This window comes from Gastrolobium bilobum, unplaced genomic scaffold (assembly GCF_033153095.1).
Source record: "Gastrolobium bilobum isolate Gb01-03AN ecotype WA unplaced genomic scaffold, APGP_CSIRO_Gbil_v1 utg18685, whole genome shotgun sequence".
Taxonomy (NCBI): domain Eukaryota; kingdom Viridiplantae; phylum Streptophyta; class Magnoliopsida; order Fabales; family Fabaceae; genus Gastrolobium; species Gastrolobium bilobum.
Window position 1 is genome coordinate 1 of NW_026898737.1, and position 63,776 is coordinate 63,776.

General features: G+C 34.3%; 5 protein-coding genes across 11 annotated transcripts; 3 read left to right on the forward strand and 2 right to left on the reverse strand.

The window, feature by feature from the left end:
• Positions 1–5,904: 5,904 nt before the first annotated feature.
• Positions 5,905–7,118, reverse strand: LOC133283653 (glycosyltransferase family protein 64 C3). Its single transcript, XM_061480546.1, has one exon. The coding sequence runs from the start codon at positions 6,932–6,934 to the stop codon at positions 5,969–5,971; it is 966 nt and encodes a 321-aa protein (XP_061336530.1). The 5' UTR covers positions 6,935–7,118; the 3' UTR covers positions 5,905–5,968.
• A 14,185-nt stretch (positions 7,119–21,303) lies between these two features.
• LOC133283651 (uncharacterized) lies at positions 21,304–25,628 on the forward strand. The gene is made up of 5 exons (XM_061480544.1): positions 21,304–21,422; positions 23,277–23,399; positions 24,690–24,760; positions 24,873–24,959; positions 25,053–25,628. The coding sequence occupies exons 2-5, from the start codon at positions 23,279–23,281 to the stop codon at positions 25,305–25,307; spliced, it is 534 nt and encodes a 177-aa protein (XP_061336528.1). The 5' UTR covers positions 21,304–21,422; positions 23,277–23,278; the 3' UTR covers positions 25,308–25,628.
• Positions 25,629–27,222: 1,594 nt separating this feature from the next.
• LOC133283648 (uncharacterized) lies at positions 27,223–46,268 on the forward strand. 7 transcript variants are annotated; one of them, XM_061480537.1, is made up of 11 exons: positions 27,223–27,376; positions 27,761–27,883; positions 27,998–28,088; positions 41,827–42,100; positions 42,460–42,592; positions 42,898–43,011; positions 43,136–43,189; positions 43,575–43,621; positions 44,456–44,569; positions 45,814–45,868; positions 46,021–46,268. In XM_061480537.1, exons 4-11 carry the CDS (start codon positions 42,014–42,016, stop codon positions 46,035–46,037), a joined length of 621 nt encoding a protein of 206 aa, XP_061336521.1. In that variant the 5' UTR covers positions 27,223–27,376; positions 27,761–27,883; positions 27,998–28,088; positions 41,827–42,013; the 3' UTR covers positions 46,038–46,268. The 7 variants fall into 7 exon arrangements, with proteins under 7 accessions (XP_061336521.1, XP_061336520.1, XP_061336522.1 ...); XM_061480536.1 differs by having other exon boundaries at positions 28,002–28,088; XM_061480538.1 differs by lacking the exons at positions 27,761–27,883; positions 27,998–28,088 and adding an exon at positions 35,212–35,353.
• A 1,194-nt stretch (positions 46,269–47,462) lies between these two features.
• Positions 47,463–58,228, forward strand: LOC133283663 (uncharacterized). Its single transcript, XM_061480557.1, has 6 exons — positions 47,463–47,569; positions 51,692–51,802; positions 53,142–53,485; positions 56,022–56,117; positions 57,510–57,569; positions 57,755–58,228. Exons 2-6 carry the CDS (start codon positions 51,700–51,702, stop codon positions 57,956–57,958), a joined length of 807 nt encoding a protein of 268 aa, XP_061336541.1. The 5' UTR covers positions 47,463–47,569; positions 51,692–51,699; the 3' UTR covers positions 57,959–58,228.
• A 2,808-nt stretch (positions 58,229–61,036) lies between these two features.
• Positions 61,037–61,561, reverse strand: LOC133283668 (protein SMALL AUXIN UP-REGULATED RNA 51-like). The gene has a single exon (XM_061480563.1). It carries the CDS (start codon positions 61,559–61,561, stop codon positions 61,037–61,039), a length of 525 nt encoding a protein of 174 aa, XP_061336547.1.
• Between the last annotated feature and the right edge of the window lie 2,215 nt (positions 61,562–63,776).

A 63,776-nucleotide genomic window follows, 5' to 3' on the forward strand; every position in this document is an offset into this window, starting at 1 on the left:
CAGTCCAGAGTGAAAATCGTGAAGATCATACTCCCGTTCCACCATCTCCATCAATTGCTACTCCCATGGCGGTTAGTCCTATGCAAACAAATCAACATGATCAGGAAAATGGGATGAAAACAGATAGCACTTTGAACCAGAATCAAGAGCAGTTATATGACACATTTCATAAAACTGGTCCTGATATATCAGTTGACAACAGCAGCGACATCCAAAATCCTGAAACCTCAACCATCTCTACGTGCATGGAGGTGGACAGAGTTCACCAGGAAGATATTTCAAGAATGAAGGATGCAAGAACCTTGGAGTCTTGCGTTCAACATAGTTTTTAATGAATTTATTCTTCTGGAACTGTAGGGGAGCAGTGAAACCCCAGTTTCAAAATTCGCTTTTTCTGTTTACTAGGAAATATAAGCCTAGTATTGTAGTGATTCTAGAACCTCGGTGTAGTGGTCAAAAAGCTTCTGACATTATCCGAAAATCTGGGTTTAAGCATGCTTTTGTTCAAGAGGCAGAAGGTTACTCAGGGGGTATTTGGATCCTCTGGAATGATGAGACGGGTCTCGTTGAAATTATTAATCACACAAAACAGTTTGTTCATTTTAAAGTTCAGAATTTTCATGTTCCTTCCTTTTCTTGCACGGCAGTTTATGCGAGTCCTAGGGAAGAAAATAGAAAGGAGCTATGGGATGATCTGCTAAACATTAGTCTCCATTGTAATGGGCCGTGGTTGGTGGCTGGGGATTTTAATGAAATAGCAAATCGGGATGAGAAGAAAGGTGGCTGTAGAGTTAACTTAAACAGATGTTCCAATTTTGCAAATGTTCTTCATAATTGCAAGCTGTTGGATCTTGGAGGATCAGGTCCTTGGTTTACATGGAAGGGTCCGAAGTTTCTTCATCTTGATCGTGTTTTTAAGAGGCTGGACCGAGCCTGTGCTAATGCAAGTTGGAAGACTACCTTTACTGATGCTGGCGTTAAGGTACTTCCACGGATTTATTCTGATCATAGTCCCATTTTGGTCTACTTGTCTAACTTGGACACAGGTTGGAAAAATCGTCCCTTTCGCTTTGAGATTGCTTGGATGGAGCATTATAACTTTACTCAGTTTCTGGCTAGGAGCTGGAATGTTGTGAAAGACACTAGAACGAATCTGCATGATCTGACTCCAAATTTAAAAAGATGGAACAAGATAGTCTTTGGCAACATTTTCAATAGGAAGACTAACCTATTGCATAGTATTGCAGAAATTCAGAATCATGTTGATTATCATACCAACTTATCTCTCCAATCTAGAGAAAAGGAGGTTAGGAAGGACCTTGATGCGGTTCTCATACAAGAAGAGATCTTATGGTTTCAAAAAGCCAGGGTGAAATGGATAAATGATGGGGATAGAAACACCAAATTCTATCACATTAAAACAGCTACTCGAAGAAGTTCGAATAGGATTCTTGAGTTAAAAAATTCTGATGGGATTTGGGTGAAGGAAGCTAGACAACTTCATCAATTGGTAACAGATTTCTATAGCAACTTGTTTAGTGAGGAAGTCCTTAATCGTGATTGGGTGAAATCAAAGACTACTTGGCCCCTTCTGCACGATGATCTGCTATCTAATTTGACTCGTAATCTTTCGGATGACGAAATTTCAAAAGCTGTTTTTAGTATCAATGGGTCAAAAGCTCCAGGGGAAGATGGTTTTCCAGCTGCCTTTTTTCATAAGAATTGGAGTCTTATTAAGACTAATGTTATTAAGGATGTTAACATGATGTTTCAGAATCCCAATCTGATTCACCTTGTGAACTCGACTCTTCTGGTCCTCATTCCAAAAGTAAAGAGACCTGAAAGTGCTAAGCAGCTCAGACCAATCTCTTTGTGCAATGTCATTTATAAAATCCTCAGTAAAATTCTGGTTAACAGAATGAAGCCCCTAATGGAAGAGATGGTGTCTCCCTTCCAAGCTAGTTTTGTTCCTAAACGACATATCCAGGACAACATCATCATCACCCAAGAGCTGATCCATTCAATGCGTAGAATGAGAGGAAGAAAGTGTTTCATGGCAATTAAAATCGACTTGGAAAAGGCTTATGATATGTTAAATTGGGAGTTTGTTCGTAAAATTTTGGATGAAATTCAAATCCCACACTGGTTCACAAATATTATCATGAATTGTATCAACTCTGATAAGGTCTCAGTGCTTTGGAATGGAGCCATTGCAGGTGACTTCCTTCCTTCAAGAGGAGTTCGTCAGGGTGATCCTTTATCCCCCTACATTTTTGTTCTAGCTATGGAAAAATTGTCTCATCTCATTCAAGATGCGGTTGACAATAAGAGATGGAAGCCAATCTCCGTGGGATCAAAAGGTCCTAAGATAGCCCATCTGATGTTTGCTGATGATTTGATGTTGTTTGCAGAAGCTTCTCTAGATCAAATCAAAGTTATAGTGGATTGCTTGGAGACTTTTAGTTCAATGTCTGGCCTAAAGGTTAGTATTCCGAAATCTAGTATTTTTTTCTCGAAAAATACAGATGCTCACATTGCAGATGATATCACAAATGTGTGTGGCTTCAAGCAAACTCACAATATAGGGAGATATCTTGGGTCCATGATGAAACATGGTCGAGTAACCAAAGACCATTATGCTGATGTTGTTGCAAGAATTAGGCACAAGTTATCTGGTTGGAGTAACCAGGTCTTATCTTTTGCCGGTCGAATTACACTTTCCAACTCCGTTATTTCAGCAACTCCTATATTTCAAATGCAACACAGTCTGCTTCCTGTAGCCATTTGTGATGAAATAGAGAAGTTGCAGCGTGCCTTTATTTGGGGTGATAAAAATGGTCAAAGGAGATCTCATCTGGTTGCATGGGATAATATTTGCAAGCCTAAGAGCATGGGTGGCTTAGGGGTGATTAACCTTCGTGTCCAAAATATGGCTTTCTTTCACAAGCTTGCATGGACGATACTTACTTTGCCCGATTCGTTGTGGGTTCGAGTTGTAACAAGTAAATATAAGAGAGGTTTGGATCTTCGGAGGGAAGTAAACCATAAAGCATATGACTCATACTTCTGGAAAAATCTGTGTAGTGTTTGGCCATCTTTTCTTCAAGAATGCAATGGGAGATTGGAGACGGTAATGATGCATTATTTTGGACAGACAATTGGTTGGGTTTAACTGAGTGTCTTGCCTCTCTGGCTACTCGTACTCCAACTGGTTTGGAGTTGAATCTCCCTGTTAGTGCCTTCGTGAACAGCAATACTGGTCAATGGAACTTTCCCTATATTCGTCAATATCTCAATGATTAAGCTGTTGCAAGGATCCAAGCTGCTCTCATTCCTAGCGCATCGGATGGAAATGACCGCATTATTTGGAGAAATCAAAAGGTTGGCTGCTCTTTAGTTAAAACCGCGTATTATAACATGCTTGGTTTCCCTCTCATGCCGTTGAAAAATTCTTGGACTACCATATGGAGATGGCATGGGCCTCAACGTGTTAAATCTTGTATGTGGATCATAATGCATGGCCGCCTTCTTACTAAAGACCGCACATCTAGATGGAGTGGGGAATCTGGTCATTGTAAAATATGTCCTGGTGAGTTGGAAACAAACCTCCATGTTCTAAGAGATTGTAAGCATGCTAGAAGTGTTTGGAATTCTCTGGTTTCAGCTAATCGGCAAAGCTTATTCTACAGCTTGGATCTTAGAGATTGGGTTGAAAATAATATCTCAAAAGCTTGGAATCAAAGTAATTCAGATGATTGGCGTGATGTCTTTTTTATCTCTTGTTGGTTCATTTGGGGATGGAGGAACAAAAGTGTCCATGATACTAACTTCAAGCATCCAACCCATGGAACGCACATAATTGCTATGTATATAGAGGAAGTTCGTAACTGCATGGATAGGAAGGCTATGGCTACTACTAGCATTCATCCAACTCGTATGAGTTTATGGAAACCTCCAAGGTTAAATTGGGTGAAGATTAATATTGATGGGGCAGTTGAAAGGAATACTGAGGTGGCTGCTTGTGGTGGGATTATCAGATCTGATGATGGCTCTTGGTTGGGAGGCTTTGAGTATCATATTGGTGCTTGCACTCCTTTAATGGCGGAGCTTTGGGGAACTCTAAAAGGTCTGGAATTGGTTTGGCAACTGGGATTTAAGAAGGTGGAACTAGAAGGAGATGCTTCTGAAGTATTCTCTTTGCTTGCTGATTGCAATGCAGCTTGTCAGCCTCGTATAGTGGCTAAGATACAAGCACTCATCGGTCAGGATTGGGAGGTAACGCTTTCTCATATTCCAAGAGAAGCTAATTCTTGTGCTGATTGGTTAGCCAAGTCTGCTCTTCACAAAGATACTGGATTCTGGAGTCATAGAGTTATGCTGTTTCACCTTGCTCAGTTATTTGATCACGATCTGCAGGGAATCTCCTCTTGTAGGGGTATAGACCCTGGATAGTTATTTTTTGTTTCTGGTTGTTAGTTTGTTTTTGTTTGGGGCTTCGCCCCTTAATGTTATCAAAAAAAAAAAAAAACATCTATGGAGTCAAGTCTACAGTTCTAGGAATTTCTCTAGGGATTAGTCTTTAAAACACACTACACAATAAATAATTGCAAACCGTAAGTGATAGGAGTTTTTTTTTTTTTTTTTGGTAAGCTTAAGTGATAGGAATTTCCCTTTATTAAATGATGTGATTTTTAGTGAAATATGTCTCCGTAAAAAAAAAGGTGAAATATCATGTTTTGGTGTATATTTTTTTTTTTTGGTAATTAGTTTTGGTGTATATTTAGTGTCATTCTTTTATATAATCTCTCCTTCATGAAATTAAAAGGTGAGACTAGAGAGAAAGAGAGAGTATTATAAAAAATATAAAATATAAAATATAAAAAATTAATAAATATATATTAAAACATGATTTTTTACTTAAAATGACACAAAAGTGTGTCTTTTAAGATGATAAATATTTTTTCCTAACAAAAATAATGTATTTTAAAATTAAAAATTCGTTTAGCTATTTGAAGTTTCAACTTTAAGTATAGTTGTACTGAATTCCTCCTTAATAGGTTAAAAAATGTGAGTAACTTTTTCATTTGAGGAATCCATTTTCAAAATTTAGAGCCAGTCGATTAAAGTATGTATCCGCAACATTGGATAATCCACTGTCTCAAGTCTTAACTGTAGAAATAAGGGTAGCTAGTTGTAGAAATAAGGGTAGCCACTAGCCAGTGAATGTTTGAACTAGGCATGAAGTTTGGGATACGGGAAACCAGAAACTGATCTTAACAAAAAAAAATTGCACGAATATATAAATTAGGGGAAGGATATTGTGACAACCAAATTGTGTTACTACCAAGTGATTACCAATCAATCTTGCGATTAGATCGATTATATTGATCGGTTATATTTATTTCCATATTTGTATGGTCATGATTTTCCAAATTTAATACTTTATATTTATTTTCACATTTATATGATTATAATTTTTCATATTTAATGCTTTCACTTTAAATATGGGGAATCATGACCATACAAAGATGGAAATAAATATAACCGTTGGATCAACATAATCGATCTCACGGTGAGATTGATTGATAGTCACTTGGTAGTAACACAACTTGGTTGTCACAATATCCTTCCCCTATAAATTAACGGTTATAATTTGTTAATTATCAATTTTAATATATTTTTTATATCGTTTTTTATTATGTTTGATCCACTTTTATATACTTATAATTCCCTATATCAACATATTATATTTTTTTCACAAAGATAATAAACCCATAATCTAACTTCATTGAACTGAGGAGAAAATTCATGACCGGTGAAATATGAGATCATCGATTCATACATATACATACTGCACAGTGCACACTACATCATTTCCAATTGCAGTTATCTTTTTATATATAAATTGCCATTGATCATTCTGATTTTCATAGCATTTTCTAATCAAACAATTCCTCTGATAATAGAATCATTGATCACAAAACACCAATTTGCCACCTTTAAGACACAAACCCTGTTCACCAACAGAATCAACAACCTTCCCATAACTATACCTCAAAGGCATTCTCCCCAACAACCTATGAAACTCCGTTATACACCAACCTCTCCTCTTCCTATGTTCCCCTTTCCTACTACTCAACCCCACACTAACCACACCATCATCGTTCCTTGCGTCACCATAATCCCTAACCTTCTTTGCCCCAATCAAGATGGGTCCCACATTGTTCTCATCAGCAACCACAAAGTTCATCAGAATATCCTCGCAATTCCGCGCCGAATCAACGGCTCTCCGCATCATCGCCATCTGGGACCCACCCTCGCAGCTGTACCTGTACAAGTACTCGCTCCTCACCAACATGAACTTCGTAAGCACGATCGAGTACCGGTCCGGTTGAACCGTGTAAACCCACTCCTTCCGGTTCAGATCCACCTCGTGCGATCTCGCGAACAGCCCTACCAGCCGGTTCCGGTTCGTCGACCACACGCGGAACGCGAACTCCAACGACGCGCCGTCCACCTCCACGTCGTCGTCGCAGATCAGTACGCCGTCGGTCTCGATGTCGTTTGGGCGCGGCAGGAACCGCGCGTTGAGGCTTCCGGAGGGATGCCGGTGCACGGTGATCGATGCTGCTGTTGAGGAGAGGTTGCGAGCCAATTGCTGCAGGACACGTGGCGGGGTGGAAGGGTTTCCCCAGAGGACGAGCACAGAGGATACGATGGGGGAGAGGGAGTACGTGGCGGCTATTGATTGGAGCAGGGGAATGCGGGACTCGGAGTAGCCGTTGATGAGGACCGTTATTTTGTCGGGACGGAGGTTCCGTGAGTCACGTTTCGTTGCGGGCCCGCACTCGTTTGGGTCCAAGTCCAGTGATTTTGCAGTCACATAGAATACGAAGATGGCGGCGAGGATGAACGCCGTCGCCGGCAAACTCATTGCGGCGGTGAGATTTAACAGCTTTTGATTTTGAATTATTGAGGTTATTATTGTTATTATTAATTAAAGCTGGTTATAGTTGTATAGGAATGTTAACTTGTGACGGAAGTGACTTTGAATTGAATTTTAAGTGCGGTTTTAGCTATATCTTGATGGGGATGGCAGTCTTGTTATTTTGCTGAAAACCGAGGTTATAGTTATAGTTATAGTTGTTGTATTCATATATTTAACAACGTATGAACAAATTTTGTATTAATCTATCTTTCTCTTATATTTGTTGGATCTGAATTTTTTTATGTTAAAAAAATATATGATCTAGTCATATGAGGAAATTAATTATTTTTTTTTGTGAGGAGGAAATTAAAACTTTATAAAGGTGAATCAAAGAGAGAAAAAGAATATTGATCCATATTTATTAGTTTTACTGATAGGAATTTTTTCTTTCAAATTTGTTCTTAGGTTTAATTGGAAATTTCATAATGAATTATAATAATAACATTTGCACATATATTTATCTAATTCATTTTGTTAAATCTTAACGAAGTATATCAATTTTGTATTAATGCATTTGGTTACTTTTTTTATGTTGGCTTTGTTTTGGAGGTAGAAATTAAATAAAGTGAGCAACGTGTAACCTCTAAAATTACTATAATAATTACTGTTATTGTCTATTTTATAGGATTTTAGATGATATTACTTTGCTATAATAGTTCGTTTTATTATGTAATAGTAATTTTGTATAGTTTACTGCTTTACCAAATTGCAAATTTTGACATGCCAATTAGATTTTTTTTTTCTTTTTTGGTAAAGTAGAGGGGAAAAAACCCCCGAAAAACAATCAAGTCAACACAACCCTACGAAAATTACAAACCAAAGAGAAGTCTGCCAAATACAAAGGCAAAATAGCAGGGGGAGGAGAAGGAAAAAAGCACAAGTTACTCCCCATATGATGGTCTAATGGGTACTTGGAGAGCCAGTCAGTGCAACTATTACATTCTCTGTATGCATGTACCAAATGAACCTCTCAATCCTTTTGTAACCAAGCTCGAATGCGAGTCACCAAACGAGACTCTCGAGCTACTCTACCATTCTTGGTGAGTAAAGTGATAACTGAACTAGAATCACTTTCTAATAAGCATCGCCTCCAACCACCAGCCCAAGCTGCTTTAAGACCTTTAAGGACGCCCCATAGTTCAGCAACAAAAGCTGAACATTGACCTATATTATAAGCCAAGCCCTGAAGCCATTGGCCTGATTCGTCCCTGATGACCGCACCACAAGCAGCCCCACCACCAGCACTCCTAGCTGCCCCATCAGTATTTATTTTTATCCAACCTGTTTCCGGGGGAATCCAACAAACAGAAATAAATTCATGAGTCCTTCTAGACTTTACTCCATAGCAGCTTGACCAAGCTTGAGCGTACTCCTTAACTTTCTGTGCTATAGTTTCAGTTTTGTAAGAGTACCAATCAAAAGCACCACATGGATAATATTATTTCTCCAAATCCAGGCATGCCAAACAGTCACAGTAAACACCAAGGACCAGGAAGCATTAAATATCCTCAGCGAATCAATTCTCAAATTCAACGATAGCCAACTTTCAAGATCAGCAGTAAAGAACTCACTTACCAGATGAGGCCATAAAAGATCTAACCAGACATTTCTGATTCTTCTACAATCTCTGGCCATGTGTAAAATGGACTCCTCATCACCGTTACACCGCGGACATAAACTACCTTTTGCGTCCTTAACAAATATTACAGGATCCAATTTAATTCCTTAGAGAAAATAAATCAATTCATATTCTCTCTTAAATTCAAAGAAGGTTAGTCTTTTTAATTGAGTCAATTTTGAATTTCAGACGGACCACAAGTCGATTTTTTTCTTGAGGGATTAAAATATGTTTTATAATTTTTGTTGAGAATCCAAAATGTATTTTACTCCATATTTCACATTATAAATTTTTTCGAGTAAAGTACCTTTTGGATCCTCAACAAAAATTACGGATCCCAATATAATCGCTTAGAATAAAAAAATTGACTTGTGATATCTCTGAAATTCAAAGAAGACTCATATTAGTCCTAGGGACTAACGTAGGACTTATTTGAATTTAAGAGTGATCACAATTTCGACTAACTGGATCTATTTATGTGTAATATTTTTTGATGTCACTTGATGGAATTTTCCAGAAGTTTGGGGGGTTGATGGTAGTACTTTGAAGAGTTATTTCACTATTTTCCTTTTTCCTTTTTGTTCTGGGTGTGGTATGATTTGTTCTACGTTATGAAGCATATAGTATCTAACTCAGTTAAATCTTGCAGAATGAATATTTCGATGATGATGAAGATGATTATAATGATGGGGATGGTATTGTAATTTTACTCTTCCAATTCATTTCTTATTTCTCATTCATTTTAATAATCTTACATCCAAATTCAACTGTGGCATGTTTTGGTGTAATCAACGACTCAATTCTCAGCTCAACTACTTTTTGATACATATAAAAATCACTCCCCGTTAAACCCGACTAACGAGTGTGGGGTGGAAGAAATCCTTGTACGCAGCCTTACCCTTGCATAATTACTTTTTGATACCTATATTTTCATTTATTGCAGATGAAGGTGTCTATTGAGAATGATTTTCTGCTGATCCTGTGACAGCTTCCATACTTATTGCTTCGTTAATGTACCTGTTATTTTAATAATCTCTTTCTTGCTTTTTGGGTTTTCCTTGGCTGCTATTTTAGCTTATTGAATTATATATTGGAGTATACCATCTTGTAAATGTTTAAATAAGTATACTTACTTGATGAGAAAGAGATATGGTTGATAGAGAAGTTCAAAAAGTTAATCCTAGTTTTGTTTTTGAGAAAAACTATTCTCATGCTTTCTCTTCTGCACATCATTCGATAATTGTGTCACCTTTTTCTTTTCTTTTCTTTACTTTTTATTTTTCAGGTGGTGGAGCCCACAAATTTATCTCTATGACATGAGATAATTTATCTTCTTTAACATGAGATTAATAAAATCCTTTGTTTCCCACCAACATCATCTAGGGAGGGTATAAGTACCGTAATCTTTGGACTCGCACCCGAACTCTAAATTAGTCCCATAGGCGGCTCAAGGAGTCGAACCCGTGGGGATACAGAGGATTCTGATTCGCCTCGAAGAGGTAATTAAGACTAGTTTTTTTTTTTAAAAAAAAAAAACCCTTTGTTTTTACTTGTTTGCTGGTAATCTATAATTTCATCAATCATCCAAGGATTTGAGCGGTTTCTCGCCTTTCCTCATTTATTGCTATATGATATTACCCGAATGCACTCATTAACTCAATAATTTTTATTTTTAATTGTTAATTTGAACTTTTAATTCAATGATGTTATTTGGGATTTTATCCCTAATACAATAATAATTACCGCAGGGCATGGAGGAGGTCATAAGAATCTATACCCAAAAATTGATTTTGGGCACAGAATATATTGATTTTAACTTAAGTTATTTACATTTCATCCATCTTACATAAAAGGTTTGATAGATTTACACAAAATTTTTGAGATAATGTTTTTTTTTTTTTGGTAATCTATGAGATAATGTTATTCACTGTTTACTTAGGTACCGTATGAAAGAAAATTAATTTGGGGTTCGATAACATTTTGCTGCGATATTTTTGTTCTTCATAAAGTAAAAAAAGTTATGTAAGAAGGGGTATTTTGTGTTTTTAATTCCAGAAAGGGTATTTTGTTAATTGAAGTTGATCCCGTTCTCATACCATTATTATTGTATCTATTTTTATTAAGCTAATAGGCAATAATATGTTATTAACTTCAAGTTGGTACAACTATATTTTTAAATCAATTGTTTATTATATTTAGCAAGTAATTTTCTACAAAACAATTACTTTTTGATCAGAACCGGTTTTACAATTGGGTTAATCATGTGATCTCCCTCTACACAAATAGCCTGGAACCGCTTTCGGTCAGAGCATCTTGCAGTTGGAGTAGCTTTAACCCATGGATCTTCAATGGAACAAGATGTGGGTGTACCTGCAAGATACTCTGACGCTCAAGTCAGATATGGTTCAAGCAGGTTTTAATTATGTAGAAGAAGATGTGTACCTTTGCGTTAACATGTATGAATTTATAGTAGAGAGATGTTCAACTTGAGAGATGTCTTTCTTCATGATGAAAGCTAAGATTCCTCCTTATTGGTTCTTGTAGGTGGCTGAAGTTTCTTGGCAGTGAAGTTTGTGGAAGAAGTAGCTTGCTGTCATGTAGCCTTTAATATTGAGGAGCTTGATGAGATAAGTTTGGGAGATGGAGAAGAAGTAGCAGCCTTTGTTGACCAAAGCTTTGCTTAATGGAGAAGACTTTGAATGTGGGCCTCTTTTATGTGGATCTCATATTAATATCCAGATCAGAAGTCCCCCAGCTCGTTGCTGATTAAGGTTTTACCTTCCTTCATCTTCATGGAAGTTTTAACCAGTTAAGGTTTTACCTTCCTTAATCTTCGTGGAAGTTTTAACCAGTTAAGGTTTTACCTTCCTTAATCTTCATACTTGAGTTTTTAACCCTTAGGATTTATCCTCAAGTTAAGACTTGAGTTTTTAACCTTTGTCGGGATTTACCCTCGAGCGTTTGCAAACCTAAGCTTAAGAGCTTTAGGCGCTGTCAGCATATTGTAGACGAGGCTCATATCTCTCTTGTTTGGTTAAACCTGTAATTTTTACAAATCTCACAGAATAATGTCATATCATTAAGATGATAAGTTCAATAAAAGTAGTTCAAATTAGTTCAAAACATTTCATAATAACTTTGCAGATAAAAACTGTAAAATTTTCCAAGTTTATCTGCGTTCCATAAGAGATTAATGTCTTTGTCTTTCATCATTCATGGATCCTTACAACCTTTCAAGAATTTGCAAAGGAGAGACATAAGATTGTCAAAATACATCACAGTTTTATCACGTGAGCACCCTGCAAATTATGTAAACTTGCAAAAAAATGATCATAGTGGTGTTTCAAGCAACCATAGTAACTTTTATCAATAAGCTATCTTGCGACTTTCACAATGTAAAACTTTACAGAGAAATTTAATACATGATAGCCTTGTAGACATTATCTTTGTTATAATTCACCCCATTTGAAGCAGAAGAAGAATGATTCACAAGGATGATTCATATGCCTAGGATGTACTGAGACTAGACTTCCAAAATATTAATTCCACATACATCAAACTGATGCTTTTAATGGTAAGCCCTTTTTTCGCATGATACTCGCTGATATTTTTGTGTTGCCAGAATTTGAAAATCAACCATACAGAGACTTTAACATCAATGTCAATCACTTAAAAATTCGTCTAAGGAAGTTTATAATCATTCACCTTGTCAATACAACTTTGAAGTTGTTCCGTAATGGGATAGCTAATTTCTATAGCTTTTCTAACACCCTTTGAAGTTGTTCATATCATATCTCACTAATGATCAAAGTTCACCCTGTGATGTACTTTGGTTCTTCCTTCTAGGGTACTTTAAGCAATAATTGGCATAATTGTCACCATAGGAATCAATGATAACCAATTTATTTCTTACTAAGTAAGTTATGTAGTTGATCATGTTGCCTTAGAGAACTATAAACCCTTAATGCAACTTTTGGGCAATATAGTCATTATAAGCTTAAAAAGATTCATCTCGTATATTCTTTCAATAAACCTTTAATGGTTCTTTATAACAGTAAACTTTCACCATGAGGTTGCTAAGAGCCATGGTATGTTGCCTTCTAAGATTGTTTTGTAGCCTCAAAGTTGATATTTTGCGAACTTAAATGTATAGTCGGAAGAATATATGCATGATCATGGTTTTAACTCATGGTCCCACTTGTGAGAATAACTTAAATGTATAGGAAGCAATAATATATACATGATCATGTTTTAACTCATGATGACAACACTTTTTTATAATATATGCATCACTTTTTCAATAGTGGTCAACATAGGAACCATTTTCGAAGTGTGGGTGCTGGTGTTTTAAATGGGTCTTTTACTTTTCAGAGGGAGGGAGTAACATATGAACACATTAAAAAAATCGATAACCCGTCACCGATGAGGGTTTGAGTCATGGGTGTTCTTCTTACGCTCATGGTTTCACAGGTTCTTTTCAGTTGGTCACTTCAATGTTTAGACTGTAGCCCATTTTTCTTCTCCCAGGAAATTTTTTGCTGTTGGCTCTACTCACAACTTCTTTAGTTGCCTCACATATTTATTGAGAGTCGTAGGACAACGACTTTGTTCCTGCTAGGTGATGTTCGGAAGCCAAATAGGCAACAAAGACTATAAAGCGTGCTCTTCATACTGGTGCAAGAGGGATATTTCCTATCTGCTGAGTGCATTTTTTGCTTCCTAATGCATCTGTTTTTTTTTTTGCTGCACTTCATAAGCTTCTCAAAAGCTTTATAATAATATTCAGGATATGCATAAAGTTTTTTGCGAGTTAAGACCCATCTTTCTTGCGCAAAGACCCATCTTTCTTACGCAAAGACTCATCTTTCTTGCAGATCCATCTTTCTTAATTTATGACATGTAAAAGTTTCATATAAAAAGAAGAACTGTTGTTGGCATGCAATATAATTATGAGAATAAATGTAAGGAAATGAGTTCTTTCCTATTAGTTGTGCGTGATGCTTATAAATAAACAGTTTCGAACTTCTTGTTTGATGCAGGCAAAAATATGAAGATTGTTTCAGTTGCACGTAGATCGTTAAATTACAATTTTTCACTTTTGTTTAATAAAATCCATATTTCTTGCGCAAAGACCCATCTTTCTTGCAGATCCATCTTTCTTACGCAATGACTCATCTTTCTTGCGAAAAGACCAATCTTTCTTGCGAAAAGACCCATCTTTCTTGGAGATCCATCTTTCTTAATTTGTGACATGTAAAAGTTTCATGTAAAAATATGAAGTGTTTTTGGCATGCATTATAATTATAAGAATAAAGGTCAGGAAATGAGTTCTTTTCTGTTAGTTGTGTGTGATGCTTATAATGAACAGCTTCGAACTTCTTGTTTGATGCAGGCAAAAATATGAAGATTGTTTCAGTTGCACGTAGATCGTTAAATGTCAATTTGTCACATTTGTTTAATAAAATCCATCTTTCTTGCGCAATGACCCATCCTTCTTGCACAAAGACCCATCTTTCTTGGGAAAAGACCCATATTTCTTGGAGATCCATCTTTCTTAATTTGTGACATGTAAAAGTTTAATGTAAAAATATGAAGTAAAGGTTAGGAAATGAGTTCTTTCCTATTAGTTGTGTGTGATACTTATAAATGAACAGCTTCGAACTTCTTGTTTAATGAAGGCAAAAGTATGAAAATTGTTTCAGTTGCACGTAGATCGTTAAATGACAATTTGTTACATTTGTTTAATAAAATCCATCTTTCTTGCGCAAAGACTCAGCTTTCTTGCGCAAAGACCCATCTTTCTTGCAGACCAATCTTTCTTGCGCAAATACTCATCTTTTTTGTAGATCCATCTTTCTTAATTTGTGACATTTAAAAGTTTCTTATTAAAATATGAAGTTTTGTTGGTATGCAATGTAATTATAAGAATAAAGGTAAGGAAATGGATTCTTTCCTGTTAGTTGTGTGTGATGCTTATAAATGAACAACTTCGAACTTCTTGTTTGATGCAAGCAAAAATATGAAGATTGTTTCAGTTGCATGAAGATCGTTAAATGGAAATTTGTCACTGTTTAATAAAATCCACCTTTCTTGCACAAAGACTCAGCTTTCTTGCGCAGAGACTCATCTTTCTTACAGACCCATCTTTCTTGCGCAAAGACCCATCTTTCTTGTAGATCCATCTTTCTTAATTTGTGACATTTAAAAGTTTCATATAAAAAGATGAAGTGTTGTTGGCATGCAATATAATTATAAGAATAAAGGTAAGGAAATGGGCTGTTAGTTGTGTGTGATACTTATAAATGAACAGCTTCGAACTTCTTGTTTGATGAAGACAAAAGTATGAAAATTGTTTCAGTTGCACGTAGATCGTTAAATGACAATTTGTCACATTTGTTTATTAAAATCCATCTTTCTTGCGCAAAGACAAATCTTTCTTGTGTAAAGACCCATCTTTCTTGCAGATCTGTCTTTCTTGCGCAATGACTCATCTTTCTTGTGCAAAGACCTATCTTTCTTGCACATCCATCTTTCTTATAGATTCATCTTTCTTAATTTGTGAGATTTAAAAGTTTCCTATAAAAGGATGAAGTGTTGTTGGCCTGCAATATAAGTATAAAAATAAAGGTAAGGAAATAGGTTCTTTCTTGTTAGTTGTGCGTGATTCTTATAAATGAACAGCTTCGAACTTCTTGTTTGATGCATGCAAAAATATGAAGATTGTTTCAATTGCAAGTAGATCGTTAAATGGCGATTTGTCACATTTGTTTAATAAAATTCATCTTTCTTGCGCAATGACCCATTTTTCTTGCAGACCCATCTTCCTTGGGCAAATACCCATCTTTCTTGCATATCCAGCTTTCTTGAAGATCCATCTTTCTTAATTTGTGACATGTAAAAGTTTCATATAAAAAGATGAAGTGCTGTCGGCATGCAATATAATTATAAGAAACATTTCAAATTGTTGGATGTAGTCGCGCAACGATCCAGACTGGGTTAACTTGGAAAGAACTCCCTTCAAATTCATATAGGCAGATGCACCAAAATTCTCACGCAAGGCTCGAGTTAATTCACCCCAAGAACGAAGCAAGTTACTGTTGTACATATTGGTACCAAGCAGAGGTCATACCATCTATGTGCAATCCCGCAATAGGTACCTTGAATTCTTTTGGATCTGTTGAAAAAAAAAAAATATTCAGTCCGAAAAATCCAGTTGTTTGGATCTACGCCACTGAAAACAGCGATCTCCAAACGAATCGCCTAGGACAAATTGAGTGAAGAGACACCAACAGGCTGAGGAATCGAGTGATGGTGTGGCGGTGGTTCACGATTACAAGCATCGAAGGCAGAAACAGAACTATTAAGTTGCTGCAACTGTGATATGATTAACGCCATTTGACTTTGATGATCGTCGAGACGAGCTTCAATACGAGATTGATTTCTTTCCATACGAGACATCAAAGATTGATGATCATCCATACGAGCATCAATACAGTGTTGGAATATAGTGAACTCCTCAGCGAGGTCTTGAACACGCATTTTGACGAACAAATGGAGTTCAAGCAATGGAAGCACCAATTGTTAGGGTTCAACCTAACAGAGAAGGTAAAAAAAAAAACAAAGAGCTGAAACCAAGAATTTGTGTATTATTTTTTGAATGCCCAATTTCTGTACATGAGAACCTATTTATACTAATATCACTACAGGTGTGTAGCCACCTGTACTAACTTCAACTATACTGATGTTTACAATAGACACCTATACGAACTTCACTGTACTATTGTTTACAATAGACACGTGGCCTCATGCGAACCTTAAGCTATGTATTCCTTCAGCCTCACTGAATGCCTCTTCTCACGTATGGAAACTCTCTTCGTAACATATGCCTGGTTCACATTAAGTTTCAAATTAATGACAAGCAGTCATTGCATTCATTCTATCAAATTACTGTATCAGTAATTAAGCTTTTACGAGTTAATTTATTTGCAACATGCATGTTCTTCCGATTGTTACTTAGTGCATCTTCTTAATATGCATTAGCTTTCCAACACTAATTAAAAAGTGTTAACTTTACCAAAAAAAAAAGTTGAAATTTCTGTGTTGATTCTGAGAGGGGGGAACATGTAAGAGAAAATTGTATAGATATGCAAATTAGAGAAATATGCATGTATATTATCAGAATGCATGTATTAGATGTCATAAATTAGTTTAGCAATAGATGACACAGTTAGAATCGAAGCCTTAATGTGGCTACTCCTCTAGGGTAATGCATGTGGTGGTATCATCAGTGAAACTTTTTTTTTTTTTTTTTTGTCTTAACTGCACCTTTTAATGAGTATGTCATAATGAATTATATTAATAACATTTGCAATATATTTATCTAATTCATTTTGTTAAATCTTAACGAAGTATATCAATTTTGTATTAATGCGCGCATTTGGTTACTTTTTTTATGTTGGCTTTGTTTTGGAGGTTATTATTGTTATTATAAATGAAAGCTGATTATAGTTTTATAGGAATGTTAACTTGTGACGGAAGTGAGTTTGGTGCTGACGCACAATGGAATTGAATTTTAAGTGCGGCTTTAGTTATATCTTGATGAGGATGGCAAGTCTTGTTATTTTGCTGAAAACCGAGGTTATAGTTATAGTTGTTGTATTCATATATTTACAACGTATGAACAAATTTTGTATTAATCTATCTTTCTCTTATATTTATTGGATCTGAATTTTTGTATGTTAAAAATATATATGATATGGTCATAGAAGAATTAAAACTATATAAAGGTGGATCAATAGTAATAAAAAAAAGAGAGAAATAGAATATTGATCCATATTTATTAGTTTTACTGATAGGAATTTTTTCTTTCAAATTTGTTCTTAGGTTTAAATTGGAAATTTCATAATGAATTATATTAATAGCATTTGCACATATATTTATCTAATTAATTTTGTTAAATCTTAACGAAGTATATCAATTTTGTATTAATGCATTTGGTTACTTTTTTTTATGTTGGCTTTGTTTTGGAGGTAGAAGTTAAATAAAGTGAGCAACGTATAACCTCTAAAATTACTATAATAATTACTGTTATTTATTATTTTATAGGATTTTAGATGATATTACTTTGCTATAATAGTTGGTTTTATTATGTAATAGTAATTTTGTATGGTTTATTGCTTTACCAAATTATAAATTTTGACATGCCAATTAGATTTTTTTTGAAGTAAATTACCGTCTGCGTCCTCAACAAAATTACAGGATCAAGTTTAATTTTTTAGAAAAAAAAATCAATTCGTAATCCCTCTTAAATTCAAAGAAGGTTAATCCTTTTAATTGAGTCTATTTTGAATTTCGGACGGATCACAAGATAAATTTTTTTTCCCGAGGGATTAAAATAGGTTTTTTAATTTTTGTTGAGCACCCAAAATGTACTTTACTCTATGTTTCACATTATAATTTCTTCCGAGTAAAGTACATTTTGTTTCCTCAACAAAAATTACGGAACCCAATATAATCACTTAGAATAAAAAAATCGACTTGTGGTTTCTCTGAAATTTAAAGAATACCCACGTTAGTCCTTAGGACTAATACGGGTCTTCTTTGAATTTCAGAGGGACCACAATTTCGACTAACTGGGTCTATTTTGAATTACAAAGGGACCAAAAGTTATTTTACTCATTTTTTTTCTATTTTTACTATCTTTAGGATATATATATATATATATATATATATATATATATATATATATATATAAAGAGAAATATTTATGCAGTTACCGCAGATAAGTTATCTACATTTACTTCCAAAACGACGTCGTTTTGGTGTTGAAATATTAAAAAATTATAATTATAAAGATCATTATAACCCTGAAATAAATTAAAATTACAAAAATACTTTGATTTTCGCTCCAAAACGACATCGTTTCCGGTTCAATGCAGATAACTTATCTGCATTAATTGCAAAAAAAAATGAACCCATATATATATATATATATATATATATATATATATACACACACACACACGGAAAACACTTTCTCCTTTAATAGGAGAATTGTTTTCTCAGGTTATTGAAACATTATTTTACGTGAAATATTTTTTTTATTTTTAATTTTTTCGTCTATGATGGCCCCCACACAAAGTGTGTGTGGGGAAACTTTGCTCTTCTCTTGTTAAATGAAAGATGCAAAGCCATATATCCAAAAACACTTTCTCGTTTAACCGGGGTAATGTTTTCTCCTATTACTCACACATCATTTTACGTGCAATTTCTTTTTGTATGTGCAAGAACTTTGTTCTTCTCTTGTTAAATGAAAGATGCAAATAAATATAAATATATATATATATATATATATATATATATATATATATATGAAAAATTGGGTACTCAGTTATTGGATATATGGTTTTGTCCAGTTTTCGTATTACAATTATATACTCCGGGGAATACATAATTATAAAATGCTAAAGTTGCACTTTTTTTCTCTCTTCATAAACTTATCTACTGAGGTGAAAAGTGAAAAAAGTATAATTTAATATTATAACTAGAGAAGCGTTATTCTTATAACCTAAAAGTTTTACAATCTCTTACAACTTATTTTTTCACCGTTGATTTTCGTCAATCCAACAATTATGATTTTTTGGCTCACATTTATTATTAATTATTAATTTTCGATAAATTGTAACAGTTGAATTGACATAAATCAACGGAGAAAAAATAAGTTGTAAGAGATTGTAAAACTTTTAGGTTGTAAGAATAACGCTTATCTTATAACTATGTATCCCCGAAGTATAAATTTATAATGTGGTCATTGGACAGAATCTTATATCTAGCGATTGGATACCAGATAGACCATATATATATATATATATATATATATATATATATATATATATATATATATATATATATATTGGAAATGATATACTTACCACCAAAAAAATGTACCACCTTTACAACCAATCTGATCACCGTTGATTTCTGTCAATCTAACGGTTATAATTTATTAAATTTATTGGAAATTAATAAATAACTAAATAGGTTTAAAATCAATTTATAATTTAATTAAATTAACTAGGAATTCTAGTGATAAAATTTAAATAAATTATGCATTATTTGTAACAACTTGTGTATTTTCACACACACACACACATATATATAGGAAGGATATACTTGCCACCAAATTTTTTTACCACATTTACAATCAACCTAATCTCCGTTGATTTCTGCCAATCTAACGGTTATAATTTATTGAATTTATTAGAAATTAATAAATAACTAAATAAGTTTAAAATCAATTTATAATTTAATTAAATTAACTATGAATTCCTATATATATGAGGTGGGATCCTTTGACACCAGTGTCAAATTTGAAGTTTGACACCTCATCTGATAGCCGTTAGATCAAAAAAAAACAACGACTCTGATTTGTAAGCATGTGACACCATTGATCTTTTTGATCTAACGACTATCAGATGAGGTGTCAAACTTCAAATTTGACATTAGTGTCAAAGGATCCCACCTATATATATATATATATATATGGGATAAACATTTCTACAACCACTTTAGATAAGGTTATCTACAGCTACCCTCAAAACTACGTCATTTTGATTAATGAAGGGTGTTTCTGTAATTTTAGGTGAATTAATGAAAGGTATTTTCATAATCTTGTTTATTTTTTTATCATATACATTTTACTGAAACACCCTTCATTAATTCACCTAAAATTACAGAAACACTCTTCATTAATCAAAACGACGTAGTTTTTGAGGTAGCTGTAGATAACTTTATCTACAGTGGCTGTAGAAATATTTTTTCCTATATATATATATATATATATAGGGCCAGGATATACTTAGGGGTGTTCATCAACTGATCCAAACCGATTCAAACCGCGGTAACCGAACCGAAAAATCGATAAATGAATAAACCGAAAATCGAAAAATAACTGCAAATTTTAATTGGATTAGATCGGTTTTTGGATGGGTTGATGAAAACCGATCCAATCCAAACCGATCAAATATATTAATTTCCTTCTACCTACTTGGGTCTTTCCCCAATCATAGCCCAAATTTTTTTAAATCCAAGACTCATTAATCCATCAACTAAACCCAAGAAAAAATCTAGTCACATCTCATCAAAATTTTTTTTTTTTAATCTTTTTAGAGCTTCATATCTTATTATCCAAAAAAAAAATTATATTATGTTTACTAATGCTTTTGTATTTCAAAAAAAATAAAATTACAAAGCCAATATATACAAAATATGCTATTTGCACAGTAATCATAAAATAAATTTTAGGATTTTCAAAAAATCGAAAACCGATCCAATCCAAACTGAAAAAAATTGGATTGGATCGGATTGGATTTGAAAAAAATTAAGACCGAACGGATGATTATATGATCAAACCGAAGGGATTGGATTAGATGATTTTTGCTTCCAAAATCGATCGAATCCAGACCGCGAACATCCTTAGATATACTTACCATAAAATTTTTACCGTCAGTCTAATGATTATATTTTATTGGATCACATTTATTAGTTATTTATTAATTCCCAATAAATTTAATAAATTATAACCATTAAATTGACAGAAATTAACAGAAATTAAATTGATTATAAAGGTGGTAGATTTTTATATGATAAGTATATCCTTCCCTTTTGTTTTCATAATTATATTTTTAAACCTATTTTGACGCCCTACTCAAAACGCGAAACATAACCCACTGCCGTGAGCTCAGGGCTCAGCCGCCCGACCTCTCCTCCCAACCCTCTCGCCTCACTCTCTCAGCCACCGCGAGGTCAGCCGTCAAGGTAGGCGGGCACCGCGAGTGCATCGAGCATTTTTTAAAACTTTATTTGTGTGTTGTTAACTCGTTCTTATTTGTTGTTTAGTTGCAGCAATATATTGGTTGTTCACGTACACGAGCAGAATTTCAGATAATTGTTGTTTTTGTTGATTTTTTTTGAGTGTTTTGGGATTTTCTTGTTCTTGGGAAGGTGTTGTGAGTTGCACTTGTATACCACATGCTGTAGATTTTTTGAAATACCCGGGGTAATATAATATGAAATAAAATAATTGTGTTCTTAGCTAGAGACTGATTGACATAGCCATAAAATCTGTGCACAAATTAAATCTCAATTTTTAGAAAATAGGATGATAAAGTTAGATTAAAAAAAACTATAGAAGAAATTGAATATCTCTATATTTATTCACATGGCCGAGATATACAATATTATTCCCTTATCCCTCTATTCCAAATACAATGTTATGTATATGCTTATTTAATATCTTCCCCTTAGTTTGTCTCCTTCCTCTAATGCAATCACCACCCTAAAAAATATTAGACATGATCAAATGGAGTATTATAGCAAACTAAGGGGGAGAAGGGAAATAACTACAAATATGGATCCTGTTCTCATGGCTAATTAAGTACGTTGTATGCACCAATATTTATATGGATCCTAAACTTAACTTACAACTTAGATTTGTGAAGAGAGCTTCCACTGACCAGAAAATGCTCAGAAAAGAACTTGAAGTGCTACAATAGAAAGCTTGTATGCTCTGTGCTTCTAGACTTCAACTCACAACTTAGGTTTGTGGTAATAGTTTCCCCTTTTATAATCAGAGAGTTCAACAAATTGTAATATGAATCTAAAAGCAACTTCATACTATGCCATTGAGACAGATCATTGCTGATTCCTTTTTTTATTTGTTTTTTCAAAGGTCTTTTTGTTTCATTCTGGTTTTATGTGGCTTATAATAATGATTGTGATAATGCCTTATATCATATCCTGTTTTTAAAGGCACCCATCAAGGAAAGTAGCAAGTGTCTTTCTTTTTGCCAGTTCTTTTTCGAGAGCTAAAGTTTTGAGCTTCTCTGGAGTTATATTTTCTTCACAAAGAATCAATGCTTGACCTCCCAAACCAAGTCCAAGAAGATTGTTTTAGACCTTATAGGAATTGTTTTGGCCGACAAACTTTACCATACTCCCCTTGAACAACAAAGCTAAGTAGTTGCTTCGTATAAACCTCCTATTGTAAAAATCACTGAGAAAGGCATTCTTGACATTAAGCTGATGTAGTAGCCAATGATGGAAAGCAGCCAACAAGATGAACAAACAAACAGATAAGTCTGAGCATAACTTTGGCAACCAGTATAGCCTTGAGATGAGCAATGGTTCTATTTGGGTTGACTTTAATCGTGTACACCACTAGACCCACTTACAACCAATGTCATGTGTTCTCGAAGGAAGAGGGATAAGATCCCATGTTGTTTGATGCTTTAACGCCTGCATTTTCTCTTCCTTGTCATGTCGCTAACTTAGATGACGTAATGAACACTCAATGGTCGTGTTCTCATGTTTTGGTTAACTACCAAGTGCCCAATACAATGATGGACTCTTTCAGTATTGTAATTTATATGCTTTATTTTTTAAGACTTGGATGTATGTTGTCTTTATGTAGTATTTTTATCCTTTTCTTTACTTGCTTATTCCTATCCAGAAGCGATGATTATAATTTTGCAGTACTGCTTATAAGAAGAGACAAAGCTTTTAAGGCATCCATTTAACTGTTTTTGCTCTGATTTGAGTTTGTAGTTTCAAAGTTTGGTTTGTGACTTTTTCTTTTCTTAAATATCTTTTTCCTTTCAATTTTCCAAGCAGTGATGGGAAAGATGCACAAGAATAAGAAACAAGCTGATGGGCTTGGACCTTCAAGAGAACATACCGATATGCAGGAGCAAGAAATGGATATAAGGAAGATTATGAAAGACGTTGAAAATTTTAGTAATTTCCATCTTCTTTTTCCACTTTGACTTTCTTTTCCCATTTCTTGACTGTTGTCTTTATATTTTCATTGAATCTGCTTTGAATTTGTCAATGCGCAACAAATATATATTCAATGTAGACAATGCATAATGAATAGCGGATGATTATGTTCTTGGTTCTTAATATACTATTTTGTATAATTAGGTTGGATTTCTTTTGTCTGCTCTGATGCAGCTTAATTCTTGAACAGATATACATGCTTGGTAACTTAACTCTTTTGAGTTTAGAGTAGACTTTTATGGATTATGTTGATTTATGTGGCTGGATAGATGTGATAGGGATACTGATGCTCATTTCGTAGTTTAGAAGCTTAGTGCGTCATATAAGCTGATGACATTGCATTGTTAAAGGAAGTTATGAGTTACGACTGTATGTTTCAATTCATTTTTTGATTTTGGATTTGGAAGTTTATGGAGGAGTTGGAGAATTTAAAATTCATAATTCAGTAGGTCAAGGAATAAACTTTTTAATGAATATATTATCCTCCTCCTTGTAGGTTTCCTTTCCTTATAAAGTTTCTTCTTTTAAATCTTGTGCGAAACATAACATTTTAACATTCTAAGCTCAAACTGTCTGGATATAAGCTTCTTGTTTAGCAAGAGAAAGCTTACAGTGTTGTGTTTTGGGATAAGTGGCAATGGCTGTGAACATAACGTTTTAACCTTCTCAGTTCAAACTGTCTGGATATAAACTTCTTGTTTAGCAAGAAAAAACTTACAGAGTTGTGTTTTAGGATAAGTGGCAATGGCTGTGATTTAGCACTGTCCTTTGATGTTCTTGAGTAACATTTAGGGTCACATGTAACATTTATTTTTAAGTTTTTTCTGTAGTAATCTAGGACTATAGTTTCCTTAACCTGGGTGATTTAGAAAATTGAATCATATAGTTCATTGCATGTTATATATGTTTTCATTTTTTAGGATTCGATTTGTTGTTGGAAATTTAAGAACACAACTTCGAAATTTCAGAAGAATATGTAGGTTAAAATTGTGCCAATAATTGCTTTTTTCCCTATTAAAAAAGTTCTGTTTAGTTTTTTTTTTTTTTCCATTCAAAATGCATTGCATTATAACTTTGCAATAATGATAAGAAAATATCTGTGCCTTTATTTTAATATGAGGGTGTTGGAGCTAAAGAATTTAGGGTAACCATAATCAATTCACCTGGTTTTGTTTGCCTTTCCACTGTCTATTAGATATCAAAGCGTAGTTGCTTCTTATAATGGCTGGTAATTACCATATTTTTCAGGCTACTCACATATGACATGGAAAGAACGCAAAAAGATTGAAAATAGGAAGGTCGTTTCTCTTGGTGGGAAGGTGAGGACTGTTAGTTGATGCACTCTTTTCTACATTTTGTGCCAATGCAAATAGCATTACCAGGATCCTCAGGAAACAAATTTTTTAGTGTGTTTCATTTGCCCATATGTAGCCCCCCAAGAATCAGAGGTTACCTTTAAGTGTGGCACGACCAATGATGAAGAAACAAAAGGAGAGGGAACAGAAAATGCTCCAAGAGGTAATTAATTTCTATTATCCTGCATTGTTTTTTTCTTGTGTTTGTCTGACTCATACTGACCTTATTCCTATATGTACGACATATGGCTTTTAGCATTTGATTCTTGGAAAATTTGGGGGAAAGCTTGGCGGTAGCAGTAAAAGATCAGTTGGGAAGCACAAGCTTGAGAACAGGGGTCTGAAGTCAAGTGAAGGTCGTTTTAGAAATGGCATACTCGATGTGAAGCATTTGCTAAATTCAGCATCCTCAAGAGATCATGACACTGGGATCAATACGTCCAATACAGGAAAAAGGAAAGGAAGTAAGATGACACATGGTAAAAAGGGTGCTGGTAAGAAGCACTATTGAGTACATCATTGTGGAAAGTGTTTTATTTTAGACTATGGATTAGTGGATAGGGATGAAATTGAGGGAAACAGAATGAAATGCCATTAGCTATCATTATCTAGATTTATTAAAATTATAGATAATGGAATGGTTGGTGATGGAATCTTTTCCATCCATCCCACGCCATTCAATTCTTTCATTTTTCCTTATCTGTACCGAGCCATTTGTTAATGTGTATGATGATTTAACATGTTGAACCTTTATAAATCTAGCATGACCCTTCCAGTGTTCAAACTGTCATCGGATGTAAACATATATACAAGGTTGACAAGTCAATTTCTGAAGCCATTTCAGCTGTTCTACTGTTGCTAGCTTTCTCCCCTTTTTTTCCTTTTCCCTTTATAGCTCTGAACCATTTAATGTGAAAACTATAACCCGTGCACAGTTAAAATAGAGGTGAAGGGAAATTTGGATTCTTTGTCAATTACATCATTCTTTGGGCTTAAGCTCTTCTTTGTTACCGAACAAAAATTCCTCGAGCTGGGCTTCAACATTATTAACGAACTGTTTCGTAACATCCCCTTCAGGGAAACAAAACAAAGCAAAAAGCAAAGGTTTAGTCGATTGTTGAAGCTTTGCTATTTTGCTAATGGGTCATGAATGTTATGAATTTGTCAATTCGGTACTTTGGAGATTGAATACTCATTAATATATTTGATTCGTGGGAAGAGGGAAGACATACCTCTCTCTATGTTCACTTGATTATTTGCCAATATGTTCGCTGCCTTCGAATGAAGGAAAAAAGATATTGCTTCTTCATCCCCATAACCTTGGGGGCAATTCCTAATTTTCTAGTTAGGATTTTTTTTTTCTTTCTCTTTTCAAGATAATAAAATTTGAGTTAACTCAATCACCTTAATTTTATAATTTTTCAAAAAAAAATAAAAGTAGAGGGATCTTTTGAACCCCGTGTAAAATTAAAAAGTTTTACTCCTTATTTTAATCGTTAATTTATGTCTCTGTAATAATTATAATTTATTGATTTCTATTAATTAATTAATTGTTAATTTTAAATAGATTACAATTTTTTTTCCTCAAATAAAAATCCTGATATGTACCAGTGTTACTTTGATTATTTTTGTAAAGAATTAATGTTAAAATAATTTGACAGAATCTTTTCAAAAAATAAGAATGACAGCCTTATTATCAACTTAAATCAATCTAATCGTTGTTATCAAAAAAAAAAAAAAAATCAATCTAATCGTAATAAAATTTGATCGGTTCAAGTTAATAATTTTTTTTTTTCAATCCTACCTAATTTAGTTTTTACTTTTTTTTTCCCACAGGATCCAACAATTACCTCTTATTAGCATGAATTCACAATAATCTCTATTAGCACAAATTATCGAAAAGAATGAAAGAAGACCAAGTATAACACCCGTGACTGTGGCTATAAACATGAAAGTAAAAAAACTTTGAATACGTTATTTTGTTTAGGTTATTATTATTTTTTTAATACGTTATTTTGTTTAGGTTATTATTATTTTTTTAGGTTATTTTGTTTTTGGAAAACTATTTTTAAATGGATGGAAAATAAATAAAAATTAATTCCAAAAAAAGAAAAGAAAGAAAGAAAATATGTTTTTGAATTTTAAAAATGCTTTTAAAAAAAGGAAAATCTTATCATTAAAAAGTTTACAACTTTTACAGCCAACTTAATTACCGTTAATTTCCGTCAATTTAATGCGACTCAATAGATTTTAATAAATTATAACAGTTAAATTATCAAAAATCAACAATAATTAAGTTAGTTTGTAAAGATAATAGGAAGAGGATATTGTGACAACCAAATAATGTTACGACCAATCATCATCTCACCGTTAAATTGGTAGTAGCGATCCGACGGTCTTCGTTGCTGTCTTAAATAATCCCTCACTATTCGTTTCTCTCTCCCCCTTCTCTCTCTTCCCTTCTCTCTCTCATTATACACTCTGCCGCCGCCGCCCTAGCCTCTGTCTCCGCCGCCTGCCGCCTCTGTTGCGCAGAGAGCTTCGCTGAATACACGATAGTGAGGGACCGATTTTTACCAGGTTCGACTTTTACCAGATTATCAACAGCGTTGTTGATTTTACATAAAAATATTTCTGAATTTCAGTGCATTTCGCATTCCCACATTAATTGTTAATTTTTTTAATAATGATTTTGTTTGTGTCATGTGAATACAGTATTATACCATTGAATCATAATTATGTTTTTCTACGCACATAACGAATCGAACAGTACCCTCCTTCTAGTTATCCGATGTATTGGTTGAACGCTTGTGACTATGTTAATTATTGGTTGAACCTGTGAGGATAACTATAAAAAGTATATCCTATCACTTGAAAAAATCCCCGAATCCGAAACCCTTCAGCATTCAAGTATGCCCCGTTCATTTAACACGGATTAATCCATGACCCGTTTAACCATAACAGACCGCACACGGCACAGTAGTTACAGCCACTCACTGTCTCCGCCGCCGGCGCCTTCTTCTCCTTCTCCACACACCGCCGCTACCTGTGGCCGCCGATCCTTTCTTCCTAACCGCACTTTGCCAGGTACGTAAAGGCTTGTTTGGTGTACGTTGCTTTCTTCGCTTCTCTGTCTTGTGCCGATCAGAATAGAGCTTTTAGTGCTTGAGCTTACCTGACTCGATTCAACAAATTTCTAAGCCAGGTCGTCGGTATTATACTCGCCCGATTCGCTTCCTCTCGGTTCCAGGGAAAGCCTCTTGTTCAAATCCTTGGCAAGCCCATGATCCGGGTCTTTCCTTCTTCCTCTCTTCAAAATTTCAGTTTTCTTTATTTTTTTCTAAATTATGTGTGGTAATTTCAACCTTATTTTTTTTTAAATGCACTTTGGTGGTGATTTTTCCTTTTTCATGTTAGACTGAGTTTGGAGTTATTTTTTTTTTTAAGTTGAAATGGTGATTTTTTGTGAATTCTCTTGAACATTTTTAATTTAGCATTCATACCAGATGTGGGGAAGTGAATAAAAAGGGGTTAAGGATCAATTTTCATTTTTGAGATAGATTATGTACCAATAATAAAAAGCCAGCAAAAGACCCGTCGCCGGAAACCCAGCCACGTGCCGCCAACATCCTCCAGCTTCGCCGGCGCGTGTGGTTCACACGCCGCCCCCCCATCATTTTTTTTCCGGCGAGTCATACCCCGTTCTGATCGTCTACCTTCCCTCTTCCTGTTTTGAGGGTCAAAATCATATTTGGAGGAATTTTTTTTTCTGGGTATTGTTGTTAGGAAGCCATGGACACTGAAAATGTTGAAAATTCATCTGGAGTTTCGACCGGAACCTCACCCCTTCCCATTTCTTCGTCTTCTGGAGACAACCCAGCAATGCAGATCACCAATCACCGTTTAAACGGTAGAAACTATGTGCAATGGTGTCAATCTGTTAAGTTGTTTATCCAGGCCAAAGGGAAGATGGGGTATCTGGATGGAAAAAAGGTTCAACCAGCAGAACATGAACCTGGCTATGATGCTTGGGTGACTGAAAATGCTTTGGTCATGACATGGCTGACTAATTCTATGGAACCGGATATCAGTCAAACTTATTTATTCCTTGATACGGCTCAAGAAATTTGGGAAGCTGTTAAAGAATACTACTCTGACCTGGGCAATGCCTCTCAGGCTTTTGAACTCAACACCAAGGTGAAAGATTTACGCCAAGGAGGGATGACTGTTACTGAATACTTCCTTGCTCTAAAAACATTGTGGCAAGAGTTGGATCTTTATGATAAAGCAGACCTTCAAGGTTTAGACGCTAATGCAATATTCAAAAATTATATAGAGAAAAAGGCGTCTCTATGATTTTCTTGCTGGCCTTAATTCTGATCTGGATGATGTTCGTGGAAGAATTTTGGGGCAAAACCCATTACCTTCCATTGCCACTGCCTTTTCTGAGGTACGAAGGGAGGAGCTTCGCCGAAAGGTAATGTTGGGTGATAAGGACTCTAAGTCCTCTGATGGGTCAGCCCTTATAACAAAGAATACTGCTCGTCCTTCTGGGGACTCAAAACGTTCTGACCGTTGGTGTTCTCATTGCAATAAGGGTGGTCACACCCGTGAAAAATGTTGGGAAATTCATGGCAAACCACCAAACTGGAAACCAAAAGGACAGAACAAGAATCGTGCTAATCAAGTATCTTCTGAAGATAAGGGGGAAGGGTCTCATGTCCCTTCAAACCCCGATGGTGTTCTCCTCTCTAAGGCCCAGTATGAGCAATTTCAGAAATTGATGTCTCAACCTGCTGAGGCAACTAGTCATGTTGCTAAAAAAGGTATGGCATTCCATGTTGATCGTAGTAATCGTTGGATCCTTGATTCAGGAGCCTCTGATCACATGACAGGTAATGCAAACTTATTTTCTTCCTATACCCCTTACTATCACCCGTCACGAATAAGAACAACTGATGGAAATTTCTCCACTATTGCGGGCAAGGGATCCATTAAACTTTCTGAACATATTATTTTGAACTCAGTCCTTCATGTTCCCTCCCTTACTTGTAACCTCATCTCTATTAGCAAATTTACTGCTGAGTTGCATTGTGTTGCTAAGTTTTCTGCAAATGCTTGTATCTTTCAGGAGCAGGACTCGGGGATGATGATAAAAAGGAAGAGACTCATAGAATGGCAGAGGCAAATAGAGCTTGGCAGTGCTAGAGAGGAAGAATGGCTATACTATTTGGAGGAGGATCTTTGTGAAAGGAGGATTTTTTCAAACCACTCTCTATGTTTATCAGATGATTGTAATGATGTCTTGTTATGGCATCGTAGATTAGGGCACCCAAATTTTGTTTATCTTCAGAAGTTATTCCCTAACTTATTTATCAATAAAAAGCCAAGTTCCTTTCTTTGTGATATTTGTCAGCTTGCAAAACATTCTCGTGTCACTTATTCTCCTAAGAAATATCATGAATCTTCTCCTTTTACATTGATTCATAGTGATATTTGGGGACCTGCTCGTGAAAAAAATGTCTCGGGTGCTCGTTGGTTATTACTTTCATTGATGATCATTCTAGGGTATGTTGGGTATATCTCTTAAAAGACAAGTCTGATGCGGCATCCACTTTTAAAAATTTTCATGCTATGATTCAAACTCAATTCCAAACTCCTATCAAAATTCTGCGAACAGACAATGGCACTGAATATTTTAATTCTGTTCTTGGAGATTACCTAAACCAGCATGAGATTATTCATCAAAGTTCTTGTCCTAACACCCCTCAACAAAATGGGGTGGCTGAAAGGAAAAATAGACATCTAATTGAAGTTGCTCGAGCTCTCTTATTCACGATGCATGTCCCTAAATATCTGTGGGGGGAAGCCATCTTGACAACTTCTTATCTCATTAATCGAATGCCTTCTCGGGTACTAAATTTTCATTCTCCTTTATCTTGTCTTACTAAATCTTTTTCTTCTTTCTGTGCTATTTCTTCTATTCCTCCCAAAATATTTGGCTGTGTGGTCTTTGTACATATTCCTCCACATCAAAGGTCCAAACTTGACCCTAAATCTATTAGATGTGTCTTCATAGGATATTCCCCTAATCAAAAAGGCTATAAGTGTTACTCATCTTCTCTCCGTAAGGTCTTTGTTTCCATGGATGTTACCTTTTATGAGACACAATCCTTTTTTTCCCCGACTTCTCTTCAGGGGGAGTCTACTGGTATGGATGAAGATAAGCTTGGGAAACCAAATGAAGCTGCTGTCTTACCTTGGCCTTTGGAAACAGGGGGAGTTATTGGGAAGGAAACAGGGGGAGCAACTATACCTGAGTCTAATGATCCTCCCGGTCTTTGTGATCCTCCTGGTAAATGGGGAAAATTCTACAGCAGGCGCAAAACACATCAAGAGACTCTAGACTGCCAGGATCCTGACTCGAGTCCTTGCTCTAGCAACCCACTTGAATGCACTAGCACAACCAACATTGATATGCCCATCGCCCTTCGGAGAGGTACTAGATCTTGCACTGCTCATCCTATTTCCTATTATATCTCATATGAGAAGTTTTCTCCAGGTTTTCGTGCTTTCAACACTATGTTAGATAGTACTAGGATACCCAAAAATATCCAAGAAGCACTTGATGACCCAAAATGGAGGAACGCCGTATTAGAAGAAATGGATGCACTTATAAAAAATGGAACATGGGAGTTTGTGACATTACCTAAAGGAAAGAAAACTGTTGGTTGCAAGTGGGTGTTCACAATAAAATTTAATGCAGATAACAACATCAACAGGTATAAGGCCAGATTACTTGCTAAGGGATTTACTCAGACTCATGGGATTGATTATCAGGAGACATTTGCTCCTGTTGCCAAGCTTAACACTATCCGCGTTCTGCTATCTCTTGCCGCCAACCTTGATTGGCCATTGCAACAGTTAGATGTCAAGAATGCCTTCTTGAATGGTGATCTACATGAGGAAGTTTACATGGATCCACCTCCTGGTTTTGAAAAAGGGGATGGTTTTGTGTGCAAGTTGCAGAAGTCTCTCTATGGACTTAAACAATCTCCCAGAGAATGGTTTGGGAAATTTACTCAAGCTGTTAAGGGAAGAGGGTTCACCCAAGCTCAGACTGATCACACTTTATTCTTTAAACACTCTGACAAAGGTAGAATTGCTATCCTCATTGTTTATGTTGATGACATAATTGTCACTGGTAATGATACCGAGGAGATAGCCTCTTTAAAAAAATGTTTAGCTGATCAGTCTGAACTAAAAGATCTTGGATCTCTCAAATACTTCCTTGGCATGGAAGTTGCTCGAAGTAAGGAAGGAATTTCCTTAACTCAGAAAAAATACATTCTAGACCTGTTGCAAGAAACAGGTATGCTTGGGTGCAAGCCAGCAGAGATTCCAATTGAAGCTAATATCAAGATGGGAGTTGAGGACGGGGAAGATGTTGATAAGGAGCAGTACCAGAGACTAGTGGGGAAATTAATCTATTTGTCTCACACTCGTCCTGATATTGCTTTTGCTGTGAGCATGGTTAGCCAATTCATGCATTCTCCTAAGGAAAAACACCTTAGTGCTGTTTATAGAATTCTCAAGTACCTCAAAAACACCCCTGGTCGAGGAATTCTCTTTAAAAAGGGGAACAAAAGGATGATTGAAGTTTATACAGATGCAGACTGGGCTGGCTCTGCAATGGACCGAAGATCTACTTCAGGATATTGTACTTATGTCTGGGGAAACCTTGTGACCTGGAGAAGTAAGAAACAAATTGTTGTTGCAAGAAGCAGTGCAGAAGCGGAATTTCGGGCTTTAGCCCATGGTATTTGTGAAGGAATTTGGTTAAGAAGGCTTCTGGAAGAGTTGAAGATCTCTTATTCCCTACCTATCAGATTATATTGTGATAATAAAGCTGCTATCAGCATTGCTCAAAATTCTGTCCATCATGACAGAACAAAACATGTGGAAGTCGATCGTCACTTTATCAAAGAAAAATTAGAAGACGGTAGTGTATGCTTGTCATATATACCTACCAAGGAACAAACGGCAGATATTCTCACCAAAGGTTTACTTAAGCCGACCTTTGAGGATTTGATCAGCAAGTTGGGAATGATCAATATATATCTCCCAACTTGAGGGGGAGTGTAGAATATTCTAGATTATCATTTATTACTTCCTTGCTATCTGTTCCCTTATTTATTAATGTCTATTGTTATTGTAAATAAGTCTCTTAGTTTACTGTTGCTATTTATTAGCATTGTTCTTTGTACTCAATATAAATAGGACCTATTGGGTCTCTCAATGTAATCAATCAATAGTGTTATACAGAAAAACACTCTTTCTTTTCATCAATAATAATAACAAATGTTGCATAAACATTTATGCAAACAAAGTCTGCATTCTGGATCTTCAAAGGATAGGCTTTGGTGATAGCTTTTGCATGTGAATTGAAGGTGAAGATTACTTTTAAAAAAAATTGTGACTCTTTTGTTTTTATCTTTTGTAAAAGTTGTACCCTTCTGTTTTACTTGTTCAACTACTTTGTTTATAAAGTTCACAATAATGAAATGGCGTTGATTCAATCAGCTTTCTATTAAGATGTAGAAAATTTCAAATGTATTTGGCTTAGAATGTGTGGTTTCATAATTAAAAATAAGGAACTATGTGTTGTTTTGATGGGTAATGGGTTAAGTTTATAGCATTTTTGTGTAAGTTTAGACAAATTTGAAAAAAGAATGATGAAGACAAAGAATTTCAATCAGCTTCCTTTGTAGGCTGGTTAGTTTCATTATAGTGTATGGCAATATTAAGACAAAGAATGACGGAAAAAGGTTAAAGAGAACAACATTTGGCACTATAAACTAATTACAAAAAATCAGAAAACTGAGTTTAACTTTCCCTTTTAATATTTTATGTATTCTATAGCAAATATGGCAATGAGAGTGAGATAAATATACTTTGACCAGGAAAACAAAATAGATGGAACTTATATTGTTCCAATGGATACTGAACTCAGGAAATAATTGGCTTGAATTGCAGTATGTATATGCCTGCTAAAAGACAATGTCGCAATAAATTAATTTTTTGTGGGCATTCTCTATTTTATTGGTTTTTTAACCTTTTATTTGTTGTGATGGTTCTTTCTTTTTCTTGTTTTGTGGTTGATTCTTAATTGGTTTAGTTCCTGCAATAAGGCACTGCTTCTCCCTACAACACAGAAGTTTTGAGAGAAGCCTAGAACTTAGTATTTCCTTATTGTCTATAAACTACTCTGCCAGCAAGCCAAAAACTTTTTGGGCCTTTAAGTATATGGGATCTGAAGTTACCAATTATTTAAACGTTAATTCTAGTGGTAATGTAATAAATATGCCAATAGATTTGAACCTACTCTACCTTGTAGCCCAAATTAGAGAAGTCAATTTTTTGCCAATGCCCATTAAGCAGCAAACTGATATGGCCTAAAGATAAGCACTAGGAGGAAGAAAAGTATAATAGTCCATCTTAATTAATTAGTAAATCAAGTGTAATTAATTAATTAAACATGTTTTAGTGAGTAAAATTAAGTATAAGGCTTAATTAAATGAATCTGAGTCACTTTGGAGTTAAAAAGTGTACTCAGTGAAAATTAAGGGGTATAAATGGGTACTGGTGAAAGTACCCAAAATATAAAAATAAAAATAGTAATATTCCTAGAATAATATTCCAGACTTTTGGGTAAAGTTTGGTAATTATTGGAGTTGAATAGATAGACGAACCAATACCCGCTTAAAGCCACTTAACCTATGTTAAGTGACTAAAAGCCAAAAGAATCCCCATCCCCCCATTGCCGTCGACTGCAACAGAAAGAAGGAGAAGAGAAGAGAGGGAGAAGAGAGGGAAGAAGAAAGGGGAGATCATAGAGTGAGCAAATCTCAACCAAATCCATCCGTTCAAAAGCCTAAATCGCTTAGAATCTCGCCCCCTTTCATAATCCTTGCTTTGTTTTGAGTGGGGAGCATTGTGGAGAGGGATATTGCCTCTCAAAAATTCGGCCATTGGAGAGATTTTGGGGTTTTGGGAAGTTCAACCTCCATGGGAGCTTGAGGAACACTCCTTGCTTGGTTGTGTGACCATTGGTGGTAAGATTCTAACCCTTGAACCTCATGATTCCTTGAAATTTGCATGAGTTAGGGTTTATGAATAGTAAATTGGGATTTTGATGAAATGTAGTTGAATTAGCTATGTTCTAGGAAGAATGGATCTTAGAGCATGTTATGGAAAATGCTAGGAATGTCATTTAATCGGTGAAAATGAGCTTAGATAGCTAAATGAGTATACTTGTAAAATGGCAAGAATATGATGCTTGATATTGGATTTCTTGCATTGTTGATAAATGGTATGGCTTGGTTGATTGATGATTGTGTCCTGATGATGTCTAGGATTGAGACATTTGGACCGACCGTGAGTGATCAACCGCTTGAACAAGCTATGGAGCTTGAGTAGCTCATTGGAATTGGTGTTGGTTTTGGAGTAGAGTATTGTTAACATTGGTGAAGAACAAAGGTCGACTGAAGCATTGAGGTAAGCCTTCGGACCTTGGGTGTAATTCCCTTGACTGTTCTACCAAGCCCTGAAAGGGTGGAGGTTGTGATTGTGTATATAAATGCAATAAAATAGTGTAATGCTTTGTTATACGTATGTGTATGCATTTGGTGTGGCATAGGATGGTGTTTCCCTATGTTGGTATGTGGCATGACGATGCGTAAATCATACTTGGTAGTTAGCTGGCCAGTAGGACTATTTGCATCTGAGTTTCCTTAGGACAGCTTGAGAGCTCGAGGGATTTCTCCTGGAGATGTTATTGCACTTTGCATGGATATGTATTTACTGCATTATTATTGTTATTGCTATTACACTGATATGGAACTGTGGGGTGGAGAGATGCTCCAAGGACCCCTGGTTTACTGGATATATTCGTATATCTCACCCCGTGTTGTGGGGACCCCCTTTCAGGTAAGGATGCGGCAGGAGCCTCTGGTGGCAAGTGGCCATATCTGGATTATGCATGAAATGTGGCATTTCTTTTGAGTTTATGCATGCCTTTTGTAGTTGACATGTTGTAATACCCCATATTTTTATTAATAAAATAATAATAATAATAAACAATAAATTAGTAGTAATAATAATATAGATATATATAAATAAATATTATGGTGATAGATAGCAAAGTAGAATATTAATTTTATTTTTGATAAAATTATTTTGTGCAATATAAGTGCTATTGGAAAATAATTTTGATACTTTGTAATACTCTAAATTATTTATAATAACATAATATTAATATGTATATATATATATATATATATATATATATATATATATATATATATATTAGATGATAAATTGTAATTAATTGGATTATTAATTGATTGATGATTTAAGCATTTATGTTTGATTGGTAATGTTTGATTGATAATGATTGATTAATAATGATTGATTGATAATGTTCGATTGATAATGTTCGATTGGTAATGTTTGATAGGTAATGATTGATTGGTAATGTTGATTGGTAATTTGATTAGATATAATGAGTTAGCATTGAGTCAGTAATGTATGAAGTCAATATCTGAGTCAAATACATCAATAAAGAAAAAGGAAATAAATGCACGAAACCCATATCCGAGCCCAAAACTTCAACTATAAATAGAGGCCTAGCCTAAACAAACTAATTCACTCTCCAACATTTCTCCTCTACTACTCTCTCTCCTTACTTCAAAAGTTTATTTGTTTTATTTTCTATATTCTTTTGGTTACCAACCGGTTCTCTGCCCCAATTTATTCTCTTCTAGAAGTTAGCAAAAACGGAGACTAGGTAATCCTAATCCTTAGGTATTTTTAGATTATATTTATTTTATGTGAAATTTGGTATGTGTAATCCTAATCCTTAGGTTATAATTTTGTTTGAAGTTTATTAATAGTAATCATAATCCCTAGATGTTTGTAGGTTATCTGTATTATATGAAATTTGGGCATGATCCTTATATGTAATCCGTAGATGTTCTTAATAGTTTGGTATGAACATTTCTATATATATAGGTATTTGTTCTTTTTAAAATTTAAATTACTACATATGATAATTAGAATATGGATACAAGTTATTCCTTAGAATGAAAGAGAATTTCGAATAAGCTTTTTTTGAAGTACATGGGAATCGAACTGCAACACACACACCCACTAAACACTACACACCCCACCACCACTAGGCTAGCCCTAGTGGGTTGAATTCCGAATAAGCTTGCAATATATGATATAAACTTTTATTTTAGAAATTATGATTATGTGCAATATATGATATAAAATGTTATTATTTTAGAAATTATAATTATGTGCAATGTATGGTATAAGACTTAATTCAGGTGCAATATATGGATCTTATTGAATAATTATGAAAATTATGGAATTATAATACTCTTTAAGAAAAACTTTCCAAATATGTGTTTTAATGATTGAATTTGAATATTTATAACTATGATAATTGATGTGATGGGATTATTTGAATGACGATGATTGGATTTGAATTTTTCTATGATGAATGTTGAAGATTTGAATTATTATATCCTTGAACAAATTGGAAAGTTATGATGAGGATCAGATTTGGATTTTATGGTGATGAATGTTGAAGATTTGAATTATAATATCCTTGAATAAATTGGAAAGTTATGATGAGGATCGGATTTGGATTTTACTGTTATGAATGTTGAAGATTTGAATTATCATATCCTTGAATAAATTGGAAAGTTATGACGATGATCGGATTTGGATTTTACTATGATGAATGTTGAAGATTTGAATTGTTATATAAATTCGAGAATTTATGATAATAGTTGTTTGAATTATGATACTTTGGAAAATTATAATACCCTTGAGTAACTCATTTAGAGATGATAATACTTAAAGAATAAATAATTATGATTGAATCTTTCCTGATTGTGTGTGTTTGTAATAAATTAATGGTGGGAGGATAGCTTTGGGATGGTACCTTCCAAAGTGATGAACACAACTTTTGGGCTTTATGCCTCCGATGTGAAATTGATGTGAAAAAGATTGTATCCGTTCTTCCCAAAGTGGTATCTGGTAACAGTGGTTTTTTCCCGGGATACTAGTAGCAACTTTGGGAAGAGGTGTGCACACTAGGAAGATGTGAATTGATTATGGCCAATTTTGATTATACGTGGCTGGTAACAGTGGTTTTTTCCCGGGTCACGGGGTAGACTGGCAGGGTTTCCCGGGTCTACCATGGTTCTCTTCCCACTAAATATAATGAACTTAAACATTATTAATGAAAATTGTTATTTGATTTGATTATGAAGAATGTCATTGAGTTGTGAATATTATCATATTATGATTAATGTTGTGCTAAATATGTTAGTTGACAATTACCCTTATACACTAAATGGACTAAATAATCTTAAACATGATTAATAATGATATTAATACTTGATTTGAGTTATGATTAAATGACTTATTTGAATTATTGCTTGATTTATGATTAAATTTCTTATTTGAATTATTACTTGACTATGATTAAATGACATATTTGAATATTGCTTGAGTTATGAATAAATGACATATTCGAAATATTAATTGAGTTGATTATGTTGATTATTCTTAAATAAATGTCTTGATTGATATTGGGTTATATTATCCTCGGTTTGTATCTTGATTGGGATTACCAGCTTTGCTGACTTTTGTGTTTGTTTGACTGCAATGATCCTGCGGCTGCGGGGGAGCAGATTTTCAGTGAAGCATGTTGCAAAGGATGGGGCTAGCTGTGGGCAGTGAGGATCACGACTCGGATATTTCTAGCTGTCATAAATATTATGTAAAAAAAAAAAAAAACTGTAGTCTTAGATTTTTATTTGAATGTAGTAGAGTTAGCCTTGCACTTGTCCCTGTACAAGTGCGGCGGTAACACTTCCCAAATTTGATTATTTTGAACTTCCGCTGTTATTTATAAAATTATTGAATTTATTTATGCTATTATAAATTGTTAGAATTTGGGGTGTTACACATGTATAGGATTTTATTTTGAAAGCCCATGGTCATTTGTATATCTTGATTCATTGGATGAACTTAGCCTATGCTCATGCCTTTGGTTACACCTTTTGTTGATGGGAGCCAAGGGAATGATCATAGTGTTTTGTAAGCTAAGTTCTATGATTTGTAAAGGATATGTAATGTAAATGATGCCTACTTGAAATTCAATATATGCATGCTTGTTATGTATTGAGTTGTTGAATTGGTTGGGCTGAAAATCAATTAGGTACCCTTTGTTTAAACTGGTAAACGATGAGAAAACAAAGGTCATGCTGCCCAAATTCTAGCTAAATCTCATGAGGAGAGGTTGGATGAGTGCTAGGATTTAGTATTGGGGCATGGACAATTGGGGTTTGTAATGGGGATGCATCTTCCCCTAGGCTTGGACTTGAGAAATGTGGGAATTGGAATTCCCTGGCAGCGCGCTTAAGCGCCCAGGAGCGCGCCCAAGCGCCCTGCTGCCCCTGTGAGTGCCAATGCATTCGGCCTCCTCGCGCTGGAGCGCCCAAGTGGGGGCTTAAGCGCTCAGGATAGCGCGCTGGAGCGCCCTGGCTCGCGCTTAAGCGCCCTTCGCTGCAGAAAGATGGGATGCTTACTGTCCCCTCGTGTTTTAGCGCCCAGTGTGAGGCTTAAGCGCCCAGGGTTGCGCGCTTGAGCGCCCTGGTCCGCGCTTAAGCGCCCTTAGCCACTGTAGGAGGAGATGCTTCTGTCTCTGTGCGCTAAAACGTCCCAATGGGAGCTTAAGCGCCCAGGATAGCGCGCTTGAGCGCCCTGATGCGCGCTTAAGCGCCCATTCACACTGAAATACCTGATGCTTCCTGCCTCCGTGCGCTTAAGCGCCCAGGTGGAGGCTTTAGCGCCCGATAACGCGCGCTTGAGCGCCCGGTAGCGCGCGCTTGAGCGCCCGGTAGCGCGCTGAAGCGCGTGGGGCCTGTGACCAACATTCTCTTGTGTTGCTTCAAATTGTTCTAACTTGGGCTACAGTGCTCCGATTTGAGCGCGGTTTGAAGCCACGCATAGCTAATGAAGAGATCTACAATATAGCAGAAGTTGTGAAATAAATAGGAAGTAAATTAATGATTTAAAAATGGAATAAGAACATGATGTTAAACTTAATTTATCTGATTCCGCATGGTAATACGGTTATGATCACGAAATTGGGTATTATAAATTCGGCATGTTTTAAAATGAAAAATTTATCTGGATTTTAATTGAACCCATGTGATTGTAACTGCGCTTAATATCATAATGCGATGTTAACAAACCGGTTCTAGAACGGGGTGTGACAAAAAGTGGGATGCATTCAAATGTCCTTTTATCACCGTCCTTGTTTCTTGTTGGGAATACATGGTATGATTTTCAATAATTATTGTCTATTGTATATATATATGAAATGTACATCTGATTGGCCAAAATTATCTGTCATTATAAGACATTTTAGAAAAGCAAGAAACTTATAATTTTTTGCACTAAGTTGTGGCACTTGTTTATCCATGATTGTTAGAATTTCTGTAACCTGAATGTAACCATGCCCTAAATTCATGCTTTGTTTATTTTATTTTATTTTTCCCTTTTCATTGTTCTGAAAACCGAAGAAAATGGTGATGTCTGGTTCACATTAAATTTCAAATTAATGACAAGCAGTCAACGCATTCATTCTATCAAATTACTGTATCAGTAATTAACCTTTGGCAGGTTAATTTATTTGAAACATGCATGTTTGCTTCTCTTCCGATTGTTACTTAGTGCATCTTCTTAATTTGCATTAGCTTTCCAACACTGATTAAAAACATTGTGTTAACTTTACCAAAAGAAAAAAGAAAAAAAGATGAAATTTCTGTGTTGATTCTGGGAGGGGGGAAGCATGTCAGGGAAAATTGTATAGATATGCAAATTAGAGAAAAATGCATGTATATTATCAGAATGCATGTATTAGATGTCATAAATTAGTTTAGCAATAGATGACAAAGTTAGAATCGAAGCCTTAATGTGGCTACTCCTCTAGGGTAATGCATGTGGTGGTATCATCAGTGAGACTTTTTTTTTTTTTGTCTTAACTGCACCTTTAATGAGTATGTCGGGGTGTGTGAGACTTTTGGATGGTAGGGGAAAGAGTGGTTTGTAAAATAATGGAGCGGGCAAGTATCTTCCTTGACTCAACCTTGGTTTCCCTTAATTTGATGATTTTAATATTCATCTTGAAAAGTAGAATAGATGTGCATACCTTATCATAGGAAGAACATCAAAAAGGGATCTGGATTGACTTGTGTTATTGTTCATGGTAGTTTTAAAACACCAATAGCTGAGGCCACTAAGGGGGAAATGACTTGTGTTATTTGCAATTTTGTTTAACGAAGTTGTCCAAACTCCAAAGTCTGTGAGTGTAATTGTTGCATGGTCTTAAAGTACAATTTTTATGATGTTTTGGACAAGTTTTTCATGGACACTCAATAGTACTGAATTTTTAATGATAATTATTAATCTATACTCTCAGGACACTCCAAACCTTTTTCTTTCTTTTTTTTTTTTTTAGGAATGCTATGTACGGTGATCAGGGTCAACTTACGGAAAAATTGAGGTCCAAACCAATTAAACAAGCACAGATTGATTTTTGGGAAAAAAATTGGTCAACTCGAATGAAACCAACTCCATCAAATCTGGTTTGGTTTGGCTTGGGTCATGGGATTGTCTAGATATTTATATATTTTTATAAAAAAATTATAAAAAGTAAAAATAAAATGAAAAACCATAAAAAAAGGGATTTGGGTTGAGTTGGTCAGTTTTCATATTAGTTGACCTCAGACCCGAATTAAGAACAATTGAGTTTTACTTATTTTCACCCAATTTGACCGGATACCTAAATCAAACAAACTTTTGCCTCAAGTTGGGTTGGTTAGTTTTGCATGTTCACCGGTCCCGTGATCACCCTAATGCTGTACTTTTTCTTTTGCCTTTAGATCAGTCTGAATCCTGAATTCATCACTTGAGCATAACACTTCAAAACCAGATGTGAGTGTCCTTGCTGGGAGCTGAATCTGCGAAGGGGTACCTGGCAGAGGTACATAGCAGTAAAGAGAAATCCTGTATTTTGGTGGTTGTGTAGATGCACTAGCAGTTGGAATTAGAATTGGAATATTGGTGGAGATGGCAAGTAGAGGACGTGGACGAGGTCGAGGACGAGGGGGAGGGGCAAACTATGCCACTCAAGTGCCTTTTGTACTTTTTCCTGAGGTAATTATATTCCATTTCGTACCATACTTCCCTTCATTCTCTCTTCTCTCTCACAGAAATGAAGAGAATGTGAAGTAAGCTAAGAGAGAAACAGAGAGAGAATTCATAGCTCTGATCTGATTGTGTTTACTAACTGTAACTAACAGAGCGCTAACAGAAATGTTACACCTCAGCCTTAACACTAACAGAACACGTTAGCTGAGATTGGGCACAGAAAATTACTGCTTCTGAATTTACTCTCGATACTTCTCTAATTCTCTCTCTCTACCCGATCCTATCCCCATGATAAAATTCTACATATCAATTGATTGGTGTGACTGCTCTCTGCTCATAACTATCAATCTGATCTGATGTTGCAGGATGTTAATTTGCCTGATGTTAAACTTGATGATATTGATGCTAATATGAAAAAGTTGCTTAACTGGAATTATAAGTTTCAGAATTATTGGAAAGCCTCTCCTTATCTTCTGGAGGAGACAACCTTAAAGAAGGGTAAGCATTAAGTAGTTGTGTTTACGTTATTTATGTATGTATTGTGAGATGCTCATAACAAAATCTTTTACGTTAATACATAACTTTATCATTGTGTCACATCTGAACTTATGATATTAAAGGGTTCCTCAAATATGAGCAGGTTTGTACCATAAAAAGCTAGGCATACTGTTTCCAAAACTTTTTCGATGCTATTATGGAATCATATTTGTCTCTAAATATCTGGCTCCTCTGTTCCCCACGTTACTAGCTTTTCTTATGTTCAACTTATTTGGAGTATATTAATTTTCTTCTATTTTTGTCAGAGAGCCAAAAGATGCACGTACCGAGATTTTCTGATAAGAAGAGGACCGTGTTTACTCGTGATTCTCTGTCGCAGGTTTTAATGTTAAACGATTTTCCTAAGGAGTTGATTCAAGGTGTGAATAATGGAAATTCTTTTCAGGGCAGTGTCATGTTTTATATAAAAAAATGCTTATGCTTTTCATTATGCATTTGAGGTTATTGTTAACAAATGATTTAATCTTAAATTGGTATTTTCAGGTACCTCTAAGCGGATGCCAAGCCGGAAAAAATTTCGATGGAACCCAGAGTTAGGTTTGATGATTTCATATGACCTTTCTCTTTTTATTTGGTATTAGTCATTGACTATCTGCAAATGTAAGTTATTCAGGTTTTAAAGATTAACACAGAATAAGGTTCATATTCCTAAATAGATCCCAGTCTCTTTAAAGAACTTTTTGTTATTTTAATTACTTAAGGTGGTGTATATGCTGTTGTGCTGAGCACTATATATGTACATATGGTTTGACCATCTAGATTATAATTTTCTGCTACTGAAACTGTTTTTTATTGGGTTAAAACATTTTGTGGAAGTTATATGGGATATTATTGATGTTCATGAGCTCAATCCTTGTTTACTTATAATCATATCAAAGCCTTCAGATTTTTCTTTAGACTGATTAAGATGTTTGCGTGACAGAGATGAAGAAAATTGATTTCTTTGAACAACTAGAGAAAAAGGACCAGGTAGAGCACCTATACTCACAATTATTTCCTATATTTCTTTCATGTCAACAAGATAGTGGTAAAACTTTCAGTCAATTCATCTATGGATTCTGTATTTGAGTTGGTCAAGTTACTAAGTGAATATATTTTGCTACTGGTGGGAATACGGTGGACGTACTGATTTCTTTCTGTATGACACTTGGAATTGCAATGGATTAGAAATATACCTTGGAATTGGCATTGGAACCTATAATTCCAAATTTCAGGTTTGGTATAGCCCCTAAAGTTATGATTCTAATTCCTATTAACATTTCCAAAAAATTGAGATATAACTAAATAAAGCTCTTCTCGGTTCTTCATCTAGATCCTAAGTTTTTTAATTCAAAGAAGCAAGAGTTAATAGATGCCATCTCGAACTCACACATGTATCGTGTAATAAGTTATAGTGACCTCAGTTTGATACTTCAACAACCATTTCTGCTGTCTTCATCATCTCCGCTACCATTGCTGCCCCAACCATCATTTCCACCACCTTTGCCACTCTAAACCAACGCCATTGTTGTTACCACTGGTGCCAATCCTATTATTATTGCCTCCATCACTGTTTCCACCAATGTTGTTATCATCGCCGCCATTACAGCTGCCACCTCTATGATCATTGCCACTTCTGCTATCACCACCACTACTATTGCTGCAACTCTCCATTAGCACCATTGCAAGCATCGCTAGATGATGATTTTTGGGAGTAAAACCACATTTGGTCCAAATGAATATTGTTATATTTTCTTTTTTGATTTGTAGTGTTGGGCCCACTTCTCCACTGAAATCCTATGTCGATTATTCTTTCACTTGCAGGGCCAAGAGGATAAAGGTGAAAAGGAAAAGAAAGATGGAGAAAATGAAGATGAAGATGAAAATGCAGGAGAAGAAGAGGGGGAAGAAGATTTTAGTGATGATGATTATAATCAGGTTCCCAAATAACCTCTACTGTGATGTGTTAATTTTGCCATTCTTGGACTCAAGTTGGTTCTCTCCATAATGCAATAATAATACGTTAAGAAAATGCTATTTTGGAGTTTTATCGACAATTTGCTTGTGTAGGCGAAGTCGAAGCAATAACAAGAATATTTCTCGAGTAAACAATAAGAATAATATAAAGAACACAAAGATAGAATTCAACAACCGTACGGCATTCACAAAAGCTTATCCAGCAAAATTTTCAAATTGAAGTCAAAGAAGGTTAAAAGTAACTAAGCCAGCATCGACTATGAAAAGCTTGCATTTTGTGGTTTCCCATGTCTTTTTTGAAACTTTTTAGTTAAACTCTGTCAAGGGGTTTGTGAAGCATGACCTTTAAAATTTTAAGATAGATATGCTGAGAACACCTATAAGTTGATAATGGAAGCAAGTTTCATAGCTGTAGCAGTATATCATCTTTCCCCTTCTTTGTATTGTTGGATAAATTAAGTGTCTCATTAACATTGATAACCTTGCCAAGATGGGCTTTGTGATGATGCAGGATCCTGCAGATCCAACTGATGATTCATTAGCTCTCCACTCTGCCCCCACTGACACACCAAACAAAATAAATAAAATTTGAAAAAAATAAAAGAGTAGGATAGGAAAAGTAAATCAGAAAATGAAAACCTCAAGGGTTTGGTCTATCCTTTTCTTGCTCCATGCTTTCTGAGGTTTCTTTAATATTTTACAAGTGAATTCTATATGAAACATGGCATTTGTTCAAATGCTAAGCATATTAAGCTTTTCCTCTTTGAAAAGTAAAAAAATTGAAAAAGGAGATAAAAGTAGGAAAGGAAAAAAATTAGATGAGAATCATGAGGATTCGGTCTATCTTTTTCTTGTGCTGAGATTTGTGAGTTATCTTTAAAATTATAGAATTAAATTCTATATTAAACTCGTTTTTTGTTCAAATGGTACATACACACATTACAAATTCTTCCTTTGATATCAGATGCCCTTATGCATTAAACAATTGTTTGTAAAATTGGATTTTAAAAGTTGCTTGATTTGACATGGTGGGGGCATAAGGGAACGAAGATTCACTTGATGGAATTTTTCAGTTGTTTGGGGGGTTGATGGTAGTAGTTTGAAGAGTTATTTCACTATTTTCCCTTTTCCTTTTTGTTCTGGGTGTGGTATGATTTGTTTTACATTATGAAGCATACAGTGTCTAACTCAGTTAAATCTTGCAGAATGAATATTTCGATGATGATGAAGATGATTATAATGATGCAGATGATGGGGATGGTATTGTAATTTTACTCTTGCAATTCATTTCTCATTTCTCATTCATTTTAATAATCTTACATCCAAATTCAACTGTGGCATGTTTTGGTGTAATCAACGACTCAATTCTCAGCTCAACTACTATTTGATACATATATTTTCATTTATTGCAGATGAAGGTGTCTATTGAGAATGATTTTCTGCTAATCCTGTGACAGCTTCCATACTTATTGCTTCGTTACTGTTATAAATTTGGAATTCAAATTGTACCTAAGCCTTTTTCTTGCTTTTTGGCTTTTCCTTGGCTGCTATTTTAGCTTATTGAATTACATATTGGAGTATACCATCTTGTAAATGTTTAAATAAGTATACTTACTTGATCAGAAAGATATATGGTTGATAGAGAAGTTCAAAAAGTTAATCCTAGTTTTGTTTTTACTTGTCCTATTGCTGGTAATCTCTAATTTCATCAGGCATCCAAGGATTTGAGTGGTTTCTCGCCTTTCCTCATTTACTGCTGTATGATATTATATTACTCGAATGCACTCATTAACTCAATAATTTTTATTTTAAATTTTTAATTTGAACTTTTAATTCAATGATGTTATTTGGGATTTTATCCCTAATACAATAATAATTACCGTATTGCATGGAGGAGGTCATAACTCATAAGAATCTATACCCAAAAATTGATTTTGGACACGGAATATATTGATTTTAACTTAAGTTATTTACATTTCATCCATCTTACATAAAAGGTTTGATAGATTTGCACAAAATATTTGAGATAATGTTATTCACTATGTTTACTTAGGTACCGTATGAAAGAAAATTAATTCGTTAATCTTTATAATTTGGGGTTCGATAACATTTTGCTGGGATATTTTTGTTCTTCATAAAGTAAAAAAGTTATGTAAGAAAGGGTATTTTGTTTTTTTAATTCCAGAAAGGGTATTTTGTTAATTGAAGTTGATCCCGTTCTCATACCATTATTATTGTATCTATTTTTATTAAGCTAATATGCAATAATATGTTATTAACTTCAAGTTGGTACAACTATATTTTTAAATCAATTGTTTATTATATTCAGCAAGTAATTTTCTACAAAAACAATTACTTTTAATTCTTATTGGAAGTACTTAAGATTGTAAATTATCTACCTCGAATTCTATGAGCAATGAAGTTGAGAAATATCTAAATTGACAGTTAAAATAGTTATTTTCAACATATGACTAAATTTTATATTAATCTATTTCTGCCATATGTTTATTAGTTTTACTTGTTCATAGCTTGCACAATTATTTATCTAAATCACTTCATTCAATATTTACGAATATTAATAAAAAAACTAAATATAAACATAAAAATTAAAAAAAATTAATTTTCTCACAGAAAATGAAAAGAAATAAAAATAAGACGTTAATAAAGTATAAGTTATTATGTTTAACAAAACAAAAAAAATATAAGTCATTATTTTTCCGACCACGACCAATGCATAAATTGTTACAAATAATGTATGATTTATTTCAAATTTTTAGCATCGTATTCTGTGGTGTATCACTAATTAAATAAATAAATTATATATTAATTTTAAACCCATTTTGAAGCCCTACTCTGAAAGCTTAAATCGTATTCAAAGTCGTGAACCTCTTCCACTGTTCCCTCTCGCTCTCACCTCACTCTCTCAGCCACCGCAGCTCGGCCACCGCCGGCAGCCACCTGGTAAGTATTGCTTCTTTGTTCCGGTTCTCCCTCACTCTTTATTCCGTTAGGTTTTCCTTCTTCATGTCTTTTTTCTTGTCATATTGAATCATTTAGGATCCTTTATTTACATATATTATGCTGAGATTTCTGCATTTATTTTTATTTCAATTTTTCTAATGTATTATTTTATAGGGATAGGATAAAATTATTCCGGTGTAAAAAAACAAGTCTTATACTCAATCTTCGTTGTTATAATTTAGGGTTTGGTGTTTGTGATTTTTTTTTTTTTTTATAACAGGTGTTTGTGATTTTAAATGATATAAGTTATATCATTCTAGGAGAGAGATAGTCACAAAAAAATGAATGAAAATAACAGGAGAGAAAAAGTGAGTGGTTTTTTTAATTTAAAATTTAAATATTTTTTTTTCTTGTGTCTGTCTCTCTCTTAAAAAGACATAGTGTTATGTCATTTAAAATGACAAACACTTTTCTCTATAATTTATTAGTCACTAGAGTTTGTTTTTAGATGGAAATTTCAATTTTTAATATATATTGTAATTTTATTTTATAAATGTATATGGACGTACAGCCTGTATCTTTTGGGTTTTCCATGATAGCCATAGTTTTCTCTGAAAAATTCAAAATTCTTCATCCCCTTCTCAAAACCCCAGTATCTTTTGGGTTTGTTAGAATCAATTGCACGTAGATAAGGATCACACATTGCATTCTATTTTCTTTCCAAACCATTCAAGGTATATTTCTCTAATACCCTAATTTTCTGCAATCACCTTTTGCTTTGAAATCATGGTGACGGTCATTCCGTAATTTACTTGTTCTTTATCCTCATAATACTGAGAAATCTGTTTCGATTTTATATTTGTTTGCTGTTATTGTTGCTTGGGTAGTGACTGAAAGTAAAAAAAAATGTTGGGAAAGCTTTTCATTCGAAAATCAAGACTAAAATACTCACGTTGGAGCTGTTTTGGGATTTTTTTTTTTTTTTTAATATTAATAGTTCTTTATGTGTATGTATGGGTCTATGATTTGATGTACACTTAAACTTCGATTAGGAAATGGTCTCCAGCCTTTGTGTCTCCTTTGATAGTCGTTTTTCTCATCTCTTTCTTTGCCCTCATTCTGTTGCTTCAATTTGAAATGATAAACTTAAAGCTCTACGGATTTAAGTTTATCATTTTAATTTCATTCTGAATTTATAATTTTTTTAATTATCGGCAACATGGGTATCTATGATATTTTGCTGGTATATATATATATATATATATAAGATTTTCTTACAAAATAAGATCTGTATAGGCTCTCTTCCTAACCCATTCATCGATTATCTGGATACTTCAGTATGAGAACTATCAAATTTATTGTTATTTGATTATATGGAGATTTAATTTTAAAAGCCTTAACTTTGTCTAGTGTTTAATCAAACATGCAATGATCAAAGTTATCCCTTTTCTTTTTGGTTGTGTTTAATCAATAATTAAAGAAGATAAATCTGTTTAATATGTCCACACACAAAAAAAAAAATCTATTTAATATTGCACAGTCCTTTCGGGTTCGATTCAGGGCCATATCTAGTGACACAAAGTTGTTGTCTTTCTTGCTTTGGTTGTTGCATGAATAGGAAAAAACCACATCTTTCTTGTAGAATTGTGTAGAGCTATCTGAATTCTGTGTTGTGCTGTTGGAACTGTGGTTTTCCAATTATCTGGTTTTGTAAGTCATATCTTTTTTTTTTTTGTGAATAATAAATCTGATTGTTTCTAACTTAGATTTTGACCTAGTTAATTGGGAGACTGAATTCATGTGAGTTCTCTTCAAGATTATGTTTCTGCTTATCATGTTTGTGGATGCTGAATAATTGTTTTAAGGGGAAATAGGGGAATTGGGTGGATCTGTTTAGGTGGGTCTGGTATACTTTTTAAGTAGTGGCATTGGCATCTAGCTATGTTAGATTATTTCTCTTTAGAGGGTGGAGGTGGAACCACTATCCAACTACTACCAACTGCATGGAAATATTATGTTAGTGGATCTATTTACTTAGGTCTGATACATAGATGCATTCTTGACTTGTTAAATTCTAAAGTAATGGCACTGAGTAGATATGCTGAGTTATATCTTTCCATATGGTAGAATTGGAAACTTTTTCCACCTAGTTACAACATGGGAATATTATACTCGCATGTGTGCATGATTCAATTTATTGATATACGGTATAACATATTTCCATCCTTTTGTTGCTTGGAGAATTATGGGATATATGCATATTAAATTCATGTGATGATAAAGGTAGCAGGCTGGCTTCCTTTAATGGTTGCTCAAATGGAATGTAGTTTAGATCATTGACGATTCTATTGGTTCTAGATGCAATTTCTGGAATTCAGCAAGCATTAGCTTTTAGTTATACTAATTATAGATGCATCAGTTGTATTGCAATATTGTTGGTTTGTCCTCAGAGACAATGGAAAGGAAACACTTGGATTACTCAAACTAAAAGTTGTCTGTTCTATATCCCTTATCTTTTTCTATCCCTCTTGTCTTGAGTCTAAGTGGTGATGGACTGGTGGTAACAAAGTGGTATTTCAAAGGCAATGAGAAATAAAGTTTTGATTCTGGAAACTATGTGAGCTTTAATCTTGGATTGTAATATCTCCTTTCTTTTTGTTCGCTTCAGTACAGCCTTGAATTCATCCATCGCTTGTGGTATTGTATGGTAAACAATATGTCGAATCTAGTATATCATATGTTCAGGCTTGGCTTATCTACAATGTTATCTATATTTATCATTGACATTTGTTTGCTGCCACTTTTTTTTGTGTGCATCCCTAGTGGTGTGTGTACACATGAATATGGTGAATTGGTATTGGTTTTTGCTGAAGCTATAACTATAACCTTGGATACTGTAGCTCTTTAATTTTCTTCCTGTCTTATCTGCATTGAGGAGCATGCCATGGTTGTCTTTCAATCATTATGTGTAAATTGATGCACTTCTCCATTTTGAATCAATTACATTTTTTATGTAACCTAATATTTTAGAAGGAATGCCATATTCTTCATTCCTGAAATCATACGTAAAATAAGATTACTAAAAGGAAAGAAATTTAAAATTTTATGATAGTGTGGCTAAAGTGGAATGTGATTTAAACTGTCTTGTGCCTTTTTTATTTAATAGGAAGTATTTACCTAAATTTTTAATATTAAGATGGGGATATCAAGTTTGAAAGGTGCATATAATCACAATATGGGATGGAGCTGGTGTTGAGTTTGGTAAACAACTATGAGAACTTGGGAGGAAAGAAACAATATGTCGACTGGGCAAGGAGTCAGGGCCAGTCCATAATTTCTGAAGATGATTTCTTCACAAATTCTGTGGTAAAGGGATACTAGAAAAAACATGTAGTTGCTGCCCAAATTTTTATGGAAATTTATTTCATTTTGTCAAGCATTTGTATCTGATTGTTTTATAAGATTTTAGGTTAAATAAAATCAAATTGGTTGGAAAACCAAGTTGGAACTTGGTATAGGTTGTTGCTTGAGATTGGAAAATTACAAACAGTTTAATAAAAATCAAGTATGGGCTTTTTTGTTTAACAAAAAAAATACACATAAATTTTTTGAAAAGCCCACCGGGCTGGCCTTAACCCATAGGGCTTTTGGCTCATGTGCCCCAATATCATTATGGGCTTTTTGGCCCTAACCCACATGGGCTAGGGTTAAATGGGCCGGGCTGGCCCATTTTGACAGCTCTACGTACGGGTACATGAAAATTGGTGTCATTTGAATGCTGACTTTGGAACCAAACTGCCAGATTGAGTACTCCTATTTGCTGTTGATAGTTTTGAATAAGTGTTAGTGGGTTTGTCTTGAATGTATAAACATGTGTATGATGAATAATCTTATAGCTGAAAGCTATTATTTGTTTATTTTTAAATTTTGTAATACACTAGGGAAATATTTGAGACATTTTTTCAGGTTTAAATATAATATTTTTGATTTCAGTGTATAAGAAGTGAGACTTGTTTTTTTTTTTTTTTGGTAATTTCTGTGTTGTTTGTTGTGGTTTTTAGCTGCTGGAAAATCTAGCGGGTAGAGCTTATAAATGAACAGCTTCAAACTTGTTTGATGCAGGCAAAAATATGAAGATTGTTTCAGTTGCACGTAGATCGTTAAATGACGATTTTTCACATTTGTTTAATAAGACCCATTTGTTCAGAGATCTTTCCACATGGGTGAATTCAGGTACTGTTTGACAATCTTATCAATTTTAGTGTAGATTCATAAGTCAATTTTACTGTAGATGCACAATATTACTTTAAATTCTTTGTGGTTTACCATAGGCTTTTTCTTATAGAGAGCTCACCTCTTGTATGAAAAACAGATCATAATAATATTTTTTCAGAGTTTTGTAACATAAGCTGGTGCAAACTGTTGTAACAGACTTAGGATTTAGTTAGACAGTTGTCTCCAGCTGTTCTTACCTAACTATAAATATTAGATCTCTGTTAGTAGCAGGCTCCCTGATATTAATTGATATTGTTAGATATATTAGATAGTGTTACATGATGTTAATTGATATTGTGAGATATAGTAGATAGAGTTATCTGATATTGTGAGATATAGTAGATAGAGTTATCTGATATTGTGAGATATAGTAGATAGAGTTATCTGATATTGTGAGATATAGTAGATAGAGTTACTTGATATTAATTGATATTGTTAGATACAGTACTTAGGATTACTTAATTTTGGAGGATATTTTTCTAAATAGTTGGTAGTTAGGATAGAAGGAAAAACAGGGCAGAGAGGAGAGATTATTATTGAGTGGTAACTGTTGAGTTTGTGGCAGAGTCCAGGCTCTTGAATTCCTGGGGGAGAGTCATTTGTTGTCATTCTTTCTATTACTATCCTTTGGTGTTCCATAAATCCTGGGATAAGGGAGATCCTATAAATCAAAATATCTTCTGTTTTCCTTAGGCATTGCCCAAATTCTGGTCCAGTTTTATCAATCTCATCACAGAGATAATTGAGAATAAAAATCTCAAATTTACAGAAGAATACTCTCTGGTTTCTCTCTACACTATCATTTTCTTGACCTTTCTAGGACTTTCTTTCACTTTCTCATTCAAGCATATGTGCATTGTAACAACCTGCCCATGTGACAGGTGGGGAAGGAAAATATTTGGGTAGTGGGAATACCCATTTGGGTAAGAAACAAATTTGGGCAGTAGGAATATGATAAAAGGAGAAAAGAGGAGAGTGGAAGCGTATGCAAATTGTAAGGTTTGGAAAGGTAGGAAGTTTTTGTGATGTGATTCTTTCTTGTAATTAGGGGAATTATTCCTATTTTCTCTAATCAAATACTTGGGTTCCTATTTACCCTGAATAGGAGAAGATGCTTTCCAACCAAAATAGTGAAGCAAACCTCTATGGATTTCAGTTGAATTTCATGTTTTCTGTTATAATGGGTTCAGTCTTTATATGGTTAGGATTGTTTGGAGTTTGTTATTTTTGTCTCTTTCTCTCAGATGGTGGATTTACTTCTTAATCCTTATGATATTATTGTACAATGTTTGAGCAGATAAAGGATTTGTTAATCAGCAGGCCAATAAGTCAGAGTCCCCTGAGGAATTTGAGCAGCGGATATTTGGTGAAATTCCTGGGAGAAATTCCAAAAATGATGTCTTTTTTGAAAAGCTTAATCGACATATAAAGGCTCAAGATAGATCTAGTTCTGTAGATGGTGGAAGTTCCCAGATGATGCATGGTTTAGGAGAAGGTTTTGACACATTATCTGATGGAATGGATGGAAAACTGAAGAATGCTGCTACATACTTTGAATTTGATCCAGAAGAAATCGAAAAAGAAGATTATTCTTTTCGATATGATTCCACATTTTGGCCTGGTTCGACATATAGTGGAAAGGTATGTTGAATAGCAATGGCTAACATCCCTGATCATCACTGTTTTTATTTTTTATTTTTTATTTTAATTTTAGATATTCTGTGTAAATTTTATTTCTTTGATCTTTTTATTCTTGTCTTGGGCATGAGCATGAGGGCATCATATAGTTTATGTCTGAATTGGTCTTTGATGTAGTGATAAATCATATGCAGATGTTTGGTTAGAAGTATTTCATGAAGTATAGTGAAAAGTATTTTGTGAAATATTTTTTTTATGTTGGTGTCTTAAAGAGCACATGGAGCTTCTCCTATGAACAACTGAAAAGAATGCACAACTTAAAGTTAGCTCGTCATGTGTGTATCTATTATCATACATATGAAAGAATAGGGCTCTAGTAATTTCAAGTGTCAATTCTTTCTTTTAGCTACACCATTTTGTTGGGGAATATCCACACTTGAGTTCATGAATAATATCATGTTCCTTTGGAAAGATGGAGAAAGGTTGCTTTGCATACTCCCTACCATTAAAGTTCAATGTACATTCCAAACTGTATCTTAACCATATGATAAAAGTTAACAAGTAATTGATATACTTCTAATTTGTCTTTCATCAAGAACGGTGAAGTTACTTGATTACAATCATCAATGAATAAAACAAATCATTCTGTCCCAGAAATATTAGAAATAGAGGCATGCCCAAACATTAGAATGAATGAGAGAAAAAGGTTCAGCACTTTTATTAGAATTGCGAGAAAAGTTACACAATGTTTGGCCAATTCTCAGGCATCATATTGAAAAGACTTAACAGACTCTTTTGAATAGAAAGATGGAAACATGGATTTTAATAGAGAGAAAAGAGGGTGTCCAAGACGCCTATGTTGGAGCTGGATTTGTGAAGGCTCAGAGCTGGATTGATGACAAGAAGCGAGCAGCTTCTGATTGGGACTACCTTCTGAAAGCACCTTCATCATGCTTGGTGAGGAAATAATACAACTCCAATTGCACTCCCTGTCTTTTACAAGATCCTGGAAAACACAATGAGAATGGAAGAACGGTACTGCCCAATTTAAGTAATTTTATTAATGGATATCAGATTATTGGGAAGTTTGGAAACATGAAAAACATTTCTTAAGTCTATGAAAGGTTGGAGTTTGATAGTACCACAGCTAGCAATTGAGTCATGCGAGCCATCAACCACGGTTATAGTATGCTTACAAGAAGATGATTGGTAGGATAGAAAATTTGGAGACTAAAATTTCATATAGTCATTAGTCAGTAGTACCAGAGCTAATTACCCATGATTCCATGAATCTTCAGAGGCAATACTCAAAGCATTAAAAGAATGTGAATAGAAGTTTTTACCAGTCATAAATAGAGAATAGGATCCCGAAGGCTTACTAAGGGAGCTTGAGAGTTCGTAGGCCTTCTAAATGATCCTTGCTAAGGGCTATTACCTCATCTGCTACTGATGGGACCTTGCCCATGATTAGTTGTAAAGAATCAATTCAACCCAAAAACTTAAGCTGTTAGGTGAAGTTATCTTAATGGTTTTTAATACTTCTCTAACATGTCCCCTCACATGAGAGCCCACTGAGCTTGAAGGGTGGATAATGCACAGACCCACCTACCTGTGCTAAGAAATTCCACAAGACTTAATTAATTATTAATTAAATGAGAGGCGGTGACAATCAAACCCGTGACACCGAGGATCTAATACCATGCAAAGAACCAATTCAACCCAAAAGTTTAAGCTAGTAGGTGAGGTTACCTTAATGGTTTTTAATCTTCTCTAACATTAGTATATGAAGAATTAACATTGGCTTGGCTATATTGAAAACCCTTGAACCGTAGGTGCGACTAAGAACTTGCTCCTTCCTATGGAACTTAAGGCAGTTCTCCTTGGTGTGTCCATACTTCTTATAGTAGGAGCACCAACAGATGTCTTTATTATGTTTGGAAGAAGAGGGACTGATTTCGTAGGCTTACCCTTGATAAAAGCTGATCCATCATTGGACTTGTCATGAAGAGCAACAGCCCTATGGTTTTCTTCTCCTACAATATAGAACACTTAAGATAGAGAGGGTGTTTCTCCTTTTTCAGAATTTGAATTCTAATAGGATCATATTTCAGGTTCAAACTTGATAGCATTGAACCGTTTTTGCTGATATTCCTTACACAAGAAAAATTCAGAGTGGCATTTTTAGAATTTTGGTTGGCTGGACAGGATTACTGATACTTTCTCTTTCTCTCTGTTTTCCTTTTTAAATTCTGGTGATAATGTTGATAATTTCAGTCCATTGCATTGAAGGATTTAAATTACATGAAGTAACATATACACATTGTATTATTCAGATTCAATCAATAGTTTGGGTAACCAACAATGTTGTTAAATGCTTTTGAGCCTATCATCAGTTTTATTCTGCTTGCTTCTAAAAACAATTTCTGTGCTTGTGTGTCCTATTCACTGCCTGGTATTTACGACCTTTTCTCTGCTGTTTCTTTTGTATCAAATGTATCATAGTAGTATTGTGATGCTTGCAGTATCTTTCTTCATACAGGATCTTGATCTTAGAAAACCTGGGGTACGCAAACCTCCCGTAAGGGCTGAATTCAAAGTAACCACCAAAGAAGTTCTTAGTCAAGCAGATTTCAGGGTATGCACTTACGTTGGAGCAGTTCCTATGTAATAATGAGTCTCTGTATATTTTTTATCATTGATGTAGTAACTATGTACTTCTGATTTCTTTGTTAAATGAAAATTGTCACTTGCATTGAGTTTTTGTTTTTGTATATAACTATTATGATATAATAAAGGCTTTAACGTTTCTCCTGTCAGTGGTGACCCCATAATGACATTGTTTTGGGTAACAGGAGATAAAATTTTCTTGTGTGTAGTTATCATGTGACAGGAGAAACATTAAACCCTATAATAAAATGAAAACAAACTAGAAATTTTGTTAATTTGTGTGTAGTTTGTTGCAGAGTTATTTGATAGAGATAAAGCAGTAATGATAAAAACTGAATGTAACTGTTATCAAGGGTGTGCATGGTGACCCGAACTGATTTTTGTCTTGAACTGAACCAAATTATTTTATTTAATCCAAACCAGTTTTATTTTTCACGAACCGGTTTGGATCTAGTTCAGATCAACAATTCGGAACCGATTCATGTTTCAAAACTAGGTTATGATTTATAACCGGTTCAGAACCAGTTTGGATATGCAAACCGGTTATGAACTGGTTTTCCCAACTGATTCTTTTGGTTCGGTTCCTTTTTTAAATTGGTTTATAAAACCAGTTCGATTTTTAAAACTGATTCCGAAAAATGCAGTTTGGTTCTGTTAAGTTATTCTGCAACCATAACAATCAAAATTCTTGTGTATATGGTTAGGTCTTTTGTGTACAGTGTTGACTATCTTACCATTTTGGGATCGTTGGAAATGGTGTATGAATGAGTCAACCTAACACAGATACCATCTCAGCCTTTCCCATATGTATTAGTATTAAAACAAAGAAGACTCGGATGTAGGGCAACCTGGAGCTTTATAGTATAGGGCAACGAGATGCTGTAAAGCTCCCGCTCTATGCAGGTCTAGGGAAGCCTTTGCTTGCAGTTGCAAGAGGCTAATTACATGTGAACCTTAAAAAACAATGAATAACTTTTGCTTGGTTCCTTGAGTGAGCTCTACATAGTGAGCCTTCTTTAAATCTTTAGAGCCAGTTTGGTATCTCTTCAAAATTATGAAAATTTCAGGTTAATATTTTCATATCCAACTCATACCTAATCTTTTTCCCTGCTTCTTGTTATGTTTTTATGCTAAAGTCATCATTGATTTATGGTGATTCAGCATTTATATTGTGTGAGGGAAGTTGAAGGTGAGGAAGATATTTGTGACGACTCTATTCAACCACAGTAGCTTTTGCTTCCTTCTTGCTAGTGAGGCTATGATTTGCATGTTTCCCCTGATAAGAATAATAAAATAAATAAATTTTCCCATTAATGCTATTTTTGGAAGGTCTCTTAGGAGTATTAATATTTTTATGCAGAATGTTAGATTCCTGGCAAACTTCATAACAGAGGCTGGAATCATCATTAAGAGAAGCAAGGTAAGTTCTAATGCACTGCTGGGCAGTAGACTGGGAAAGAATGATATTGAAAATAAAGGATGGATGTTTGAGAATTAGTAATGCAATCATTTTCCTTTTTCTCCTTTTGTCCCTCCACCCAGTCATGTTATAATCTTTATTTTAAATTGTAGGATCTTACTAACTTGTTCTTGTTCACTGAGTAGACTGGCATTAGTGCAAAGGCTCAAAGGAAGGTTGCCAGGGAGATTAAGACTGCCCGAGCTTTTGGCTTGATGCCCTTTACAACCATGGGTACGAAGTCGTTTGTTTTTGGGAAAACTATGGAGAATCTTGATGATGACTTTGCCTACCAGAGTAATATTAGAAACATGCCTACTGAACCTGACATGGAAGGATACAACCCTTGAGAACATCGATATAGATGCTTATGTTTAGGGGTTGAAGTTGCTTGCATGGTCTCATCTGCTTTTTAAGCTTATGCTTATCTCCTTGTCCAAGATACAGTTGAAATTTATTTGAATCTTGAATTTGCATGTATACCTTGATTGCTAAGGTGCTTTTGTAGTTTTTACTTGTATATTATTTTAAAGCCAAATGGTATTATTGATTTGTACCTGAAAATTACAAGGATTGTCATCCTAAAATGCAAGTTGACCGTTCTTTGCACTAGAGCTGTAGAAGGTCTGGAGTCTAATTCATCTAATAAAAATGCAGGTTCATCCTTTACGTAGTGGGACTTACTGGAAGTCATTGTTTGTGTCACCAATCTGATTACATGCCTGGAGTTCCTCTAAACATTGTTGGTGTATCGTTTAGGTTTATTGAGCTGGAACCTGGATTATTGTGTTTCTTAGCTAATATAAAGAAACAAGTCTAAGGCTTATTTATGAGTTGTCACTTGCTCCTCCCTTAACTAAGCTTGTTTAGATGTATCTCACTAAAAGTATAGAAACAATGTCTTAGCTTAGGGGTTTTAAGCTGAAATTTGGTATTAATAGAAAAGGATAATCGTCTCCAAAATAATAAAGGAGAGTCAGTAGAGGATAGAATAGAAATCTGGTAGAAAGACTACAAAATTCAAATCCTAAAAGTGAAGCTCTGGTGCTGTGATTTAGCATTGTGTATAACCTAAAAATGCATGTAATTTGTTCTCTAATTTTCATTTTTCTTCAACGGTTGCAATTACACATTACATATTCTAATCATGTTGACTCATTAATATAGAGTTATCACATGGTCTCCTTAGTGTAATATGACTACCATTTGTTGTTGAGTAATGTTGCTCATTATATAATGTGCAACTCATATATAATTTATAGAGGGGATGTTGGATTGAGCACTTATCATTAGGTCAAAAACTATAATTATTAGTGAGGATTCAATTATTTTTTACTTATTTTCATTAGTTCAAATGTTATGATTTGATTTGATTCTGACTCATATCAGAACTTTGCCAAAGTATGATGTGGTCTCACTAACAAGGGATTGTGCTGTATAAATGTCGCTGAATAAAAGAGGGGAAAAAAGGAAAGAAAAAAATAATGATATTAATGAGAGCTATATAAAAAACTTTTTTTATGTGTAATTAACATTATTCCTTCTTGTTAGTATAACAAGTTTAGCCTGGTAAGGCTCAGCTGCTAACACTTCGACCCAGTACAGATATCATATGGGTGCTTAAATTTGGATCTGAAGGTACCTATTTGACTTCTTTACTATACTATTGTACTTCATTGTTTGAATGGAATCTTTTGTATTTTAAATGGTGAATGTGCTTGATTTGCATGCAGTTGGATTTTCTTGAGAAGCTCAAACGGCAGTAACCTTTAAAAAAGTTTAAACACGATTTTAGTGCTAAATTAGTTATATATTATGCAATTGGTTATTAATTTGGGCTTCTGCTACATCACATACGGTTAACCGGTGGAATTTTCTTGGAACTTGATAGAAGATTCCAATATTTCTCAGTAGTGGCTTCTAGTTTTAGTTTATATATGTGATATATACCACGGATAACGAGGGTTGATTTCTCAGTTGACATGGGGATTAAGCTCCTAACATGAATGCTGGCATGTGAGCTGCATAATAGAAGCCTGAGAATATGCTATCAGAAATTTTGTACGAACATGACTTTAAGGCAAGTGGCAGCAATTTAATATTTGCTATATGACTGAAACATGTGTTGGACTAGTGTGTGCATGATACTGCCATAGCAACTTGTTATTTCAAAGATAAAGTCTCCTAAGAGATTCAATCCAAGGGAAACGATGACATGATTATTTCTAAGATAGGACAATTTCTTAGTATCCGTGTAGTACTATCAACTTGTCTATTTGTGGATCTCATTGGGCATTCTGAGATCTTAAAGATTTAACTTCAAATTAAATGATTCATTATATTTTTAAAGATGAAACTTGTAACCCCGTAATCATTTTGACTCTTATACAATGATAAATAACTATCTCAAACTTATAAATAATGGGCCTTCAATAATTTTATATTATATCCTTCTAACATATATTTTTTGAGATAATATGGCTATGAAAATTCACCATTACACAAAAAAAAAGTAATTTTTTTTATATATATAGATATTTTGCTTACCTCCCTCACATAACATCAATTATCACTATTTCTTTTCTTCCTCTTCTCTCTCTATTCTTCTCATTTTTTTTATCATCAAAATTTAAAATCAACAGATAAGATCATCTTTTGGTATGTGAAACTTACATTTTCCCTTCAAGGAATAAGCGTCTACAAATAGAATAAACTCAGATACACCTTTGACTTTGAGTTGCCTTTTTGAGTATAACAAACTGAAAGTTGTTTTTATTTTATTTTTTATCAACATTAGGCAATGTTTCGTTAATGTAGGATGTTTTCAAGAGCCAGTAAATTGAACTATGGCACTCTTCACTATATATAGAAAATAGAACACGTACAATTTACTTCAGAACATGTTTATATTTTCAAGGAAGAGTATCTTAAATTATTTCTGTTTTGGAAATTTGAACTAGACCCTGCTCTCCTAATAAATCTTTGGTGCTACCGTGAATTTTGGTGCAACAGTAGCACCAAAGATTTATTCTCTCTGACTCTTGATGTTTGACCTTCAATACTTGTGTCTTTAATAAATTGATGTTTAAGTCACTTTGAATGGAAGAGCTTTCACTGCATGATCATTAGTTTGCTACTGAATGGAAAAATATGAGGCTTTGTTTGGTATGAGAGTTCTTGATAATGGGATGTTATGAATAAACAGAAGAATGCCAAAACATTCAGCTATAAAAACAATTAATCTCTAGAATAAGTGATTTGGACAATGAAAGTCATACATAATCCTTGCTTCATAATTCCCAAAAGGGTTTCTCTTACATCTAATTGAACTCACTCTTCTCACTTTCTCAGTCTCTCGCATACACTGGATTGATAATAAGGTGCAAAAGAAAAATATAAAAAAAGGATAAAAATTGCAAAATCTTATACTATCTGCACAATGGACTATGAGGATGGTGAGAATAAGGAAGCTGGTTTTCTGAGGAGCAATATCCCATTACCTCTTCCACACTTAATCTACATTCCTGAGTGGAAGAAAATTTGTCCTTTTTTCCTTCCACCATCTTCAAGATACTCTCAAAAACAGATGCTTCACAAGGAATCCTCAGAACACCAGTTTGTTGAAAACCAAATTCTTCTTCTGCTTCTTTCAGGAGAATCTGAAAGGACTCATGACCCAAATACTCTGTTGGTATAATGAACCTCTTTAGCTCTTCACCAACACAAACAGCTAAGTAGCCCTTTGGAACAACATTGTTTGATCCTCCCTCACGTTCTGATAAAGAAAGTGTTCTTTTCAGAAACTTAATGCTTTTGCTGCTGCTGCTGCTGCTGCTGTTGTTGTTACTAGTGCTGGTTTTTGAAGAGATGGCTAGCCTTCTCCATTTCTTAAGGATCTGTTGAAGTCTAACAATTTCTCTGATCTTGTTAGATTTCTTTAGATCCATGGACATGGTGCTTCTCTTTCTGAGGTTTTGGTTTGTTTTGTATTAACTCTGGCTATATTAGATTACATGCTTCCAATTTATAGAAGACTTGAGAACTTGGTGATTCTAATTCCCATTTTCCTAATTATAAAAAAAAATCATTTTTTTTTAAATGAAGAATATTATAATCAGTCTTTGAGTTTTCAGTGTCACATGCATGAGAAAACCAACAAAACTTTTTCAGGTTAGTATGAGTTAAAAAGACTTCAAAGTTGAAGTTGTGTCTCCCAGGTTTCACATGTGAGTGATTACTGTTACTCTGAAGTCTGAACCTTGATTTTGCAAGCTAAATACATATGGGGTTGGTTTTTTTAAATCACGGGTGACCAGAGAACTTAGATCCTATGAGTAAATTATCAATTATTAAACACATTTTGCTATATTAAAGTCTTTGATAGGCTCTGACAGGTTTGGTTTCCAATGCAAACTGCCCTTAACAGTCAAGGTACCCTCGTACAATACAATTGTACCATTCAAACCTCTTTGTTTTTTTTTATTGCATTGCTTCTTATTTCAACTGATCTGAAATAAAGTCATTTTTGGGATTTCCAAGATAACCCCATGTGGCATTGCATAAATGACACATACAGACGGTGGCTGAATCAGTTGTAGGACTTTAATTTCCTAGGTCCAAGCGAGAAAATTTTCAATACACCAGGATTATTGAATTTGGTGTTTTTTATACTAAAAAGGAAATTTTTTAGGACATAAAAAGAAATTAATAAAAAGTATGGATAAAAAAGGGATTTTTTTTTTCTTTTTAATGAAAAAAAACCGTTGAAGTTTTCCTTAGTCCAAGTCCAACTTTAAAGTTTAAACTGAAACTCTTGCACAACATGTTTAATATATATATATATATATATATATATATATATATATATATATAGGCCTTAACATTTCTGCAGCTGCCGTAGATAGTGTTATCTACAGCTGACACAAAACAAATGGGCCCCACGACTTAAAAAAAAAAAAAAACTCAGGATCCGGTGTCGTATCCTAGGATCCGGACGCAGATCCTTACTTGCTGTAGGTACAGCAGCTGCAAAAATCATTTTGCCATATATATATATATATGTGTGACTTATCGTTTCTCAAGTTACTTGAGATAATTTTATTTTCGGCTACTAAATCATAATCGTACAAAGATAGATCAATGGTGATAAAGAAATAGAGAGAAAAAGGAAATTATAACTATTCAAAGGTAAATTAATTAAAATAAGAAAATAGGAAAAAAGTATACTTATTACCTTTTTTTCTTAGTACCTCCTACTACCAAATCTTAATCGTTGATTTTCGTCAATCTAACTGTTATAATTTATTAGAATTTAATAATTAATTAATAAGTGTGACCTAATAAATTGTAACCGTTAGATTGACAGAAATCAACAGTTAAGATTTGATAGTGAGAGATAGTCAGAAAAAAAGTAGTTAGTATAATCTCCCCTAAGGAAATAAAAAAACAAAGCTAGTTTTGGTGTGACCAAAAATAAATATATCTTTAGTGTCTTGAGAAATATTTTTTATATATATATCTAGGATCAGGATCATTACACCAGTGTAAAACTAATAAGTCTTACATCACATCTCAACCGTTGATTTCTATGCATCCATCAGTTATAATTTAGGAAGTCATACGAAATAATTAATCATTAATTACACTACAAATACCAACCGATGATTTTCATCTGTCAACAGTTGAGATGTGATGTAAGACTTGTTAGTTTTACACTGGTGTAAGAAGAACTTACCCTATATATATATATATATATATATATATATATATATATATATATATATAATGCAGCCACTTTATGTACAACAACGACAGGTGTATGGTTATGATTCCTCACATTTAATGCTTTCAAGTATTTAATTGTTGCACGTACAGCAGCTGCAGAAATGTAAACCCATATATATATAGGGAAATATTACTCTCCTTTCACATGAGGTAACTTATCTCATTTTCTCTCACTTCGATTTTCGCACCCTACTTTTTTTTCTTTTTCTTTTTTCTTACAATAATGGGACCCACTCATTTTCTCTCTACCACATAAGATAACTATCTTATGTGGAAGGAGATTAATAAAACCCATATATATATATATATATATATATATATATGGTTCATTTTTTCTGCAGTTAATGCAGATAAGTTATCTACATTGAGCTCAAAACGACGTCG

Excerpts from the sequence above, each read along its gene's own strand:
- LOC133283653 (XM_061480546.1), bottom strand. The coding sequence starts at position 6,934 with ATGAGTTTGCCGGCGACGGCGTTCATCCTCGCCGCCATCTTCGTATTC.
- LOC133283651 (XM_061480544.1), top strand. The coding sequence starts at position 23,279 with ATGGGAAAGATGCACAAGAATAAGAAACAAGCTGATGGGCTTGGACCT. Across the intron at positions 24,761-24,872 it reads TCGTTTCTCTTGGTGGGAAG|CCCCCCAAGAATCAGAGGTT; the intron begins GTGAGGACTGTT and ends GCCCATATGTAG. Across the intron at positions 24,960-25,052 it reads AACAGAAAATGCTCCAAGAG|CATTTGATTCTTGGAAAATT; the intron begins GTAATTAATTTC and ends TATGGCTTTTAG.
- LOC133283648 (XM_061480537.1), top strand. The coding sequence starts at position 42,014 with ATGGCAAGTAGAGGACGTGGACGAGGTCGAGGACGAGGGGGAGGGGCA. Across the intron at positions 42,101-42,459 it reads CTTTTGTACTTTTTCCTGAG|GATGTTAATTTGCCTGATGT; the intron begins GTAATTATATTC and ends CTGATGTTGCAG. Across the intron at positions 44,570-45,813 it reads GTGATGATGATTATAATCAG|AATGAATATTTCGATGATGA; the intron begins GTTCCCAAATAA and ends TAAATCTTGCAG.
- LOC133283663 (XM_061480557.1), top strand. The coding sequence starts at position 51,700 with ATGAAGATTGTTTCAGTTGCACGTAGATCGTTAAATGACGATTTTTCA. Across the intron at positions 53,486-56,021 it reads GTTCGACATATAGTGGAAAG|GATCTTGATCTTAGAAAACC; the intron begins GTATGTTGAATA and ends TTCTTCATACAG. Across the intron at positions 56,118-57,509 it reads TTAGTCAAGCAGATTTCAGG|AATGTTAGATTCCTGGCAAA; the intron begins GTATGCACTTAC and ends ATTTTTATGCAG.
- LOC133283668 (XM_061480563.1), bottom strand. The coding sequence starts at position 61,561 with ATGTCCATGGATCTAAAGAAATCTAACAAGATCAGAGAAATTGTTAGA.